This window comes from Musa acuminata, chromosome BXJ1-7, assembly GCF_036884655.1.
Source record: "Musa acuminata AAA Group cultivar baxijiao chromosome BXJ1-7, Cavendish_Baxijiao_AAA, whole genome shotgun sequence".
Lineage (NCBI taxonomy): Eukaryota > Viridiplantae > Streptophyta > Magnoliopsida > Zingiberales > Musaceae > Musa > Musa acuminata.
Window position 1 is genome coordinate 41,135,792 of NC_088333.1, and position 69,678 is coordinate 41,205,469.

Genomic DNA, 69,678 nt, shown 5'->3' on the forward strand with positions numbered 1-69,678 from the left:
TGTTATACGTCGTCCACACGGAGTTGCGCTTTGAGTAAATACTTCGCTGAATCATTGGACCATGTCCCTGACTTGGGTAAGGCCTATTAGGAAACATGGGACGACATCACATGACCAATGAAAGAACAAAAAATAAAATTATCAAATTTTCACATAAAACGGTTTCTTGTCATCGTGCCAAGATTAGTGTGCAAAAACCCGTAAAACCAAAAAATCACGCATATTAAAGGATATATATTACCTAAGGAGATCGTATACATCTAAAATCATGTAAATCCATAAGAGAGGATAAAGAAGGTTAACTATCATTCTCTCTAGTAGTAATCCACGTGACAGAAGCTATGAAAACGTTTCTCAAATCATTACACAAATATTCTCTTCATATGCACCACGAGATCAAGAATAAGATAACCCTTACTGCTATCCACATATCCCAAACAGAGGGTTGCTGGCTGAGGAGGAAAGGGGGAGAGGAGAATAATAAGTGATACTAAAAAAGTATCTAGCATATAGCTCTTTTGTTATTTCCTATTTATACAAGTCCTTTATCAACTTAATCTTAATGAGTCCGGCCCTATTGGGTATTTGATTTCCATCCAACTATCCAAATCTCTTAGATTAGTGGATCTCTACCCAATAATCTTTTATTGGCTCTTATTGGATCTTATTTATAAGATTCAATAATTCATGAGTTTATTAGATATCTAATAAGATATGAGCTCCAACGGATATCCTATATCCAAATATCTACTTGTCGTAATATTTACGATATATGTGTGACCCTCTAAGCCCAATATTAAGTTGACCGTGAGTTATATCTATTAGAATTCCTTTTCGCTCGATGAATTATTATCTCCATAATAATTTACTCGACTCATCAACTACGAATGTACTAGGCCACTACGCCGTAGTTCCTAAACAATATAGGAGAATCCAATCCATTAGACCTATTTATTCTCAGTTGTCATATATCTATAATCCTTCATTCATGTAATATCTTAGAGATTGTATACTAGGTATAGTGCTGTTAAGCCCATATGAGATCTACTTAAATCTCGCTCTAATAGGATTCTCCCGAAGAACTCTTTTATCTCTTAATTTGAATAATCATAGCTAAAGATTTACCTAAGTAAGAACATATTGGATATTTCTCTCATGACACAGAAAGCGACTGAGTCTTTATCGACACTTAATAGCTCTCATCGTTGGTTGATACTCTCGATGACCGATTATACTAAATTTGAAATTTATAGGCCTATAAGTCTGAAATCAAATTTTACAGTACTCATACAAGACATCCTTAGTGTCTCAAGTTTAAGGATTATATATACTACTGGGATGATGAAATCATTATCTGAAAATAAGGTATTATAAACAATCCCGCATTTTGTGAGCGGACGATTAGTGAATTCATTCTCTAACTAGCACATGTACTATATCTCTAGTATCTCTACACAAACAACTATGAGACCAACCGCCTCCATCGTATAGATGTGTATACAATATACCAATCTATTCGGTTATCTTGATATTCCTCTCGAGTAACTTGTGACCGAGATTATTTATAGTCTATATTTAAAGGCAAATCAATCTTATTATCATATCTCATCACGATCTGATTCTCATTGCACATATCAATGAACATTATAATATATGTAACATGTAATATGAAGTAAAAAAAATATTTAATAAATAATATGCACTATGCCCGGTGTATAATCTATAAGATATTAGATTGATGAGAGACTATAGATACATGATAATTGAGGACAGACATATTCAATAGATTGGATTCCCCTGTATTATCTCGAGATTACAACATAGTAACATAATACATCCGTAGGCGATGAGTCAATTGAAAGATAATAATTCACTGAGCTAGAAGGAGTTTTGATAGGTATGACTCATGACTAACTCGATATTAGGCCTATAGGGTCACACGTGTTATAATGAGTAGATGTTTGAATATGAGATATCCGTTGGATCCACTATCTTATTAAATATATAAGAAGCATTTAAATTATTGGATCTTATGTATAAGATCTAATAAGAGCCAATGAGAGTTTATTGGGTAGAGATCCACTAATCTAAGAGGCGTGGGTAATTAGATGAATATTCAGTATCCAATGGTGTAGGATCCATCAGGGTTAAGTTGATATGGGGCATCTATAAATAGGAGGGAACCAAAGGGTCATATGCTAGACTCTTTTTGGCTGTCACATTCTATTCTCATCTTCCCCTCTCCTCCTCAACTAACAGCCCCTGTTTGGGGTGTGTGAACAGTAAGAAGGGTTAAGGGTTGCCCCCTTCTTGATGGCATAGTGCACACAACGAGAAGATTTGAGCAGCAATTTGAGAAGCATCTTCGTAGCCCATGCTGTGTGGATCACCACTAGAGAGGAGGATAGTTGACCTCTTTCATTTTCTCTCATAGATTTGTAAGTTTTCAGGAATATACGATCTCCCTAGGTAATATATCTTTCTTATATACATAGTTTTCAGTTTCGCGAGTTTTTGCAAACTAATCTTCTCACGATGATAAGAGACTTTTTCTATGAAAATATAAGATTTTTTGTTTCTATTTTTCTGCTATGCATGTGATGTTGCCCCAAGTTTCCCAATAGATGCATCATCTATTAGGGTAGGAGTATGCATGAAAATGGATAAGGGATGTAGATTAACGTCAGGTGCTTGAAGAGTCAGGCCACGCTATCCAAAATTAATGCTTTTTGTAATTAAGTGTGCGACCCCTTCCGAGATCATTATCGAGGGCGACGGATCATTGGTGATCGACGGTATGATCGAGGGGAAGTTGAGAGAACAAGTCTAGTTACCATGTACCGATAGCGTGACTTCTCCAGGGATCATGTTACGATTGGCGACTGCATGAGAGGATAATGCAAGCTCTTATGTGCATGACGATTCTAAGTGATAGCTTATGATTAGGCGATTCAACAAAGCAATGCTTGTGCCATTTCTTTCTCTATCAAGCCTCATTGGCATTTTTCCAGGGTCAAGACAAGCAAAGGCTAGTAGATCATTTCTACGAGTTGCTTATATCCTTGCTTACGTGGCTTCTTCGTCGTAGGTGATAAGGTGATGTCGTTATTTTTTCTATCATCGATAAAATTAAGATAGTAAAAAACTAAAAGAGTGACCTACCAAAAAGGCTGTGGTAAAAGATGCTTCATTTCTATAATATTTTTTTAACAAATGCTTGAATATTATATTTTTGAAAACGTTCTTAATTTTTTATATATCACGAAAGATATTTGTTTTATTATATTAGTTATATTCATCTAATCAAAGATGCGATTTCATATGCTTCAAATTGTTTAGGGTTGGAATATTCTCTAGCCCTGAAACATTAACCATCCTAAGCATCGTTAATCGTAGGCTTCAAAAATAAACTTAATAAAATTATCAAAATAGGTTTTTCAAAAAAAAAAATTGAAGTATAAAACTATGTACCTCATGGTTGACCACTACCGTGGTCTCAAACATTTTAACAACCTTATTCGAGCACTTTTACTACTATAATGTCAAGTGTCAAGTTTGACATTTGCGATCTTTTTAGTTTCAATGATAGCTTCTCTCTTTGCTATATTCAGGACATTCTCCTCCACTTAGTCCTCATCTCTTATCAAGCCGATTGAGTTCCATAATGCTAGACATTCTCCTCCGCTTAGTTAACATGAGCTAATGCTAGACAACCATAACACACAGCTCGATAATATTTGATGATTTTACATAAGTATCTCACATATCAACACTCCATCTAGCTCTTATGATTATCTAAATTATGTAAAAAGGTTGTGAGTCCCCCAAAGCCCACACAAGCTACATAAGTATATTATAATACTTTGAATGACCTATTTGCACTAATCTAAATATCAAATGGGTCTTTATCTGACACACTCGATACATTTATCGAATCTATCGATTGTAAACTTATGACAAACTCGGATATTAAATTTGGATTGGTTCGTATCAGTTCTTTATTCTTCCGTACTATCGTTATAGAGTACAAAGAAACTAAAACGAAATCAAGATAAAAGAAATATTATCACTACTTAAGTGTTACAAAGGCATAAAACGAAATCTGGAAGCCCAAAAACTACCGTTACATAATCCGATCCGTTGTTTCTCTCTCTCTCTCTCTCTCTGATTCTAGAAGTGTACAAAAGGAAAACGAAATCAAGAAATAAAATATTACCGTTACTTTCCAAGCCGTTGCCTCTCTCTCTCTCGCTCTCTCTCGTCTTCGGCATGGCGATCGTCGACTCCGGGTCGCCTCCGATCGGTCCGGATCCGACGGCCTGCACGGTAATGTTTGGCAAGTCCACATACCTCGGCCGATCCCTCGTCTTCGCCCTCATCAAATCCGCCGGCTGGGCCGTCCGGGTCGCTGACACCCTCCCTCCTCCCTCTCTCGGCCCGATCCAGTCAGACCTGGCCGCCTACTTCCACGTCGATGTCGCCGACCGCTCCAGCCTCCGCTCCGCCGTCGCTGGATCCGCTGTTGTTTTCCTCGTCGACCCCCTCCCGCCGTTCCCCTCGCCGCTGGTGGGCGGGGACTTCCCTCGCCTCCACGCTCTCGCCGTCGTCGGCGCCAAGAACGTCGTCGCCGCATGCCGGGAGGCCGGCGTCCTGCGGCTTGTGTACACCGGGTCGGCTGACGTGGTCTTCGACGGGAAGAACGACATCCGCGACGCCGACGAGTCTTTGCCCTACCCTCATAGGGTTTGTCCCTTTGATCCTTTGGAATTTTCTTGATTTCTTTACTATGTAGGGTTTTGGTGGATCTTTTCTGCGATATTCTACCGTTTAGTGGGGTTTGCTGTTCTTGTGCAGTATGAGGATCCCCTGAATGAACTGAGGATGCAAGTGGAGGTATTGGTGTTGAGTGCTAACGGAAAGGATGGCCTGTTGACTTGTGCTTTGCGGTCGGGCAATATTTTTGGGCCAGGGGATCCACATCTAGTGCCTTTTCTGGTGCAGGAAGCTAGATCCAAAAGAGCTAAGGTTTGGATAGTCCGGATTGTTAATTACTTCTCTCAGATTGTAGATTTTTATTTGGTATGAAGATTTTTTGAAATATTTTTTTTAGAATTGAACTGCTAGATTAATATTGTAGGAAAGAAATATGAATTATGTATATCATCACTGGACTGTAGTTGTGCCTCCTTTTATATAACTAATTAAATTGGACATATGTTTCTTTCTTCCTCGATCATGTTTGATCTAACTGAAACAGGCAAATCTTATACCCTCTTGGTAAAAAATTGGCTTTTATAATCTCTCATGTACAGCTGTTCTTATTTTGCATGAAAACTTGGTTTGAGGTAGAATTACACAAAAGTAGTGGGATATAATATACATTGATTGAGTGAACACTGATGGAATAGGGCAGCCAGCTGAAACTATCTAGCTACTGAACTCAATTGAAAGGGACTGACCCAAATTTGAATCATGAGTCTATGTTAAAATAAAATATTATACAGAGTATTAATGGTGATTGAAATGCAAACGTTGAACTTTTTTGCAAAACCCACCAACCAGGATCAGGAATAAAATTTTGCATCCTTCCGCATCCTTCAATAAAGGTTTGTTCTTTGAAATGTACTCGTCTTTAGATCCACATTCTTTTTTGCCTTTGTTTGTGATTAACTTGATGCTGATAATGGAATTCACAATTTATTTTGATGTCCTATTTGGTAACTCAAGAATGATATGTTCTCTGCTGTCTTATTAATGCTTGGAATTTCCTCTCAGGATGGTTGCTGTGCCATGCAGCACCAACTGGTTACAACTGGAATGCTTTATTTATAACCCAAGACAACACTTGAGATGTTAATGGAAATATATTTTTCAACATATTTCTTATTCCAGCTCAAAATATCTTACAAGATTTGAATATACTTTCCTGTCAATCAGGTTGTTAGGTCATCCATATTGGTGTTAGTCTAAGAATGTCAAAGGATCAGCATATTGAAGCTTTTCCTGATCCTAGTGCAAGTTTAAATTTAAGTAACCAAACAAGAATGAGCCTGGTTTATAGTGTTCTTTTATATGTGTTAGTTTTTGGTCTAACTTACTGCCATTAACTGAGCTTGAATTGTGACCAAATTCGAGTCTACTGGTTGGCTTCAATTCAGATTTGAGTCAGTTATAGACTTCTTGCTATAAGTTTTTTCAGTTGGTTGACAGCTTATCAAACTAAGAAGTGGATCTGCAATTGCTTTAACTCCATCTTTCAACATTCCTTATAAGTTGACCTCAAGTTTCATTCTAGCAATTTGCTCCATCAAGCGTAGGATGCTCCTTTATATTTTGCTAAGATCTTTAATCTTGTGATTCCTGTCCTACAAAGCAAAACATATCCTAGTAGCTTACAGCTCAATCATTAAACACTTGAGAGTTCATGCCTTCATTGGCAACCAGAAGCCATAACAATTTAGGTACCAAAGGTAAAGAAATTATAGGTTTCTATTTGATGCCTAAAATATATGAAAATGGTTGGTAAAGTCTATAGACTGGCCACTAAAGCCTAAATTTAAAAGCTAAATCATAGGCAAAATTAACTTATTGATGCTAAATCAAGGTTCGCATTACCAGTTCGTACTAGTGTATCGACCAATCGTCGGTATGGTACGTACCAATATGTATCGATATACCATATGTCGATACACTTGGGTGTATCAATGGTATAGTAAACTTACCAAAAAATAGCTCCAAAAATATCTAAAAAAAAATGGATTATGATTTTTAAATTAGAAATAAATATATATTTAGTATAATTTTAGCAAAATAATCTAAATTAGGAAAGAATATTGATATATCTTTTCTGGGCTTTGTGGAATAAATTTATGATACGTTCCAGACCTTCATTTCGTTAATACTGAATTATATATAAACAAATGATTTGAATTGTTAAATTATTTTTTAAACAACTTAAAGTTTAAGATTCAAATGAATCAAGTAATTAACCGATAGATATACTTGATTCTACCACAAAAAAGAATGATAGGACTTCACGAGCGGTGGATCGGGATCCTTGATCCTATATATCTGTATATCAATTTGATATGTTTGTTTGACTCAATCTTGAAAATGATCCCACGACATAGTATACTGATACATCGTATGCCATTGGTGCATCGATGTGGTGATAGTCGTAGTCTGATCGTCGTGAACTACATGTGTCCAAGGCAGCTCCTAAGGTAAGGACGATTGTGGCATGTATTGATGTGAAGTATGAAGAATATCATAATTCTACTTTCATCATTGATCTGTTGTTTCGTATCATAAGATCAACTATCGTACTATTGCTCGGAGAAGTATGACTAACTATTACTGTGCTGTTGTTGATCGTAAGATTCTCCATAATACGACGATTATGAATACGATGAGCTTCGCTCTATGTTTATGTCATGTAGGCTTTGTCACATCTGTTCAAAATCATCTACTACTTTCTCTTTCCCTTTCTATGTATAAACTTGACCAATACCTCATCTAGCTCCATGATCTGAATCTTAGGTGGCACGTGTAAAATATTGCTCTTTGGTCCATGCACCACCCTCAAATTATGTAGATGGGACCATTGACTCCCCGATATCATCGCCATCATCGGTCGAGGCACTGCTGTTCACATCGTTGTCATGTCTCTGGATCGAGCAGGTTGTTGAATGTGATCGATAAGGTGTCTCATCGCCTGACTTGGTTCTTTCCAACGGTGCTGCTGATGTTACTGTTTTCCTCTTTGTCTTTGCCTTTGCACATTAGGCGGATGATTGTAGCGGAGGAAAGGGTTTAAAAACCCTTACCTATAGTTTAAATGATCAAATTGATTGTTTGAAATAGGGTTGTCAGAGCCCTTGATATGTAATGGTTGAAATCCGACCGTTATCGACCGATATAGGTCAGTAACAGTTAGATTTCGACCATTACCGACCAGTGCAGACCCCATATCGCTCAATACAAGGTGGTCATGTAACAGGTTCAGTTTTATGGTCTCAGTGCATCGCTTGATCACCAGTACCATTGCAGCCTTTGATCACATCTCTAATAGTAAATTTGAATATCATTTTGACATCTAATCATGATGGTTGCTAGCTGTTTGGCAGACAGATGCAGTTGAATTTGATGCGTGAGATGGGCTGAAACAAATTGATCAGGATTTTGCCTTTTAAAACCTGGCATATTTTCTTTTAAAAGTTGCAATAATATGGTGATTATGACAAGCAATATTTTATATTTAACATATATTTCTTGATCATACATGTGCTATATATAATTCATTCAACCTTTCCATATGGCAGAGATGTGGTTTGCTGAACTAGGGTGCATTCACTGATCTTGGGTGGATGTGCTTGTTAGTGGCACTTTGCGTCAACCTCCCGTCTAATCTTAGGATACTTGTTGCCGTAAGTTTGGTAACACGATCTATTCTTTGAATGGTAAGCAAGTGGCAGAAAACACTATTATAGATAATAAACTATGAGGTTGACTTGTGATAGGGCTGTGAATGGCAGTCATAAATAGGTGAATATTTGAGGAGAACAGGAACTTCCATTGTTTGACAAAAAAAGTCCATATTTCCTGAGTTCAAATATCTGATAAATCTATTGAAAATGATTAATTGACATAGTCAAGCGAACAAAGTGTCCAAAGAGGTCTATTTAGAGGCGGATCACAAAGATATACATATGATAAAGATGGTCAGGAGACATATAAATGCTTTGTTGTCTTTAAGAAAAGGTTTTGGAAAATGTTGTAAGTTAAGGTTAGAGCTTTTCAGTTTGGTCCTATTTTTAATTTCAATTGACAGTATTCTTCAAGATTCCTATTTCTGTTACATTTGAAACTTTGACCAGGCCAATAAATCTATTTTTTTTAGTTTCATATAGCAGCAAATATTATGAATACAGTTGCAACTCAGTAATCAACTATTTTCTGTTGCAGTTTGTCATTGGAAGTGGTAAAAACATGTGTGATTTAGTTTATGTGGAAAATGTGGTGCATGCCAACGTTTCTGCAGAACATGCTCTTAGTGTGGCTCCAGCTTCTGTTGCTGGAAAGGTATTATTCTCATACTGTAGCATGGTATTTGTCACATGCTGTTTTCTTACATAATTGCTCCTAAAGCTGACATACTATTTTTTGTCACTACTTTATTGCAGCCATTTTTTATTACAAATGACAAACCAGTGAAGCTTTGGGAGTTCATTTCAAACATATTAGAGAATTTGGGATATCGAAGGTAACTTTAGAGGATAGTTGTAAATTTTACTTGTGTTTATTGCATTTCTTTAGACAGTGAAGTGCATAATTTTTAAATGGTTTTGGTTAAGCATGATTGTGCATAGATTCACTCAAAATCTCAAATATATGCATGTTTGGCCCCTTGTTCCCTAATCATATTACTAACAAATCACAATAGTTCTTTGTTGTCTTCTATATGATAGTTCATCGTTCAAACTATTGATAGAGATTCTGTGAATTTTTCTCATCATTCTCATTGTTTTTAATGTTTGAATATTAACTAGTTCTCTGCTGTAGTTGATTGTTTTTCTCATGGCTTTACAGTTTCTAGGATTGTGAATCCATGTTAAAGATGAAGCTTTTAAACTATATGTGATCATCATCCTTCTTGTTTATATATTGAAAATAATTGCTGATTTATTGCCTTATAATTTTCACTTTAATGAGTATAGACTTACCAATATAAAGTTTTAATGGGTCGTTGATGCTCTTCATTTAGAACTGCTTTTATTGGCTACTTAAGGTGTTCCAATATTTTGAAATGATTGAGGTCTTCTTTCCCAATTGCAAAAGAAAGGGTGAAAAGATAAACATCTAGGGCTGTGAATCCATGTTAAAGATGAAGCTTTTAAACTATATGTGATCATCATCCTTCTTGTTTATACATTGAAAATAATTGCTGATTTATTGCCTTATATTTTTCACTTTAATGAGTATAGACTTACCAATATAAAGTTTTAATGGGTCGTTGATGCTCTTCATTTAGAACTGCTTTTATTGGCTACTTAAAGTGTTCCAATATTTTGAAATGATTGAGGACTTCTTTCCCAATTGCAAAAGAAAGGGTGAAAAGATAAACATTTATGATTCTTTTTTATCTAGGTCTTTAGGTTGCATCTGGGAATACAATTGCATTTTTAATATGTAACTGGAAAAAAGGATTTAAGTGATTGTGCAGTTGTGGAATGCTTTGAATACTTGGTAAACAATAGATAAAAACTATATTTTAAATATGCATTGGGTAAAAGTTGTTTAGTAAAATTGTATTTGAAAAGTCCATTACATATTTTATAACAAATATACTCTTCTAATATTTTTAAAATTTATTCAAAAGTGAATAATATATTTCATTTAAATTAAAAAGTAAATAAATAAAATGAATCTATGTAATATTTTTTTTTTTAAATATATACCAAATAAATATAATCATATAAATAAATATAAAATAACCTTTGAAAATAAATAAATGAAATTTCACCTTATAGAAAATATAAATCATGTTGGTTCTCACCAAATCATTTTGACAATCTTGTAATTTTAGATAATTTTATAGGATACTTTGGAAACCTGAAAAATTACATTAACATTCTCCAAATGCTAAAATGCTAATGCTACTCTGAGGTAGCATCAATATTTGAACATTTCCAATGAAGCATCTAGGTTAGATACGATTTGAAAAAAATTACTTAACACCGATTCACATTTGTGATGTGCATTGAGGGCCCAATGCACATTTCAAATGTGTTCCTAAATGCACCCTTAGACCTTGTCAACTCTTGGTTTTGATGAATAATTTACTCAAGAAAATCTTGTTTGAAGTTTCAATAAATTGCAATTGGTGCATAATAATGATCTAAATGAGACTTATATGTAATGTAAGTTGTGGTAGAAAAAATTTAAATGCATATTAATACTGCCTCATCAAATGGTAAGTACATTAATATGATATATCACTTCTAGTAACAGGAAACAATAGGTGCATATACATTTGTCCATTGTTGTACTTTCGGATAAACTTGATGCTTTAACTAGCATCATAGGTTGCAGCAACACACAAGCAAAAAATCTCTTTCAGGTTAGAGGAAAGGGAGGTTACAGTACAAAGAAAGAGAAGAGATACGTCCTCTATTCGAACAAGGTCCTATATGGATCTCTACAATCAGTATTTCATTTCTTTATCTTTTTTGTATCAGTACAAGCCAGTATATCACCTGATATATCATCATTATTCTAATCAGACTAGTTACCGAAATTGGTATCAAATTGAAATTTAAAACCTTGCTTCCTCTTAATATTGTTTCATTATCTTTCTTTTGTCTATGTACATTCTTCTCTCTTCACTGTCATTCACTGACCTCAGCTCTCTCCATATGTTGATCATTAATGATCCACAGCCAAAACCAACACAATTTGTAGATACAAAGCGATCTACCTTAGAGGTGAATAAAAAAAATGAAAACAAGTCATTCATTTTTTCCCTTGTTGACTTCATTTCCAACTCCACATTTACCTCAAGCATAAATTGATGAGTGTCATCAGCAAAGATTCTGACAAACTTATACAACCTTTTAATCCTACTTCTAGTGAAAATTAATATGCAATTTTGATATAATATTTAGATTCTGAGAACCAAGTTCTTTGAGGATAAAGCTTGGGATGATGCTACGGTTGCTTCATTGCGACCTATGTCACCATGGTTGTGGTTAGGGAAACAACTACTTTGCTTACATTGACTTCTCTAGACCCTGATGGGAGCCATATGCACTAGGTTCAGCTTCTTTTCAAATGATATTCCTATGCTTTGGGACTTCTTCTCTGCCACGACTTTCATTATATGATTTGTGGCCTTTAGTAAGGTACATTGAACACACCTGTCACGAACGGTCGTCGCGCACCCGCAACAACTCCGTTCAACGAACCGTTCGTCGCTCTCATCTACATGTACAGTTACTTGGCAGCCTATTTTTCCTTGGTTTTGAGTCATTTTGCTTGTAAAAATGTAAGTTCGAACAAGCTGCAGCGTTGCAAAGCGACCGCTCACCGAACCGAGCAAAACAGCCCCAAAACTGCCCAAAACAACTCCGTTTTCGTGTGCCACGGGCTGATTTTTGGAATCTGCCTCCGCTCACCAAAACGTCAGTCATCTCAGCCCCTTTGAACCCCCCGGGTGGCAAAGGGCTGGATGGGGCTTCGGTATAGTACCGAGCGTTGAACACTCATTCGCAAGTTCGCACGTTGCCTTGACGGGAACTGGTTGTCGCGCCCGGGACACGGTGAGCAGCTGTTTGTGGGCTTGCAGTTGTTCGTTCAACCTTCTAAAGCCCTTGTTTTCCTCCTCTCCCTCTTTTCTCTTGTGCACGCAAGGTGCTCGCTGAATTGCTTGTAAAACTTCCCCTCTTTTCGCGAGACGCCGGGACTTGTCCGTCACTCGTTCTTTCGAACTAATCAACTTTCTCTTTTACAGGTCCTTCGGGACCTGCGAGAGGTTACAAGTGGGCTGATCTTTGCGGAGCAATATCGCAAGGGCGAAACGCGACTTAGGCAACGCAAGCTAAGTTCGCTTCTTGGCCGCAAGGGTGCCTCATGCCTTAGGCAATTCCAGCTAAGTCCATGACACACCGGTGGCACAAAATGGACTCATTCAACCAGGTTATCATGGCTTGGATGTTTGAGAAGATTATAATATCATTAGGGTTATTATATATGTTCAATCACATGTTGGTAGGACACTATGAGTTTGCAATTAAATTAATGGTTTAGATTTAGATTTTTCTCAATGTGCCATTATACATTAGTCAAGAAGTAATTTTCAAGAGACAATACTTGATCCCGCAGAGGATTTTTGTTTTTGTTTTTTGTTCTTTTCTTATATATTATTTTTTTATTATACAATTTTCCTTTGTATCTCAATCTCCTTGGTTATTTCATTGATACTTGATATTGATACTTTATATGCTGCCTAAATTTCAAACAACTCATATTGTTTAACTGGTATAGCAGACTTATCCAGATCTCATGTCCACTCTTTTGGGTCATGTCAGTTGTCTAATATATTTCTGAATTTGAAATATAACATTTTGTTGAACACATCAATTATTTGATAGAATATTGTGAATACCAAGTGAGACAAGCAAAGCTTTTGGTTTTGAAGGTTCCTATGAATCCATCTTGTAGAATTTTGCATTCTCTTCATATCCTGTCAAATATGGAATGTTTTCATTTTTGAATTATGAAATATTTTCAAAGGTAATTTGTAAAGCTTCCACTTGATCTAGATATTTCTGTTTTCTGCTCAAATAATTCTTTTAATTTTAATTTCTTAAGTTGAATTTCATACTCTTTCAAGGAGTTGATGATGTATGAAAAATTTCAGGCCTAGTATACATCTTCCTATCAACCTTGCTATGATAGTTATCTTGCTTGCGAAGCTGGCCGGTGACAAGTTGAGAGTTTGTAGATTGTCCAATTCAGTTTTTTCACCTTCCACTGTTTATTCCCTCTCATGCTCAAGGACTTTTGATTGTTCTAAAGCTAAGACACTACTTGGTTACTCACCAATTGTGTCATTTCAGGTAATTGCCTATATTGTTGCTATCTTAAACATTGATGTTGTGATTTATTTCCATTGGCATAGTTCACTGATGTACATAGAAATTAGCTATCAGTGAAACTAACCCTCCTGCTATAAGAATTGCTGTAAATAAAGAGAAAAACGAAGAAATTCTGGAAGAATTTATGTAAATATGTTTAATTTTTATTTCTGGAATCGGACTTTTTAAAATAAAATGCAAATTAGGTGCTCAGAGGAAGGAAGGAATTTCTTGGCTGGGTAACAGCACTGAAACTATACAGGTGCTGAAAGATGGGTCACATTTTCATTTTCCTTCTATCTTTCAAAATTTTAGAAGTAAAAGCTCTGTTCGAAATCTTTCATATTCTTTAAAAGAGTCAAACAAAGTAAACATTACTAAATATGTTTTTACCTCCATTTCCTAGTAGTAATTACATTTAGAGCTCAAAATGGAACTAATGTCCTAAGTTTTTGCTGTTAGCTGTAGAAGCTATCATGGTCGTTTAACAAGCTTGACAATCCTGACATAACATCCCATTTGCTGTTTCTACATCATTGTTGTTGATATCATTACTCATTATGCAAGAAAGGTTTTGGAGCTTAGGACAGTGTGCAGACATGTTTACTGGAATTTGCTCGAAGTGTAACCACAGGGAACTTATGATACTAGTAATAGTAATAATGAACTATCAAAACATCAAATGGAAACCTGGATTTCAAAAATATGCAAAGAGTAATTATGTCTTACCTTTGTCTATTATATATTGCATGAAACCTCGTTCCACTCATCTTGTGTGACTGCAGTTCTTATTCTGAATGGTGACAGGAAGGCATTGAGTTAACTGTGGAATCATTCTCACAATTGGCAAAAGGCTCAGGCAATGCACTAGAGCGAGATTGGACCATCACATCAAAGGCGGATAGAATGTTAGGCAGTGGAGTAGGTTGTTTCAGCAACTTCATCTAACTTTTTCATTTTAAATTTGCCTCATATAGTTTAGGCCAAGATAGGAGCATACAGTCATGTATGCTTACTTGGATCTAACAGTAATCCATTTCTCTTATGCTTTGTGTAATGATTTATCACCCTCTTTTAGTTGCATTGCTGCTTCTTTTGATTTATTTCTGCTTATATACTTTCAATATTGAAATTTGGAACTCATATTTTATGCAGTTGCTGACATACTTCTGTGGAGAGATGAAAAGAAAACTTTTGCTTTGGTACTTTCATCATTTGTGCTCTTCTATTGGTTCTTCCTTTCTGGAAGAACTTTTGTTACATCTGGTGCTAAAATCCTGATGGTGATTTGTCTCTCGCTTTTTATCCAAGGAATTCTACCTACAAAAATGTAAGTATCATATTGTATTGCATGACACTGAGCACTACAGTTATTTAATATTACATTTCATTTTTTAACTAAATATGAGGTATATAATTTTGTGATGGTAAACTTAGTGTACCAAGTATCAGAATGTTGTGTTTAACTTTGAACATGAGCAATATTACTTCTACTTTACTGCCAAGTACTAGTAAATAATGTATTCAAAAGCATGATTACTTGTGTTCAAAAGAGTAACACTTATTTCATAACTGTAAACTTTGTTGGAGTTGGATTGCAAACTCAAGTAAGATTGAGGTTAACCATTTTCTCTTTTTCGTTCGTTGACATTCACATCCTCATTCAAGATCATTTCTTACAGGTTTGGTTCAAATATCGAGAAGATACCTCCCTCTTGCTTTGAAATCTCAGAATCAACCATGAGAGATGCTTTTTTTGCTCTGGCATCTTTATGGAACGAAGGCATTTCAACAATGAAGTTACTAGCCCAAGGTGATGACTGGAGTATCTTCTTCAAGGTTAGACACATTACTGAGATCCTTTGACATGTTCCTGGAATGAGCTACTTTCACATGCAAGATTGTACGTAAATATATATTGGTTTTACGCAAGTATAGATATATTTTACAAAAACACAGCTCTTCAAGGGCACTATAAGATCAACTGTCCTAGGTGTAGCATGACTCCAAATATGCATGGTAGCCATGCAATTTGAAGTTCTCAAACATCCAAATTAAATCAAGCTCCTTGTTCTTCCAGCTTGTGACCTGTTTGAGTTCATGAAACAAACCTTTAAAATGTTTCAATTTTTATCAGTAGCTTTTTGGTTTCTCAGATCTACGTATGTGCATATGAGCTTCATTTCTACAGATGCAACCTACAACTTTGGTGCCTGTGTTGCCAAACATATTGAGCGTACTCTATTCTTGATGTTCTTTAAGTCTGACCTTTTTTCAAATGCTGGTTGAAGACTCATACCACTCCCTGGCCATGCTGGTACACATCCCCATATGCAGGACGTGAGAAAGATGGGGAGAGAAGAGGGGAGGAGAGGAGGAAGTGTCAACAATTGTCTTTAGATGGACCGACATTGCTGTGGTTGCGCCATGTCAAAAGCAGCTTCCCTGAGAACCTTTTTCTTAATTTTTTTTACCATCTAAAGACCTGTTTTTGACATCTGTAAACAGTTGTCAACAATTGTTCTCAGCTATCCAATAAAAAAAAAAAAATAAAGAACCCCATTTTGACTGGGGCGAAATCGCCTCCAGTCACCTACCACTCTGATCTATATCTTCTTTGTTTGCTCTGTTGCTGGCACCTGCTTCATCTGTCTATTTTCATCTGCTCTTCTGCAACAACATAATCCAAATATATAGGAGGCAAATGCTGATAAAAAAAAAATAATAATAACGAACCCCATTTTGACCTTGGCCAAATCGCCTCCAGTCACCTACCATTCTGATCTATTTTCTTAGTTTGCTCTGTTGCTGGCACCTGCTTCATCTGCCTATTTTCATCTGCTTTTCAACCACATAATCCAAATATATAGGAGGAAAATGCTGATCATGATGATTTGCAATCATACATATGACTCCAATGACCATATTTTTTGGAACAGTGATAAATAACACTTGAAATTTCTTGACTCACATGTGCAACCCATAAAAAATGTTGAACTTTTTTAACCCGCCTCCATGATGCTGTACAAAAACCTGTGGCTCTCTGGATGTCTGTAAACACCAATTTGTTAGCTACTTAACTCTGTGCACCATCACATCGACTTAACTGATCATCATTCTAGTTAACTCACACTTGTATTTTCTATTGTATCAGTTGGTAATTTCTTGTTAAACAAACAGTTGAGAATGAGTTTTTGGTGTAAATTTCACTTGATGCAGATCTTATGACTTAATAACTACTTAATTGATGCAGGCAGCAGGTTGTCTCTATTTTGTCAAGTTGTTGCTGCATATTCCTATCTCAGTATTGGTTGGCCTTGGTAAAGAACCAACTCAACACTTCCACTATAATCTTGGTAAAGTAAATTTTCTTTCATGCTAATGTTTGTCTTCCCATCCATTGCAGGATTGGCATCTCTGTTTACTGTCTTCATTGTATATGAACAATGTGAGGAGGAAGTTGACAATCTAAAAAAAGCAGCTGTTGTTGGACTTGAAAAATTAAAGGAACCATTGATTGCCAGACTTCCAAAGTTCTTGATAAATAATTCCTGATAAAGAAAACAGTGGTGAGGATGAGAATCAGGCCTTCAATAAATTATGTTATGTTAAGGCTTGATATTTTCCTCATCCTAAGCAATCAGCTCATGTTTCTTCGGAGTTGCAACAAATACCGTACTTTCCCAAAAGATGTGACTTGCTGTTTGTCCATCATGGCCTTTTTCAAGGTATTATGGATTTAGAAGTCATTTTCTCTTCACATCATGTATGTCGAGTTTACACGCTCAGTTAGCTTCCATATGTGTGTGATGGATTTAGAAGCCATCTGTCAGTCGAAATGAGAGAGAGGGTGTTCATCTTTATATGGGTGTGATGGAAGAGTAGTCGCTTGAGGTCTCATCTATGTAAAACTTGATTGATCTTAACACTGTCTACAGATTGTTTCAAGTGATCAGAGTTAAAATACGAGTACATGAAATGAAAGCATGATGTTTTTCTTGATTCTAATGTCCTCTGCCTTTAGGAAACATGTGTCATCATAGGCTTCAATACATGTCTTTATGTACCAAGTGCTTGTGTGCTTTTCTCATGATGCTCGAGTTTAATAAGCCAAGACGAAGTCTCTGCTTGCTTTGGTATCATTGTAATCGCAGCCACAAACAGAAAGTGGTTTTGTTGCGACTTGTTATCTTATCTACTATTACCAACGGGTCCTCGTCACCTTTCACCTGTTTGCGGCTGTGAACTTTTCGTAAAGAAGCCTAAACCCCCAAAAGGATGTCAGATTAACTTAAACGTCGAAAGGATTAGGCCAGAAAACTTTTTTCGATAGTCTCAGATGCCACCTTGGAGTCACTTAAGAACCACTCAAAACTACCTCAAAACCACTTAAAGAACCACTTTAGAATCATACAAGATTGCCATCGAGGTCACGTCAAATGCTCTTACGCCCTTGGACTCGGACCATGTCGAGTCAACTTCGACATCAACGATGAATTTCCCTAATATTTTGACGTTAGAGAGAGAGCTTTTATGTCATATAAATGTTCATCCATCAATCCTCTCAATAAACACTCCAACAAGGAGGCTATGCCTTTAACCCACAATCTTTGTCCTTCACTCACGTTGACTACTTCAATATAAACGTCGATGTAGTACTTATGTCTGTTCAATGATTTAGGCCTCTCGCCCTTGAGAATAAATTCAAACAACTTGCTCGTCCTCATTGAGGTGTTCCTAAACCTCACTTATCAAGTGTAGGCACTCGCAGGTATGTTTTAGAAACTCGGCACTAAGAGGAGGGGGTTATGTTGTGAATTAATACAACGGTAAAAACGTCGGTTCTAAAAATTTCATTTTGTACGATAAAATTGATTTCGAAATATGTTAACTTGAAAGTGTATTCGTAAATGTATTGAAAGCAATAAGCAAGTAAAGAGATTTGCAATAAGATAAATTGCACAAAAGAAAGGACAAACCGGATTTTTATAGTGGTTCGACCGTCAAACTTTGAGAGGAGTTCACACAATATTATAGCAGTGTTTCTTTCCTTTTTTTACTCTCAATACTTGTGTTGGTTAACCAGGGATGAAAGGGACATTTATAAGCTTCAAGTTGATTCAAACTCGGAACCAAAAAAAATCTTATCCCAGGTTTCCTGGGTACTAGCGGTACCACCGTTGCTCTTGGGCGGTACTACCGTCGCTGGATCTGCCACTGGGTGGTACCACCACTAGCAGCATTCACTGTCGACGATACCACCGCCCAAAATTCCTAGGGTGTTGTTCCCCAAGCGGTGCCACTATTGGCCAGGCTTTCAGCATCCTAGTTGAGCCTTGAATTCGACCCAAACCATCCCAACTTTGGGCCCAGTTGGCCCCTAACAAAGTTACGACGAAAGCACAATACTAAATACGCTCGATGTGTATGAGTCAAGAAACTCGACTCACGCCAAGATAAATCCATTATGATTAAGGTACAAGGACAAACGTACCCGAGGCATATATGTCGAGAAACTCGACTTGCGTCAAAATAAATCTACTATGACGAAGGCACAAGACCAAAATTTTCTTCTCATAACTTTAATAGCAAACACCTTAGCTAAAAATCTGAAAATAATGAATCCAATGCTTCAGCACAAATGCATGTTGGGCAAGTTACCAAGAAAACAGCTTCCTCACGAAAACTCTGGGAACTGCTCATTGCAACATCGCTATTTCTTGAATGGATAATAAAAGAATCCTGCCAAAAAAAATAATATATAATATTCTTGTTCTTTACTGCTGGAATCAATTTGGATCGACATCCGCATGCAGAAAGCTTTTCAGCCGAACATCTGGGGAAGGGGCCTCACGGCCATAAAAGCATCCACCACCTGACCAGGGAAGACAGATTTGTTAAGTGTAAACATAGTAGAGAGAGGCAAAAAACAGGCATGGCAGCACGCATGCGTGGCATGGGCTACATGGTCTGTACTAATAATACTTAACGATCTTCTATTTCGATCCATTGTCTTGTTCTTGGTTCTTGATCATTAGTGCATGTAATCAGGTAATCACTTTTTCATCCTATGGAAGACCATTAGTGCAACCAAATAATGAGTTTCTGTATGCCTAAATTATACTGTCCAGTGTCTTTGACCATGAAAACTTTAGAACAATTAATCAAAGAGTTTATTACTAGATGATATGGCAGCTCTCTGAAGGTGAACGGGTTACAGAAGATCTCAGTTGCTTACCTCATTGGTGATCAGTGCGCGAGCTTTCCGGTGTCTCTCCACCAGTTCAGACAGGACCTCCACAAGGCGCTTTTTGACTTCACCGGTCAACATTCGTCCAGCTCCATACTCCTGAAATTTTTTTATGGAATTGGCTGCTGCATTTACTAGACTAATTGAATAGCTTACCATGAGCAATGTACATGCTGTCATGGTTTTTTACTTATCCCATCCCCGGGTACCATCAAGTCGTAGGCAAACTGACATGGCAAGGGTGTAAGCCTTCCATGCCTGTGGAGGACATGCTTAAATTTGACATGTCAGCATGGGATTGACATGCCAGTAGTACCCGGTCCGCACGTCAAGCATCACTAGGCGTGCAGCCTGAGCAATCTATGCTTCTCAAAAGAAATCGGTGTTCAGGATGAAATCAAGAATTTATACAAGTACCTTCTTTATGTGATCAAGCTCAGCATCATCTTCAAGAAAGAAACCAAGGTACTTGACAGGAATATCAACCTGTTGAAGACCCAAAGCAGAAGTAGTAAATTTTGATAAAAGTGCAAACATCAAATGATTTGCTTAACAATCACAGTGCATTCATCTACAGCCTAGACTTGAAAGCAACTTCAACAAAACCCCATGATCAAGGATTCACTAGAAACCAACATAATTTCTGCAAAGTGCTATAACTATATATAATAACTGCAATGAGATTATAATACCACATATCACTATTAAAGACCTGCTTCGATTCATCGAGAGTTGAGATAATGAGTCTAATCTACCTATTTCACTCCACTTTTATGAGTCATCCTGACAACGTTTCTTGTAGAATTTAAATGCTCCAGTAAATTGTATCTTCATAAGTTCAATTTGGTGCTTTTCTCGGATTTGTCCCATCCAACATTTCCAGCTATATCTGATGTTTGCATATGTTGCTGCCTTTACCTTACCTAATCTGAGTATTTGTATACGTGAAGTTCTTAGAAAATCCATCGTTCCAAATAGTCTATGAAACTATGGAATATCCATTCAGGAATCTATTTTAGCATTAAAATCTGCTCCTTCAGTAGTAATACTGCAAATGTTGTTTGAAAAAAAAACAAAGTCTGCAGCTTTCTTAGTGAACCAATATAACAGAAGAAAGCATACCTCTAGATTTGCTCCATATTTTCTGTGGTTCTCTATTGAATCTTGGCCTCCAGAGAAAGCATACCTGTTTACCTGCAAATGTAGCAAATTTTATGACACAATGTTGCAGCCTCATCTTTCATTCTGAACATTTAAAACAACTAAAGTTTGGTAATTTTGTGCTCATTGTAGGAAATAAATTGTGTTCAGTCAGATCAATTTTCCATTATTATAGATATAATTAACCTAATACAACCTTACAATGCACCCATGTTATTTTACCATACCCACTAGCAGGTTAGGCCTCCAAGCAATTAGAATGATCTGTAGTAAGAGCACCCACTTCTGGTTTCACTTTCATGAGATGCACCTAACTTTTAGTCCACATTCAGAATCATTGAATATGGCAAGTGTTGATTGAGTAAACAAGAATGATCCATTCATATCAAAATATGAAAAAAAATCCATGCTAAGAGCTCAAAAATGGCAACTACTAATCGACTTTATAAGCAAGATTGGCCAATCATATAAATCATAAATAACAAAGAAACAACCAGATATCATGAAGTTCATAATTGTTGTTCGAGATCTTCAAAGCAACTTGATTAAAAATTCAATGAAAAACTCATCAGTGAAGTTCTTGCTTTGCTCTGTCTGCAGTTAGTGATGAGAAGAAATAACAGAAGCAACAAAACTCAAGGAACAAGAAGAATCCAACTTCTTTGACACAGTTATGGTGGAGCAACAAAGTCTAAATTATGAGCTAAATATTTTATTCCAGAAATCCATACTAGATATATTGTACTATAGTGGTGAAAAGAACCAGTACTATCTTAAAGTATGTAACTGCAAAACTCTAAATGAATAAACACCCAGCCACAACCAGGGTGGAAGTACAAAATAAAATACATTCAAGTGAAAAATAGAAGAGGAACAGAAGAAGCATCCAATGAAATAAAGCAAATGGATGGAATAGGAAAAAAAACCTTATTTTTAATGTCCTTGGATGAATCTGTCACATATATAGCAGAATTTGGATCACTGGCAGACATCTTTCCTGTCTCCCCCTTAAGCATGCAGAGCCAGTACACATTAATAAAAAAGCCATAAATAATCCAACATGGGTGTTTCAAAGCTAAATTCATCAAGATGAATGTCACTCCATAAAAATAAATAAAATATGTCAATGGAAACAATAGGAATAAACAAAAGGAAATGATGCTCTATCCTTTCATTGGTAACAATCAGATTATAGATTAGTTCCAATTGATGATTAATAAATTCTCATAGGTACCTGGAGAGCAGGGAAGAATGATGACTCAATTAATGCAGGTTTTTGGTAACCTATCCTAGGAGCAACATCTCGTGTCATTCTGAAGTAAGGATCCTGAAAGATGGACCAAAAAACCACTAGCGTTAGGGAAAGTTGGTAAGTTACCAATAAAAAGTAGATTACACTATAGAAAATATGCAGTTTTGCACAAGGGGAAAAAGTAAAAACATAACACCAGAACTATTGTGTCAAGATTTCAATTGTAAAAACTAGTAACAGAAAGCAAAACACCTGGTCAATGGCACATGGTATCAAACAACGAAGATCGTCTTTGCCTGAGAAGAGATGTGGAAATGAACTAGGGAATGATGGGACAGCCTGTAGACAATAAATTATGTTCAGGTATGATAAAAATCTCTAGTGTTTTTTTATTTCCAATGCAAAAATATGACAACTAGCCGTGTCTTTTTCATTTGTCGAGTAACAGTGAGTCCAGCAGTAATCATTTGCATAAAAATGATGTAATTATTAACTATGCCATGCCAAGAACAAACATTGAACCCCTTTCTAGGAAAGAATTGTCATGTTAACTTACTAAAAGGGTCAAACACACTCAGCTATGAAGCAAGTTTCATATTGACCTGAAGAAAAGTTAGGCCATGAGCAAAAGGCGTTGAAGTAGAACCTGAACAGGAGGGAAGCTGATTTTACCAATATGATCCTCATTTGTAAAGCCAAATATTCCTACAACCTGCATTTCAGAAGCACAATATTATAAGAGTAAGTATTTGAATCGCACTCCCTTAGAACATAAAATAAATTTTACAAGTCACGCATGTCTGAAAAAATATGCAACCCCCCCTTGAAACATAAAATAACTGTTATAAGTCATGCTTGTCTGAAAAAATATGCATTTGGAGTCACCTTATTGAATGTGACACATTTCGCAACTTTGACCATATTCTCATAGAAAGCACTGCAAAAAAATCTTGACATTAGAACTCTACAACATAGCAAATGATCAGCATTACCTGAAATCTAAAGCAACAACATCAAACTGTTAGTACCAACTATTTGAGGTTATAAGCAATATTATTTGATCGTTGGCATCAGATCCATCCTACTATTTCAAACTAAGGGTTCGTTGTTCCTCTACCTTTCCTAGACCATGAATTGAAACTTATTCACCTTGTCATGAAAGTTCACTTACATATTGTATATGCAACCCTAGTATGCAGTTATGCACTTCAAATTGTTCTGAGGTCAACTGCAATGCATAAACACCTGAGAGGCCCAACTTGAATCGGAAAAGAATGAATTAATTTTTGAAATAATGAATCTTAATGTTGAATGCTTTTATCAGTGAACACAAGGTATACAATTAAAACCTACATTTAACAGAAGGTAGGAGATATATGAATGATAATGGAATACAAGCAATCATTTACATAGTGGAAACTATATCATGCTAGTGCAAAGATGCAACTAACAAATAAAAAGCCTTACCCGCCAACATAACTGAAATCTGAGAAAATAAAAGTTCTAGTTATGTCAAATCCACATGCAATTATGTCTTTCGCATTCTCACGAGCAAGCCTTTTACTCTCTTCCACCGTAAGGTTCTTCCACATGCACTTCTCATCATCAGTTAGCTGTATAACAAGAGGAACCTTGAAAGCGTCCTGCAAGTATCTATCGATAGTAGTAGCTTCAGACAAATAACCAAACCACAAGCTTGACTCAACCAAATTTAACATAACAAAAAACATAAATACATAATCTCATGTGTAAAGATGCATATGAATTACAAAACTCATATTAATTGGATGGTTTCTTCAAAATTTCACTGATGAAAGGTCACATCAATGATTTCACCAAATACTGGACCAACTTGCTTCCTGGCTGGTAAACAAAGACAAATCATATTAATGGAACGTGTTTCTTCACAATTGCATTGATGAAAAATCACATCAATTATCTGACCAAATTCTGGACCAAGTAGGCTCCCTAGCCAGCATATAGAGAGAATGGATATGTAATCACAAGCATATGAAGGACAAATGTTCTGATATGACCAGCAAACCAATAGAATTAAGAAAATGTGGCCTTAGCCGTGAGGAAGGACACATGGATGGAGATTTCTTTATGACTAAAGATCAGCCTAAGAAAAAAATTAGCAAGACCTTAGAGAACAAAATATTTCTGTAAAAAAAGGCCACCTCAAAGATTTTTCTCACATTAATCCCATTCCAGCTAGAAGAAATCAGATTTTCTTTTTTTAATTACTGCAAATTCTGCTTAATCTAGTGATTTAACCAGACCGTTCAATATAATTAGAACCAGAAAATATCTAGCACGCAACAGAAATACTTACATTTCGATACGTAATACCCTAAGAGCACACAAAGTGAAATCAGAATCACTGGAACCTGAAGCTAGTGAAGCAAGTATTTTTATAATATGTAATTAACATAGAAATGCATCAAGGAATATAAAGCTTACCGACAGGGATACCTACTTGGTGAACATGAAGGGCACCAAATGCCCCATATGCAACGCCTCGGAGGACGGCCCTCTCCCCGTGTACAGGAAGAACTTCTCGCCCCTCTCATAGACATCTAGAATCTCATTGAAGTCCCTATAAACAATGACCCAAGAACCAAGCTCCCTTTCACCAAAAGCACCGGAAGACCGAAAGGGGATAGAAATTGAGAGGGCAAAAGTAGTCGGACCTGTGGGCGAAGAAGACACCACGGCGAAGGAAGACGTGGGCGGGGCGGCCGGTGAGCCGCTCGACGCGCCGCACGAGCGATTCATCGAGCCGCTGGCAGCCGAATTTCTCGATCAGCTTGTCGTAGTCGATCTTCCCCCCGTCCTTCGCCGTCACCTCCCAAGGGTTCACCACCTGCTCGTCGTCGCCCTCCCGATCGCCGCCTCCGGCGGAGCCGGCTTTCGTTGGCTCTTCCGCCATGGCAGAAGGCGACCGAGAGCTTGGTCGGGGGGCCGTGCTTAGGGTTCTAGAAGCAACGCCGCAAGATTGGGTTTTAGAGACCGGTTCGGACCATAAACAATGAGATCTGAAGACAGTTTTGTCATTTAGCGTTTGGGACCCGCACATAACGTCCAATCACAAGGCAGCCAAGAAACCGAGTGAATGCAGTATGGGTTAAAAAAATTATTGAGAAAAGAAGGGACCGAGGTTTCTCCGAACCGGTCCAACATTACGCATAAATCGCCGGTTTGATTAAGAGTGACACTAGATCGAACCCGGTTGAGATTTGAGCCTGACTCGCCCAATGAACGGGTCGGGTCAATGGGCCGGATCCAATGAACATGAATGAGGATGATGACCGCTCTGTGAATGCAATGTGCGACAGAATGAGAGACCAAAACAGATTCTTATTCTCTCCATATGAGGTAAAATTAATCCAAACTTAAATTCAACCTAAAATCAATATTTGTTGACCTCGATTAGAATAATATAACCAGCACTAAAATTTCTAACACAACATCCACTGATCAAGAGGTTTCTTTGCATACAGAAGAATAGATCAACACTCAACTTCAACTGCACAATAAAAGGGTAGCATATAGGGACATGGAGACAAAGAATGAACTGTTTCTTTCACATCATTTTTTCCTTTTGAATACAGATAAAAATGTGAAGTTCTCCGTGACACATTGTCGATCCGTGGAACAGACTCCAAGCTGACGTTTACTCGTCATCAAGACCTGGAACATACTCCAAACTAACATCAAATATTACAGGACTGTTTGGGGCTACCCTTGGCCTCCCTGGTGCTGAAGTAAGGCCCTTGGGGAATGATAACTGTTGAAAGAACACATAAAATTAGATGCATTCAGATGAAAATTTGATCATTATTGAAAGTACTACATAATGGAGTCCTGAAATTTTATGACAACAGACCAAGTAATGTGCTATAGATGGGCACAGTTGCATATGATTTTTAAATGGACAGAATCTAGCTGGAAGTCTGACAAATTATGATTACATGTTTATCCACTGGTATATGAAAAAAGAAAGTCTCGAAGATGTTACAATATTGATTTCAATGCATCAAGACCACTTACGGAGCCTGGTATATACAGTCGACGTTTTCCTCCAACTTTCATGCCCAAAATTCCTTCATCAAGTCCCTTGACCACCTATTTTTGGCAAAACAAAAGGGGAAAAAGAACATGAAGAAACATGGAAAACTTGCAAGGTGAATATTTCCACGAGAGATTCAAATATTCAGGTGGTATGCTTTCAAGCAAAGCAAATTTCTTCGTGATGACAAAACAGTCCAGTATAGTGAGAATTCCTCATACTGCATGACGCTATGCTTCAATATCTTAGCAAATTCTTGTTCTCTTTTATGACTGTCTTCACAGATTCACAAATAACTTCTAGTCCACCCAAAATAAGCACAGTAGGCTGAAAAGACTCGAGTGCAAAATGATACATAACAGATGGTACAGAACGGGAAAGATACATAACAGATCATGAAGGACCATCAGGAGTTGGATGTTCTCCTCCATATTTACACATTCCTTGATACAATTACTTCATTCTAACTGGTTGGTATAGTGTAAGGAGTAGGCATAATCCATGTTGCAACGGAATGGGCCCTCCTGGATTACATATTTATATTTGACTTTCATGAAAAGAAAAACAAAAATTACTTCAAGAAAGTAGTTGAAAATAATAATGTAAAAGAATCCATGATGGCCTATATGTGTGAATAAGCAACAACTAAAATTATGGAGTGTGTAAGCCAGCATGTGATGTACACCAAGACACATCAACAACAAACAAAGTTCTGACTGATTCAGATCTCTTATAGGAAAAACCATATATGATTAGATCTTACCAACATTAGGCGCAAAGACTGGAAGTATGATAAGATTGTTATACCTGACCAGCTCCCACACGAAAAATATAAGGTAGGCCTTTTTCCAATGAGCTGGAACAAAAAGGAAGAGCAGAATCAGAATCCTTCTAAAGAATTGTCTAGGATACAATTTCAGAATGAGCATTATGATTCATGTTACTTAAAGCTAGTCAGCAGAATATGCAACCCAGATAGAAATGTTAGATAAATGCTTCCAAGATTGTACTGATAGGCCATGCAAAATAAAAGAAATGAAGTTCAATGTATATCAATCAGATAATTGCTTTGCTGATACTCAATATCTAGGTCAAATTTGGAATAAATATAAGCCTATGGAGTTTCCTCAGTAGTGAATTTTCATTGTGACATGCAGTGACTTACTATCTAAAACAATAAGATATAAACAAGACATATTGCAAACTAGACTGCAGTGGCACAGAAAACATGGGAGGAAATGAGAAGGGAGGCGAAAAAGAGAACAATCCAGAAATGGATTACACCTTTTGTATTTTCATACAATACAACTGTTACTTGTTAAAACTTGTTTCTATGTTGGTTGTATTGGCAACATCTGTTGAAAATCCAGAAAAGAATCTAGCTCTGATTGGATAAAAATCCAGATCCAGTTGGATAATTGTCAATCCTACTCCCATAACTTCTTTTTCGTGCTATTATAATCATCTTGGCTGCCTCATGGTGGATTTCATTACAGAATGTGCGGCTGCAGGGGAAGAGGTGGTTCAGTTATCTAGAACGGGAGGCACCTTCCTGAGGATCTGATCTGAAATTAAGTTAAGATTAGGCCAACTTTATTGTCAATAGTAAGTTAAGAATCAACGGCCTTACTGTTAGTGATAGAATTCTTTTGAAGGCCTTTTTGTTTTCACTAATGTGATTATACTGCACATCAACATAATAAATCCTTATTGACCTGTCACAGTTGTTTACTGAATGTTTCTTCTACATTGACTTCCTCTTCAATATGTTGTGCAACTTGCCGTCCCCATCAAATTTGTATCTTTAAGCTTCTCACATCCTAAGTGTAACACCCCCAATTAGTTCCACATCAGAAGTCGGCAAAGACTAAGATTGACTTATAAGGGTCTGATGAGTATATTACAATAACTTCAGTTTAAGCATTTTGATCAGTGGTTTGGACCAAACGGAGTTATAGGCCAGTTAGCCCATCAGACTCAAGTCGTGACATTTGGTATCAGAGCCAACCTAATATTTAAGCATGGTGAGAGGTTGGGCCTTGACGAGGATGTCAAGCTAATTGAGTGGGCGAGATTGTAATACCCTCAATTAGTCCCATATCAAAAGTGGACAAAGACTTAGATTGACTTATAAGGGTCTGATGAATATGCTATGATAACTTCAGTTTAAGCATTTTGGTTAGTAGTTTGAACCAAACGGAATTATAGGTCAGTTAGCCCATCAGACTCGGGTCGTGACACTAAGCATTTGTCTTTGGTGTCAAGGAGATAACATCATAACTATAGTCTGGATTAAGCGAGCATTTGAAATAAATTATTGAATTTTACAAATTTTTCTTTGGAATAGTTAAGTCAAAGCAAATGGAAACATATTGTTATAAATGCTGCAGACAGCAATCAAGGATCTAGAAAGACAGAAAAGGACTAGATGCATGCCTTGAGCCAACAAGAGAAAGAGGAATCAACTTTCTCCCAGATAGTCATGAATTATAAATATAAAATGAAGGCTCCCAGAATAACAGTAAACAAGGAACTTTAAAAAGGACAAAAACATAAACAAAATCTTTCCATTTCATTTTTAAGGCCTCATCAAGCATAAATATCATTGAATGATCTCGGTAGAGTGTTTACCTGTCAAATATTTGCCCCGATGGAACCATGGCAACATAATTTGCAGCCACCTATATGGTAAGACATGAAATACCAAAGTTATGGCATAGTTATTTAGTACCATAGCTAAAATTAGAGAGCAAATTAAGAAATAAGATACTACACAAGAACATGCACACAAAGTAACAGAACACTGCTATTGAGATGCAGTTTCCCAAATTCCCATGCAACAACTCATCAAGGAGAATCAGTTCAGCAATATTGGATATGAAAAGCAGTTCCTTAAATGTAGATTAGACAACAGATGCAAGAAAACTCAGAAAAACTTGCATTAAAGCAGAGCAAAGATACTTTAGAATTTAAATTCTTCGAAATTTCTAAGAATGAGCTTATTTTCACTTACATGCATTACCAACAGATATCTTGCAGTGCTAATGATTGATGGGAGCCACATGCATTAGGCCACCAGTTTCATTTATCGTGATAATAATTTAATGCATTTTTAAAAAAATTGTTCCTCTCACTGAATTATTAAAGTGGCAGTCCACTGATCCACTTTTTCTAGTAATAAGCCAAGTATTCAATGGCATCCAAAGTTTAAAAAAATTAAAAAATAGATTAAACCTCAAACGGGAACTCACCTGAAAACCAATGGGTGGGCTCGGACCTTCTCCAATTTTAATATCCTTATATTGCAGACCAGATTCTGTAGTTACCATAGGTATCTGCATGAAAATATAATATGTTTATCACCTATTCATAAATAAGAAAGTTTTATCTAGTATCTCTAGATTTTAACACTGATATTACAGCAGTAGTGTCTTACCATAGTCCAACAATTGAATATAGCTTAGAGTTCAAGCAGGTTGCAACAGCAAAATTGTAGACATGATAGAAACTAGACAGATGAAATGTAGAGGGAGCACAAGTATCTTCAACAGCTATAACAAGTTACAAAGAGTAACAACTGGTAGAAGGATGAAAAACCACTGTGATGGGAATATACTAATCCACACCCATGAATAGTAAGGAAATTCATTGTAACTATTTCCTTCAATTATGGGTTGTGCTTCTTCAAAAATTTAGATCTTCCACTTGCTTGTTATGGATAATGACATTTCTATGAATCATGAAATGTGGCTAAATTGTAAGAAATTGTTTATGAGATGGTTCTTCTTGCTTTTACATCAGAAATGAATCTGCAAAATCATGTCTATCCTTGTCAGCTAAGAAAGAAAACCATGTAGACTAGGTTCACGATAACATGATTAGTTTTCATGAAAGACTTGTTGGTCGAAAAAGGGCATCCGTGCAGTAATTGGCCACCATCTCAATCCAAAAATTTTAGTAGATAAATTATGGGCCAATGCCAGTATATTAACCGTACTCTCAGATAGTATGGGTTAATAACAGGTAACATTATCCACTCTTACATGTCCTATCAATCTCCCCCTACATGTGAGAGTCCTACCTGCATACCATATAACCACACCCTTCAAGAATGAAGTGATGTCCATAACAATAAGTTCTTTAAAGCACATAGAACAAAGATAAATAAGAAGCCCACATCAGAATGTTTCAGACCACCCAAATACCAGATGAATGATTTCATAAACCAGAAAATTTTAGTGCATCTACTCAAAATCAAAAAAGAAATTATTGAGTTTACACATCTTTTTGTTAGTCTTCTTGATCTGCATAAAAATTTGTCATCTTCAGAAATGACATCATTTCTGACATTGATATCACCAGTCAAAATCTTGACTATTTAAAGAAGAGCACTAAAGAAAATTTACATCAAAATCTGGATAGGCAAGAAATTGTGTTCAGGGTTATGCAACCTCACCATACATTTTCAAGCTCCTTTTCACATTCCTCGTTACATAATCTTGGCTTTTCCTCTGGGGGCAATCCAGCTCCATGGGAACCAACAATGGGTAACCCAAAAACAGACGTAACCAACACCATTCCAATCGCAGTCCGTCGACCAGATAGTGTGAAATCGTCGTATATTCTCTTACTTAATGTTTTGGGTCCACTCACTGAGGCCGAGCAATGAACACACAAAATTGGGATCCTCTCAGTGGACAAGATACGAGGATTACACCATGCTTTCTTGACAAAGCTTGGACCTACACAAGTATCACATACTACTCAGGAAACTTTTGCGGAAGCTATGATATGAAAACACTTTCTGACTATTGAGCAAGATAGCACCATATGCCAACAAGCCAAAGCATGCAAGTAATCTTAATATGAATGGCATAAGAGCTATTTAATTGATCAGTTTCTACATCGCAGTAAGTCGTATGCTCGTCTACTGAAATTCCTTTCCAATTGCTTGAAAGCTAAAAAAACGATACCACAACAAAAACATGAACATGGCTTCTTTTACTACTACAATTCATTCTCATGGCTGATATCCCATATACAAACATTTGATGTCTCTATAACACAGGAAATAGATCGAAAAATCCCACAAACTCATCCAACATAGGTCATAATGAATCTCGCTAAAGGATGAGAGAATAACAAAACCGAAGGCTAAGCAGCAAGCCACTTCCGAAAAGATCACCAAAATCTGAAACTACCAGTGAAGAACTCTATGAATAATTCTCAAGCGGCTCTCGTCAACCAAAAACAGAACAAAGTACCGATTTTGTGGTGACCATTTACGAAATCAGGCTTCAATCTCTGCTGTTTTTGGCAAGAACTCATTCCTTTGTAGTCGCTAAACCACTGCATTTTGTTGCCCCAAACAAAAATGTGTGCAAGAATTTCTATGGCACGCCAAAATTAAACAGATAGTATCTCTGCATGTGTGCGAGAGAGAGAGAGAGAGAGAGAGAGAGAGAAGGGGAGAAGGGATTGGATGGTGACCTGAGGGAAGAAGAAGCGCGGAGGAAGAAGCCATGGCTGTGAAGTGAAGGACGTGCATTGGGTTTGGAACGGATAAAGGATTGCGTGGAGAATCGATTGGAGACGAGGGTTCGATCTGTCCCGCAAGTCACCCTCGAGCCCGATAACCCACTTACTCGATCCGATAACGTGTATTTCGGATCTTCAACCATTTTATTGTTTCAGTGTCCCGCAAGCCACCCTCGAGCCCAATAACCACTTACTCGATCCAAATCCGATCCGATAACGTGTATTTTGGATCTTCAACCATTTTATTGTTTCAGTTAATAATATAAAAAATATTATATATACCTCATAATTATACAGCTAATATCTCGGTATCATATGATTGATACCTTATGTTGGATGAGCCATGTTTTATCACCTTTTAGGTGATGATGATGATGATGGACTCTACGAAAAGTTAGTACATAAGATGTGACTCAACCAACTATACTAAATGTTTCATAGATTGAATATAATAGTTTAAAGCATTAATCATAATCTTAACCAAATAATTAAATCTCATATTATTAAAAGCCCTCATATCTAGTTTTAGTATTTCGTTTCTTATATTTTAAAAAGTTATATTAATATCCCTATAATTACGAAGGTGAAACATTTAAATCTATTTATCCTAATATCGTTAGTTTTATCAACAAAAATATGAAATAAAAAAATAATTTTTAATATTTTAGTTAATGACGACGGACGATGCCATAATTAGAGATCGCAAGTGTCTATTGTAGATAGGAAAACGATAACGAAAGGTAAATGTTACTCTGCATTTGCATAAATGGTGACATGATTATCGAGTGTCACTTCAATTGTTTTATATCCACGTCGACATTAATGTAGTTGTCGAGCTACATTGCTCGACATCTGTATCGATGACCCTTTCGTCGCTTAACAATCGTGTCAATATTGATGCAGATATAGAGTAACCCTTACATCTCGTCGTCGCTCTTCTTATCTATAACAACCCCTTAATTATTCCATCATTTGCCACCAACGACATTGTCCATCACTATCAACTGAAACATTAAAAATATTTTTTTATCTTTTATTTTTTATATTTTTATTGATAAAATTAGGATAAATAGACCAAGATATTTTACTTTTGTAATCATACAAATATCAAAGTAACTTTAAAAAATATAACAATCAGGATGCTAAAGATAGCTAATTACATCTAACAATCTATAATTAGCTTTATAAACTTTTAGGAAATGGTCTCCCTCTATAGTGAATTATACTCTTTATATTTGAAACTTATCCAATTCCTTCAAATTCTTTATTAATTTAAACATTAGAAGAATTTTCTTATTTTATCATATACATCTGTAATTCTTTTTACAGTATCCTTAGTAGAAATCACTCACATCAAATTTATGATGTTCTTTTAAACTTAGAACTAACGTTAACTCCCAACCCCCTCAAGTATCACACAATCAAATTCTATTTAACCATCGTTAACAGTTAATAAGAAGAAAAGAAATTCGAAAAAAAAATGTGTCCCCAATACTGATGATAATTAATATATCATACGGTGTACCATAGTCGTGATGTTTGACTTCGAGATCGGTGCCTCAAATATCGTGCTTAGGACTTTTTGGTGTGAAGACCAGAATTATATACCATTGACTGTATTATATTTGTCCATATATATATATAGTTTTTGACCGAAGGTACAAGTAAATGCGCGTCTCGGACCTCAATTAAATGCAGCAAACGTGTTCATCATCGCCATGTTTTCCTGCACGAACTGTGTGGAGAAAATTCCCATGTCAGACCGAAGTTTGAAATCATTTTCTTGGCAAGTTATAAGTGTTATATGATTTTTATTCGATGCTGATTGAACCTATTTAAAAAATAATAACTATTATAAGTGATATATAATTTTTTTATATTTAATAAATATTTATTTCATCGTCGTATGAACATGAAGAATCATTCGAATCATTATTATTTTATTAAAATTCTTAAATGGTAGAAAATAAATATGAGTAAAATATTTTTTTATTAGAGTATTTTTATCATCGTTATAAGAATAAATCTTATGAAAAAAAAGACTTCTCTTATTTATATAGAGAGACTAATAAAATTTAAATTTTAACTTTTTTTGATAATAAAAGAAATCTTATCGTTGTACCAAAAAACATTCGTTTACTCCATCTTCGTCGTTACTATTGTTTAAAATAATGTACTTAGAAAAATCTTGAAGATGCATCAGCATCAGCATCAGCCTCCGAGGTAGGTGCCGGGAAGGCACCCCCAAAACCAAATTCCGACAAGTTTGCACTCCTTCCATGACCAAGACTGTGTGTACGTGCCATGCAGCAGCTTTGGTTCGAGTTTGCCTTCAAAGTTCCACATCTCGGAGTCAAAGATCTCCTTCACCTGCCACCATCTGCTTCTTCGCCACCGATCAAACATGTGACACATGTTTGACCGCTGCTAATCTTTTTTGTCAACAAGAAAACCTCACAATTGTCAAGGGTTTGATTCAGACGAGACTTTCTTTGCAGTAGGTAGCTTCTCTATATAAACTCCTCGCATGCAGCCGAATCCTTGCTCGCACCACCACAAGCATTACAAGCTAGCCTTTTGTTGAAGGAGTTGAAGGATCGAGGGATGGGTTGTCGGAGGAGTTGCGTGCTGGTGATGGCGCTGCTCGTCTCGGCCGTCGTCGCGAGCAACGTCGGCGGAGTCGACGCGGCGAGGCCGGTGCCGGACTACTTCGACGGCGGCGAGAGCTACTTGGCGTACCCGAGCACGCAGGAGAAGGCGAGAGCGACGGTGGCGACGTGGATGGCGAGGCTGCCGTCAGGGCCGAGCCCGAAGGGACCCGGCCATTAGTGACGGCGGAGCAGCTCGATCACGTTACGCCCTGTAAAATGACGCAGGCTTAAGGAAGGAAATTACATGAAATGTAAAGAAGCCTTCTTTTTTGTTTTCTTTTTTTTTCTTCTCTTGATAAAAGGATGGGATAATTTTTCCCATCCAAAGAAGAAACACTCCGTTTACTCCCAAGTATTCGGATATTTAATATTTTGTATTTTTTCTGATACGGAGTTCAATGGGAAGGTTGTTAATACTTTCTTAAAATAAAGAGGTAAAGCTCGTCCTCGCAATGGGAACCTCATGCATTTAATACTATATATATATATGTATATATGTATATATATACATCCACCAGCTAAGTCATGAAATCAGACTAAACCACTTGAAACAGTATGAACGAGGCACAATTTCAAAGAGAGGATTTGATCACGAATTATGCCAGGATGTAAAAGGGAGAGGAGGGAGGGTGGGTGGGAGAACAACGACAAAAAGGATCGATACACACGGCAAAACCGATGATGCTGAGCATCCCATGAATTCAGTCTTCTAAATTCGATTAATCTTGTTTATAGCAAACTTATCAGTGATAGGATATATTCTGATATGGTCCTCGCGACAAAAATCAACGGTTATGTCAAAACCTACATGATATGAAGCCTCAGAATCGACGGAGATGGCGGATCGTGGCCATGTCGCTCGGGATTGTATGAGACAACGTTGTGCGATGTGAATATGAAGCCTCAGAATCGACAGAGATGGCGGATCGTGGCCATGTCGCTCGGGATTGTATGAGACAACGTTGTGGATTGTATGAGACAACGTTGTGCGATGTGAAACCATGTAAGTTGATCCACACCGTATGGGGTATATGAGTCGATCACTCAAAGTATTGATGGTCATTAACGAATCATGTATGGTCGACCGTTGACAACAGGTATAGAAACCAACCTCTAACCAGTGCCAGGGGATGATACCTCCAACACTCGAGACACTCTCAACTCCATTTTATACCGATGTAAGCTTCGAAAGGGATCAAGGGAGCACAACAAGAAGAGCAACAAGAGGAATCAACTCTCTGCTCCTCCTTGGGTCGACCCAACCGATGACGCTCTGACCCTACTTAGCATCGACCCTCTCGCCTCAAGAATCTGTGTGAATGATCTTGTGTTCTCAGGATCGAATCGAGCCGACTCTTTGACCACGATATGAAGTTGTGTAACAACCAACACCAGCAATACTTACCTCTCATGGAACAAACATTTAAGATTGACAAATTGCCTTAATATTCAGTCAAACAATTATGTTATCAAATTTGAATTGATTTTTTGTTTCTACGCTATCTGAACACCGAAAACCCACTACAAGTTTGGAGGACTCAGCTTTTTAGATTAAGCTTGTTTCCTTCTGAGGCTCTGCAGACTTCTTCTCATCCTTCTGTCCTTTTCTCATCAATAAGTTACAAATGGAATAAATCAACGTTTGGATTTTTTCGTTTCTTGGAGCTGTAAAATTGCATCAAAGCCAAAATCATTTCCCGGTTGGAATGTTGATTCAAGCTCTTCATAGCTCTGCTTAACTCTAAGATCTTTGGTTACCTTGAAGCTCTCCTGTAACACGTATTCAGTAAAAGCATGATGTATGACTACAATTGGGAACAACCGAAGAGAAGAAAGAGCTCACTGTTCTTTCTAAATTACTGGTACTAACATGGACACCATTAAAAATACTTACAATGATGTAACACATGATAGCAGCATCTTAAGATAAAGGTACCTTTTCAATATATTCAGCGACTGTAGCATTGATGATTTTCTTGATAGAGTGCTTGTTAACTTTTGATGGCCCAATGACGTGCAGGAGAATATCTTTTGGTATCTACAATTAAAGAGTACAATATTGAAAATCACCACCATTCATATGATAAATGTAAATAACTGCACTAAATTCAGATATCAGGAAAAAAAAAAAAATCGGATGTCAGGTACTAGCATTGCTTTAATGAAGCCAATAGAAGAAATATACCAAAACAGCACATTCACCCGTTTCTAAAACAATTTTCAGCTTCTAGCTACGTAAATGTACATTGGGCAATCTAAAACTCGGTAAAAAGTTCAGAAACAAATTTGCCAGAGAACCACAGGAAATTCACAAAATATGTGGTTGCCAGTAAAAATAACAGCTCAACTAAAATCAATTGGACAGGAAGACAGGAAGACCATCGAAATTATTGAGTCACTTTGACAAAGTCTGCAGGGTGTTGTATCTACATAGCTAAATCTTATTTCAAAATAAGAGGAAAGGCGAATTACCAAAAGGAAACTACTTCATGCTTTAGTCTGCGCTTTGTTTTTGCTTTCTCTATTATTCATGGAACTAGTAAAATTTCAGGTGCTAAAAATAACAAGAATTCAGATGGTCTAGTAAAAGCACATTTCCTATGTGAAGTCCCAGGGTCTCTTTGGGTCTTTAGTTTTACCAAACAAGGTCTGTTATACCTGGCCATATGATTGAAATTATATCCAATCAGATCCGTAGTCAGCAAATTACCAGACCTGCAAGGTTTTATTCATTCCTATCTGTTGATGTAGCCTCCTTCAATTGTAATTCCTAAAACCTACAATTTTTCCCATAATCAAATTTTGTAGTCTTAATAAGTCCATATAATTATAATTCCAGACTTGGTTGCCTGTGTGACTCAAACACGTTAATGCAAGTTTGAACTTCAAGAGTAGGCAATGTGGGGGAACGGTAAAATATCCATCAACATCGCTATCTAACACCTTGTTGATTCTTACCCAGATTATCAACCAGTATAGGGAAGTTTTACACTTCACCAGAGAATTGGATGTAAAAACTACAAGTCAGAAGCAACAATCTGTCAGTATACATATTATAAACAGAAGCATCCTGATGCTTTCACAAAGTGCTGCATTATGGGCACAAAAGCTTTCCATTTGACTTGCAAAAGCCAGTCAAAACCACACACTAGATGTCTGGACACTTTTTGAGTAAGACTACTTTGATAAAATCTAGATCTTTCTAATCAAAATTAGTATCACAGCATTGAATTTATGAAGAGGATCTGTTTTCCAATTGAGAATTGACGAGGTCTACTAACAAAAGATTGAGAAAATCAGATGGCTTATAGATTTCTGAAGCCATTTTAAATCAATCACCAACATTCCAAGTGACATTCTAATGACCAGAAGAGAACATTTTACAGGGTAACTACTTTACTAATGCAACTTGCATAACAATAAAAAGATGACATAAGCAGTAAAACTTACATCAGGAGTCTTCCCTGATACATCCAAGAATATTTCCACCAGTCATGAACAATGGGAACCAACAAGAATACAAGTCAGTTTATTCTGTGAAGGACATCTTGATCAACATTTAATAGTGCAGAGAAAGCAACAAAAAAGATAGCAATCTGTAAGATGATTCCAAATGCCATGTTCTTCAAGTAATGAAAGTTACTGAAGTTCTAAAAGTTATAGACGATAATAACTGAGTGTAAAAATGGAAAAGATATAAAAGTTGATATCATCCTGTCCCACAAACCAAGGATCACACATGAATGCAATGTAAATGAGATCAGCCAATCCGTATTGAAGTATCCAGTAGTGGCAGAAATGAATGACTGAAAAAGGAGTTAGTTTGGCATAATAAGGTGGTATGATGGTTATTTAAAAACTGGTGACAGTTCTCTGAATCAAGCACAATGAAGGGAAAAAGAGGTAAGCAGCTGATCTACCGAACCACAATAATTGCAAAAAAAAAAAGCCTTTTGTGACATGCCATTCAACAAACCATGTAGCTTGAAACTGTGGAGATATGCTTGTCATGAATAAATATGCTAGTGTGAATGTATTGTAAATATTCAACAAATTCAAAATGTGATATCAGATTCACCTCCTTTCACTCTCCGAAAACCAGGAATTGGTTGTGCAGCAGCAACTAATTTGGAAAACACATCATCAAAGATGGCCTGAGTTCTAGTGCCAGATACATCAACCCTAATCTGCATCCAAGGTTATGTCACAATTTTAAGTTTGTATGCTCTCAAGAATTATGCCAAAGCTTCAAGGAAATACATAGTCAATAGTAAATGTCAAATAACTTGCAATTGACAATCTTCAAGATCAATCCATAATTATTGGAAAATTTATTATCAAACATTCAAACATGAAATAAACAAAACATATTAGTGATTTTTACCTTTATCTCTCTATCATCTGAGTTGTTAACAGTAACAGTGAACTCCTCAAAAGGAGACATGGAATTACCAAGACTCTCAGGATCTGCATTTCAAATATGGAGAATAGGTTATTACAAATATGCTGACTGGTAAAAGAAGTAGCATAGACTTCTACCTGAAGATATTGCTTCAAGTGCATCAATACTTTTGTAGCCATCCCTGTATAGATCTGGAATTTTTTAATAAGGGTGTAACTCTGGCTATGCCATCGGTTGCAGTTAGAAACAAAAAGGATGCACGGAGAGGCAACTGTGATATTTGCATGTGTGTTTTCTTTAAGATAAAAGAAGTTGATGGAACTAGAGCACAAGTAATTAGGAGGGGAAAGCAGGACAGGTGGAGAAGCAGGATACAACAGAACTATTCTATTGCCTCTATGACTCTGACGTAGTTATTAACTCTGAAGAACAAAGGTATTTTTTTAGTATGAGAAAGAAAGTGGATGTGAAGCAGAACTTAGTACATGTAGATTCCAACATTGTTGTTAACGGAAATATACAGGAATTTTATGAAGTTAAAAAATACATGGAAAGATATTCTATAAAACCTAATAGTGATTTCTCATCAAAATATATTCTATGGTCCTACGGAAACCTTCATTTTCAGAGCTAGATCCCAATTGGATAGAACTTTGTCTTAGGGGAGTATTAGGAAAAATATAAAAAAACAAAACAAAACAAAACAAAGGCAATAGAAAGAGAAAAGGCAGAAGAATTATACAAAACAACATGCTTCTTCTGGAACAGCATGAACTAACTCATAAAGTATTGGTACCTTCTAAAATTTTCTCGAGTGACATTTTGCATATGAATTGATGACTGCATTCTCCGAGAGAATGGTAATCCAGCACACAGGTTTATTCTTTGCTTTCGAATCATTATCTGTAGAGAGATACAATCACAGAACAATGTTAAGGAATCTAGCATCTCATTTATTTGTCGAGGATAAAGGATGTACATATAGTGACCCTTCCATATACCGTGTCCAAGAATTAAAATGCAGATAATTATAGGTTAACCAATGATGCAAAGAGTCCAAATAATCACGCCTATGAAATTGCTTGCATAAGTAGCATCCTTTAGTGAATTATTTCATAAGCACACCAATGAAACTGCTCAAAGGGGAACAATTGCTTAATCTCTCTCGTCCACAGGACTTAAAAGGAGGAATTGCAATACACGAGCCGAACCGAAACTGATTTCATCCCTCATGCCAGACTTTGCGAGGAACAAAAGGAACAAACTAATGTGCCAGAAAAGAAACAGATCAAAGTACTTGTTGATGATCTAAGAATTAGTTATCACAAAATAGATTTGAGTTCTGGCAGCTTTTGTTACCTCCGGATTCAGTCCATTGCATAAAGGTCTAATGGCCAACTCCATTTCGTTCCCCCCTTTCCTCTGGAGATGAAACCCAAAACCCTATCGGAAACCCTAACTCTGGCCTTTGTAGATTTTCCTCTCCGTGTTCCGCCGGAACCGTTTAAAGAGTGCCACGTGGCACTCTGTGTTGACAAAAGGCTTTCTCGTAATTAATTACAATAAAGAGGACATTTCCATCAACTGCCTCAGCCGATGGACGCCAACGAACGCTCCCGCCGTTCAAAGAAAATTAGGGTTCTTTTTACGGTTGAGTCGTTATCGAAATCGTCCGAGGGGAATTCCGGCGTTGGTGACATCGAATACGGTCAGCACGAGGCTTGCGCTTTAACGAAATCAATCTCTATTTCAGCAAGTAATTCTTTTTATTTCTTGAATTCTAGAAATATCTTGTTTTGATAAGAGGATTTATATTAGTTTGATTTCTTTTTTGTCCGAAAACACTAGCCTTTAGTAGCACTAAGTTTCCTGTTTCCTTAGCTTGTATGTAAAAGAGAAATCTTGGTCTCGTGATAATGGGGATATAAATGGTTTGTTCTGTCATCGATCTTCCAAATTAATGTCACCAGATTTTTGTTAGAATATCTCACTTGTTTCCATTCTCTCTTCCATTTTGTTATTGTAAAGAATCCAATTGGTTGGTTTCACTTCTTGATGGAGTCTGATCTGGTTCAGCATGGAGAACTGTCGATTCAATTTGTATTGGAATAAGCTGTGCATGGATGTTGGCAAAGTGATGGAGATGAAATCATATAATTGATGTATGCAGCGAGTGCACGAATATTTACTCTCCTTCCTGATTTGCTCCTAGTAATTTCTCTGTACTGACCATCAGAGCTAAGGTCAGTTTGGTGGTTGCTCCATGAACTTGGTACACTAATAATTGCACTGTGGTCGACCTCAAAATGAGACATTCGGCTTCTTTATGGACCAACAGAAGAACAACCTACCAAAAAATGTGGGGCTTTCACATTTCAGTGATCTAACTTTTAGGTGTGCACTGCTGCCATAGTGGCCCTTGTTTCAAGCCCTTCTAGTTTTCATTAGCAAAGGTGTAGAGAAGAAACTATTAAATTAAAAAGATTGTGATCATATTTCGTAATAGTGATTACTATACAGTTTCTTATCGTGATATGTATATATAGTGTATTTTTTACGATCTTGTTACTTGGAAAAGGGCTCAAGCATTTGCTATTGTTATACCATCAATACCAACATGAAGCTTTATACCTTTTCAAGGTCACCTCCTTGGATCCTTTTACTCCATTATAGAATTCTTTTCCTTCATCTGGTTTAGAAATTTGACCTTAAATCTATACCAATTACCATTACCTTTATAAATGTTCATAAAGTTTGATCTGTTACATTTTACATTGAACTTTTCATATTTTTCATTGCTGAAATTGTCATAACGTGTGAATAAAACTAGGAAAACATGAGGTGAAAAGTCAGTTTATGACGACTTAGACCACTAAGAGCTTGAAGCAGCTTTTACTCCTGGAAATGAATTTGGATCCAGTGCTGTGTAGATGTTAAAAATTTAGATCATGAAACCACCAGCTCAAACTCTCCTTAGTCATGCACAAGGATTCATGTGCATACCATTTTCCAAAATGCTTTGTTTGTATTTTTCTTCTAAGTAGCTAGTACCCTGCTCTTACCGATCTCAATGATGTATCAAAGCAAAATTTATCTTGAGTTTGGAAACCACTTTTTATGATGTCGCTTTCTGAAAGAATGATGGATAATAGCTAGTTCTTGATGTTTGTACAGGTTTTCTTGTTCATGAAATATGTTCTTGTCCTGCATGTCTTTGCAGAGGCCTCACATGCTCTCACACCCACCAATGGAAGACATTGATTCCATAGCCAATGAGAGAAGTAAAATCTGTGGAAGTCAGTTCACAGATATATTACATGCAGGGCATAAGCAAGAAGGGCTAATGTTTTCCTAAAATCTTACAGTTTCAATGTATTCCCTATGCTTTGATATGTTCTACCATCAAGTGGCGGATCTTGGATTAGAATAATTGTTTTCGCAAAGCTTTCAAACACTAGATTCTATCTTTAGGGAATGCTACATCTCGGCTATCTTTATAGTTTCTTTCTTCTAAGTTCAACTCTTTTTTGTCTTCTTCAGGTGTAACCATGCATGTACGAATAGTCGAACATGACAACCCCAGAGGACAGATGTTACATCTCTCTTACAAATTTAAGATGTAAGTGTTTGTGTTACTTTGATTAGAACAATACAAAATACCAGCTAACTAGAAAAAGATGATTTATTGCATGACATTATAATTTGGATGTAACCTTACCATGATATCAAGGTATCCATTCACTAAAAAAATAAAACAAAGACAATTGAAGATATCCAAATATTTTAGTTCCAACTTTAGTTATCTCTAGATTGCAGGATATTTAACAAATATAATTATTAGAGTTGATACTTGAGTGTTTCATATTCTTTATTTTAGTAGGTTAGGAATGGGTAAGGAATTGATTGTTTTGGTGTATGGTCTTTTTTAGTTCTTAAATTGCTTTGATGGTGGCGGGGCTCAAATGGTGTATCCTTATCACGAATAATTGCAATGTGGTGGGGTCTCACATGAGACCTTCGGCTTCTTGATGGACCACCAAAAGTCCAGCCGACCAATTAAATGTGGGGTTTTCAAAGCTCCAGTGGTTGAACTTTTGGGGATGCAATGTTGCCATAGTGGCCATTCGTTCCCCCTCGAGCTCTTTGGATTTTCTTGAACAATGGAATGGACGGAGGAGTTGACATCAAACTAAATGGGTTTCATTTGACGTAACTAGAGACATTATGTCATACAAATATCAAAGAATCATATAACTGATCCCAAATAATTGAGACACAAAATTCATCGAACATTTTCCTTTTCTTCATTTTCTTGAAATAGGTGCAATTTATGTTTTTATTGTCTGTAGACTAAATGTCATAAACAGTTCTAATGTTCTTTTTTTGTCACCACCTTCCGTCTTAGAATTTATTTCTTTTCATTCTGTTTGTCAACAAGGTTTCAACTTCTTTCTCTAACATGGATTAGGTGGTGACAGTGGTGTACTCTCTATTTCTAAAAGTTTCAGAAGTTGAAAGTTTCTACTTCTATTTCTCGTACAGTACTTTTCAAACAAAGACAAGGTTGCCAAACATGACTAATTGCTAGTGTTTATAAGTTTTCACTTTAAAATTCAAAGTAATTACCAACCACAGTAATGTCAAATACCACCTCTTTTTGCTTCTCCATGCCCATAGCAAATGTGTTGTTGTGGAATTGTGTCATGTAAATTATCTATGATCAATTATGCTTTTTTTTTTTTTGACTCAATGTGGTTGTGGGCTCCATTTCTAGGACCAGTGGGTGATTCCACCCTGCACAATAAATAGCCACTGTGAAGGTAACACATCCCTTTCATGACCCTTGGAAAGCTTGTGAACACTGATTTTTCTCTGCCTAATAAGCTCACAAACAGTATATTTATTTTATGAGACTCCTATGATATCTCATTAGCCCCACCACCTTCTATCTTATCCACCTTGTCCCCCCTTCTGTTGCTATACTGCCCATAGTATACTAATTTGGTCCTCCACTCACCCAAGTTTCTCTCTTCCCCACATCTACCTTTATTCATCACACCAACAACTATCTCATCAGAAAATTAAAAAGTTAGTACACAATAAGTCACTTCCTTTATTAAGGGAGAGTTCTGAACAGCAACTGTGAAATGGAGCTCTAAATTTAAGACTTTCCTCCAACAAATTCTGACAGATCCCAGTTTTTCTGACTCACATAATTTTCTTCCTTACCAACTGTGCCATATTCCATCCTCATAGTTTATTACCCACCAGGCAATTAGCACCAAATGGTATTATTTTATTTGGATTAATAAAAAAAGCCAGCTTAATCTTAAGTGTCCTCTCAATGATTCCTAATCATGTGAATGCTGATACATTTTCTTTTGGATAATGCAGTTTGAAGGCCTATTGTTGCTTTCTTCAGAGTTGGAGAAAGAAAGAGAACATGACTGACAGTTGACTTGAATATGAGTTGTCTCCAAATGACGCGACTCAGATAAGATTTCAAACCTGCCATATATTGTCTTCAGATTGCTCTCTGGATGACCTTGGAGACTGAGCATGGGTGTGACAATCAAGTCAGGTAAGTTTTTATGTGGAGGTAGGATTGGATCATTTGGATGCATGTTAATTAATGATGGCTTACTATTAGCTGACATATTTTGCCAATCATGTTCTCCATCCATCACATAAACTATGCTAATCCTTGGAATTGACTGAGCCACACCCAGTGTACCACCCACCCACTCCACCAATGAGAGAGGAGAGAGGATAAGAGCTTTTGGTGATTCCGAATTCCGTCTCACAGATTGATGTCATTATGGGAGCATCTCCCACTTCCCATCCCAGTGAAGGCTAAGTCTCTGCTGTTTCCACACAATAACTTTCTTCTCCTTATAAATTTACATAGCTACAGTTAGACATGCATTAAAGGCCACACACCAAACCATATTCTTTCCTAACAATTTATAATTTAAATAACAGGAAAAAGAAATTAAGAGGATAATGTTTCCTAACAATCCTATGTTATGTTATTCCTGTAAAGAAAAATATTAAAATTTAATAAAAAGAAAATATTAGTCTTAATTGGTTTTTGTTGGAGTGCTTTTCCCATTAGATTTTACATATATGATGTTTCTGTTAAAAAATAAGAAATTGGGATTAGTAAATTATTAAATATAAAAGATTTGATTTTTTTTTATATGTGATATTAGCACCTCTCTTTATCTTTCAAAACATGGGTTGTTTGAAGTAGATTCCTAACAAATACTAAAATAAACAATATCTTATTTTTTTACTGCTAGATTTAAATCTTAATTTGGAGACAAAAAGATACAATTGTAGAGCTATTTCTCACCAACATAATAATGTTCAAATTTTTAATATCTTAATTTAAAATATTTCAATGAATCATTATGTCTTGGAAAATCTTGCTAGCAAAAAAGTTCTTTTAGGTAAGGGTAATACGGTCACATCAGATCAGTGAGCGGAGGGGTAATTTAGGTATTTTGGTTTTTTTTTTGTGTGTTTCCTATTGTGCCTTTAATTAAAAAGATCATCTTTTTATCTCGTATTTTGTTTGCTTTCTCCTCTGTTCTTGAAACAGAGCAAGCATTGTAGAAGAACCAGAAGGAGAGATGGTAGGGCATTTCATGGTCTGCGTCGACGGGATCATCGCCTCGGCGGCGTGCTTCGAGCCCGTGAATCCCGGAGGTTCTCCTCAGGCGGACGGCGGGGCGGTGGAGGAGGGGTGCTCGGTAAGCAGGACGGCCATCGCCGGTCACAAGAAGAAGGGAGGTGAGATGATCGAGTGCAGAATATGCCAGGAGGAAGGGGACGAGTGCGACATGGAAACCCCTTGCGCTTGTAATGGAACCCTCAAGGTCTTCCCCTTCTCCCCCTCTCTCTTCCCTCCTACCATTCCTAAGGGACATTTGCTTCTCTCGTTCTCGCAAATCTTATTTCCCCCTAAACATTGTTTTCTGAAACCATTTAATTAAAAATTCTTTAAGTTTTCTTCTGAGCTAACGATGCAGTAATATTTCTGTTCAAAAGAGTTTCCTTTCTTTCCTCTCCTCTTTTTGAGTTTTTATTTTTTGTTTTTGTTTGTAGTAATCTTTTTCCTCTACACATGCAAAGGATGCTTGGCTTTTTTGTTGTAACTGTAAAATCCTCAAAACTTGTTTGGAATGTTACATCTCCTTATGCTTCATGTCCTACCCGCATATGATATTTTTATGGAAGTTTTTGACATCCGTTTTAGTGCTGATATTGATTGCAATGTATGAGATCTTAATCTTTTTCCAAATTTTGTAGTTATCATTTAAAACGAAATCTGTATGTCTGACGCTTTTAATTGAGGTAAAGGGCGACATAAGGTTTCCATTTAATTTTTTTTTCCAAATTGTTTACGGAGGTAATAACTTTGGTTCTTGTGAAACTTATTTGTATTTGTATTTTTTTATACATGTAGAGGGTGTGTACCATTTTTTGTATGGAGGGGGTAAATCTGAAAGACATGGTTTTTATTTTCTTCTTCCCTTTTAATGCTTTTAGAGGTTGTATCTACACATGCATCATACTGTGCTTGCACTAAATAGCTTTATGTATATTGGCGTTCGACATCTCTTCGGACAAGCAGAGGTTTTGGGCGATTGCAACCCATGGCACTGCTATCAATGTTATCGTTTTTCATATGTATTGAATATGCTTGTCTTTGGAATTCAGTTTTATGTTGGTGTTCATATATTTTAGACAACAGAAAGCTGTAAGGTCCCCAAGGCTGCACATATCTTTTCCCACCAGAACTCTGTTGAGGGAAACACCACTAGCCCAGTCGAACAGGGTTCTGGAGGATGATTGACTAAATGTTGCAGAACCCTTCAGCATTACCTGAGGAAAAAAAATTACAAAATGGTTGTTGAAAGTAAATTTACTAGGACTGGAACATGATGCACCAAGTATCCAAGAAAAAGTTACGAAAGGCTGACACACAAAAGAAGTTCATACATCATGCAAGGAGAGTTGTCTGTTGTGCGGTAGCCATGTTACAGAAATTTTAGGGCAAAGTGGCTTAAAAGAAACAATTGAAGGAAATGCCAAAGAACGTTAATAATTTATGACCTTGATTTTACTTAGATGGACCAAGGTCAGTTATTTGTGTTACTAGAAAAATGAGCTACTTTTAGATTGATAGTTATCTGTATACTAACTTGTAAATCAGCTCTCTCTAATAAAAGGTTATGTTAGTCATTATTGTTCACTGTGTGCATCGATTTCATATGAACTGTTTAGCATTCTAATGTATTCGTCAGATTAAGTGGGTTGTCAGGTTCCTTTGCAGTCCGCCAACTCTCAGTAATTTCTTTTGATGAAACAAACTCTCAGTATAGTGATATCATGCCTTCTTTTAACCGAGACAATTGGAGTTCTATCTCTCCTGTATCTTATTCTTCTTTATCTACCTGTGAATGGAGCTTTTGTTTCAGTAGGCAGTCAATTTTTTTATTGTTGTTCAATCTTGTGAGCTTCTGGAAAGTAGGATTTGTGAATATTCTTTTGTTTCACATCATGGTCAAGTATGATTACAATGACAATTGTTGGTTGACTTGTTATTTGGTTTTTTCTTGCAGTTTGCCCACAGGAAATGTATTCAGAAATGGTGCAATAAGAAAGGGAATATCACTTGTGAAATCTGCAACCAGGTTGGGCTTCAAGATGCTGATCTCCATCCTCCTCCTCTTCTCTCTCTCTCTCTCTCCCCCCCCTTTCACAGAGAAAAAAAAAGAGAACTTAGATGTAGCTAAGTTTCCTACAGTTGGCTATTTCCAACAGACTTGTGCAAGTTCAGGCTATGCTGATTATCTTCACAGCAAGGCCAACCTGGACCTGCTTCCCTCTTTCAGTTTCAATCTAACAAATCACACTTTTGGGTTGCTGCAAACACCTCTCTGCAACTCTATCCTGTGTCAAACATTTTCTTTTCACTGCAAACCACAGAATGGAGGAACCATCGTTTGCCATTCCTACTTTGAGATTTCATTGAATACCCAAAATGGTATTCTTTCAAGAAAGGTATATGCTTTAGCTAGGCTGATGACAGAGTCAGACCACATATAACTATTTCTGTATACGAGCCACCCAAATAACAATAAGGCAAATGACTGTAACTGTAAGCATGCATACTTTAGGATAGTGATTCATATGTGACTAGTACCTGATGATCATGATGACGTCCTCTTTTGGTTAAACACATATTTATGTGTGGTCATAAAGGTTCATCTTGTTTAGAAGGCACAAAGTAGTGGTATTTGTCTTGTTAAGTGGTTGCCTTGATAAGTGGTACTTGTCTTGCTTACTTTATATTATCATATTATTTGTCTCTTTTTTGGCTGTTAAAGCATTTACTGGAATGCTTTGCTGTTACAGGTTTTTGCCCCAAATTATTCTGTTCCCCCAAGCAGACCCAGTCCCGATGTAATTGCTATTGACATCAGGTACTTCTTGACAATGATCTCATTTTTTTTAATTTTTTTGTCAGAGTATTACGCCATACAAAATCAGATGAATTTTTTGAAGTCACAGAATCAGTGTGAAGAAATGTGTGGTTAGGTGGCTTCAGCATCTACTATGAATTATTTTGTCTATAGCAAATAACTGATATTATGTTGGAACAGATAACTTGTAGTTTTTGCCCACAAAAAGGATTTACAAAGTTTTCTTGCCAAGACTTCTATATGCAGTTAACCAGGCAGAAGCGTATACAAGAGGTTTCATGACAAGATTTGTCACAAACTAAAAGCAAGAGCATTTTCCTGAATAAGAAGATCTGGCTATTAAACCTTCTATATGGTGTTGATTGTCACTGATCTTTTACTTTCTCGTGGAGCAACATGATCCCAATGATTAGTGACAATTTACATCAAAGTTTCTACCTAGTTTTGGTAGCTCCACTCTGTAGTTTTATATAAATTTTAGTTGAATTATATTCTGTTGTAGGTAAATGAATTTTTACTTGCAACATGCTGTGTTGGGCTACCGTGGTCTTTGCCTGTTAGACTATTTCAATTCTGACAGAAGTGTGTTGTCCATCGGTGACAGAAGTGTGTTGTCTATCGGTGACATTATAATCGGATTTGGGTGGCTGCAGTTTTGTCAATAAAATACATTATACCTCCATCTTACATAAATCCAAGCACCATATTATGTGATCAGAAAGCCCACTGCTTGAGTTAAAGAATTACAGCCTTATTATTTGAATGCACTTGTTTGGCAATCAACTTTACATGATAATGAGATATTATTTCCTTTCCATGATTCTTCAATCATGAGCCTAATCCTTTACTTGTTTTTTGTCAGGCAAAGTTGGGGTTCACGGTTTGATCTTCGTGATTCCCATTTTCTCGCCATAACTGCTGCAGAGCAGGAGTTACTAAATGCAGAATATGAGGATTATGCAGCTGCAAGTGCCAGTGGAATTGCCTGTTGCCGCACTGTTGCTTTAATTGTATGCTTTATTGTTGCATTACAAAAAGTATATTTTACTTGTAGCTACGAAGCATGGAAGTTAAGATGGTTTGTGGTCTTTTACAGTTGATGCTTTTGTTGCTTGTTCGACAAATTTTTAATTCGTCGAGGGAAGTTGGACTGATGCAGGACATATCGGCATTGTTCAATGTAAGAACTTTTTTCTATCTTTTGAAATATCAATGTTATGTTATAGAACTTACTGCCAACGTGTCTCTTAACATGAAGAATCACATTGCTCACTTCCTTTTTTCCCCCCAACTAGAATAATTTCTAGTAGGATGAAATCCTACATAGATAACAGTCTAAGTCCATCCTGTACATATTCCTTATGGAAACTGAAAAAATAATTTATATATTTTATTTCCTCGAAGTAGAGTTGCAGTGAAGTTGCCTTGCAGTGTTATTTTAGGTGTTTGGAATGGTAGTTCTTCTGTTCATGTGCACTAGGAAATAGGTTATGGTTCTATTTTTGTTTCCTACGAGTGCCGGCTACTGAACAAGAGCAAGATGCTATAAATAATAAGTCAGAAGATGATCATTTGAGATTGAATTCTCTGACCTTGCAAAATCTGGTGCCATTGAGGTAATGATCTGTGTTGGTGCAAGTTATGTCATGAATGCAATTCAAATGTTTATTATGGTTTCGTATCCCATTGCTGTTATATTTTTTGCTTGAGAAATCTAAAATCTTTGGTCATTTACTTGCAGGTATCTCTCCAGTTCGTTGGCTTTTTCCTACCGTGCTATGTGATCGCACGTTCCTGCTACTTTATACAAAGCCGTAGGAGGCGGCAGGTATGCTGTAAATATGTTGAAGTTCTTGGAAAATTTGGTGTGTCGAGACATATGGGTCGAAGTATGTCCACTCTTATGCCATATCAAGGGTGTGGGTCAACATGTATTTAGCAATGTGATAGGTTTGCAATGTATGACATAGGATCTCACCCATAGCGTACTGGCTGGCATATACCCTTTTGCACTGGAACTAGCATCGTACTAGCACATCAAAGATGATTGATGCTTTTATGTTATTATTATTTGCTAAAACACTGGATTTTCTGGATAAATGCATACCTCTCAGTATATTGATAAGCCTTATGGTGTAAATTTTAAAGCAATGGAATTTTTTCTGTAAGTATATACACCTGAGAATACCTACGTATTCCTCAATTTAGATTTTGAATTAGTACCATCCTGGCTCCAGCTTATCACATATTCACAAGTAAAGCCCCATTCATTTGACTTGTCTGATACTTAAATGACATGGATTAAGTTCTTGCTTCATTTAATGCAAGCCAGGTTATTGACCAAATTGCTGTTGTTTTGCATGGAGGAAAATTGAAACTTGGCAATGTTAATACATGAGTAGAAGAGCATTCCTGCAAATTCAAATATCGCAGATGGTACTAGTGGTGTGCAATCACTAAACTAATGACATGTTAGTTGTGGAAAATTACTTTGAGGAAATGACATCTAAACAAGGTTAATCATTGAGATTTATAAAGTGGAGGTGGTGTAAAATGGTTTAGACTGCAACTCTTATGGAATCTGGATTTATTGATAGTGTTGCTCTTATCTACTGGTTTTTCGAGAGAGTTAATGTGCCACCTTATTATTTCTTTGCAGGTCTAGGAGTTTGTGGTGAATCAACTTGTTTCATGCAACATGCATCAAAAGGAGATCTCTCATTGTTTTCGGAGCTATGAAGCTCATCTCCTTTTTTTTCTCCACCTTGATTGTCAGGTTATGAAATCATCAAAAAAATTGATGGTCTGGGAGCGGGAAAGAATGTGATTTGTGTTCCAATGTGAATGCATTGGTTGTGTTAAGATATCAAACAACAAATCCCTTAGGAAAATGTAAATATGAAACTCTCATGTCTTTTGGTTGTGCATTTTTGTCCTGCCACATCCCAGAAGTGGGTTTGCTCTACAATTTTCTTGAAATGCAGTATCCTCCAATATCTGTTATGCTCAATGTGAAACCTTTATGTGGCAACCTGATCCAATCTCACAATATTAGCACATTTTGTAATATTGCTGGGGGGGTTAACATTTTCTACTCACATGCACTATCTTTTTTACTATTTGGATTAAATGACACTCTCTTGATCTCTAGGTGTGTGTTTTGATCTTGGCTTAAAAGATGCTCATAAATCAGATTCGATATTCAAGTTTTCCAAAGTGATTGCCTCTTTCTTGCTTAAGATTTGAAGGAACAACTTGCTCTATGGATTAGTGTGAGATGAAATTGAAGATTATACTCTAGATTGGTGGCTCAAAGTCACATTCAATAATTTTCTTTCATCTAACTCAATAAAAGATGAGGATTTAAATTTCATCCAATAAATTTGTGAAAATATCAGTTTGTTGATATTTTCACAAATTTATTGGATGAAATTTAAATCCTCTTTGCCACTAACCTATAGAAAGAAAAACTTGCTCTCTAAGTCTAACTCACTTATAAAGAGATGAGGATTTAAATTTAATCCAATAAATTTGTTAAGTTAAAGAACTTGACTAAAGATGAGGGTTCAAATAAATTTAGATCTTGACTACATAGAGGAAGGTTTTGCGATTGAAGTCCATCTTTGTCACTACCTATAGAAAGAAAAACTTGCTCTCTAAATCCATATTATCTAAATCAAGAGTCGTTTTCTCCATAACCTAATACATAATTTATTTGCTAAATACACAAATGCTCAGGTTTAAATGAAAGTGACGGCTTTAGTTATAGGTCATGAAAGCCATGACTTTGGCCCTACTGATTGATAGTAATTCCCATGTAATTCTTTCCCTGCTTCTCCAGTTGGGCTTCCACCGCTGAAAGATTTTGGATCAACGAGTGTAGAATGCACATCAAGTACGGGCAAGAGTACACAAATAAATCTTGTAATATTATTTCCTCTCTGTGTGACCTACCATAGCCATCTTAACACATGCATCCATTATTCTAAAATTTAGAACTAAATTTATTAACAAACTATGGCTTAAGCCAGCAAGATTATCCAACAAAAATAAATAAAAATAAAAATATCAAAATTTGGTTTAGCAGTCCAATCAAAATAGATTAAATTAAAAAGAGCATCCTGCTACGGTGCTGCTTGAGTCATTCTAGAATTAGAATTGCAACCAAGAAGCATAAGTTGCTGAACCTCAGTATACAAATGATAACTCATAGGATGCGTACGATACTCATGAATACTGAATAAAAAGCATTGCAGATTTTGAAGATGTTGATTACTACAAAAACAAAAAAAAAATATTACTGATGTAGTTACCAGTGTCATTCTTACTTTTATAGTGGAAATATGCAATAAATCTTATATAATTATTGAAACTCAAAGAGCTGGTGAGTGAAGCATGTAAACCCGTCGTATGTCTTTTGTCAATGCCAAAACTCTATGATGTATGGAACCTTCAGCTTACAGATACGCCAGGCTTCACTTTTTCTTTTAAAAATTGCTGAATGTGTTCACGTTTCCAGTTGTCGATTCTGTTAATGCACAGGAGAAATAAACATAAGTAATACATGCATCGCATAAAAAGCAAAGCAGACTTTGTTTCTGCATAAAATTGACAGATTAATATTTATCACCGCTACGTACAGATGATAATTTAGAGATCCTCAAATGGCTATATATACACCTACAAGAAAATACTCAGTGTAGGGCATATGCCAACATCATAGAGTCAGTTTAAAGTCTGCCAAAGATTAGCTGAATTTCTTAGGAAACTCCAAGCATCATACCTTTCATCTAGCCAAAAAAATCAGCAATAACCTGGAGTTCTGGATGTACTCATGAAACCACTAAAGTGGATTTGGATATAAGGATTTAGGTTCCAATAGTTTTGGGCATAATGGAAAACTGTAAGGCTCCCAATAAGGCAAGTAAAAATATGAAATAAGAACCAAATTGCACTTTCGGATTGATTGCCAGTTAGTCAATGATGATACATTTCCTGTCAGATAAATGGGAACTGTCTATATTAAAAGGAATAAGAAGCAGAAAAACAATTTACACCAATTATAATAGCTTACTTGACAGTAGGGGAGAACACACAACTGCAAAAATATTAGTAGAAAACATATTCAGTAACTCTTGTCTGCCCTTCTAGTCTAGCCTTTCCTGGTGCCATTAATGATTATGATCACAGGCACACTAAGAAACCACAAATTAAATTCTCTTCCTCTTTTGTAGTACAACAACAAGAATGACTGCGTTAATACCATCATAATAGACACAAGGTCCCTCCAACTTAAATCAAGACTAGTCATCTTTGAGATGATCCCTCTTCAGAAGGCTAAATTACACACACTTAAGTACATATAGTCTTCAGATTGGTGAAGTTCGACAAGGTAAAATTAAGTGGAATGTGGAATATAGAGTGCAAAATCTAGGGCAGGAAAGTAAAAAAAACCATGGGTCAGATCTGCGCTATAGGTACCAGCCAGAGTTTACTGTGTCAAGGCTGACGAGGGATGGGACACACATGTCATGCCAACATATAGCTCAGCACAGAGTCAGTGATGGTGCATGGTAGGGCTCATGCACAACATCAGTGCCGGTACATAGTACATTCCAATGGTTGGGCATCATGGAGAGAGCAACTGACACTTTAATTATTGCAAGAAAGCATATGAAAGAAATGATGGAAATTGTACAAATGCAAGAGCAAACTACGGCTTTGAATCCTCTCATGTTCATTAGTAAAAAAATCTCAGAATAACTTAAAATGGTGAAATTACCATATGCCAATATTATATAATGTAGTAAAATCTCAATATTATTATGCAACAGATGATCTCTCAAAAAGAGTTCAAGGGGCACAAAAAAAATTAAAGAAGCATTCTTAGAACTGACCTTATGGTTTCCTTTTCATTACCCTCACTGTCCAGCATGATAAGTTTCGGTGGGGATGCATAAGCATATTTGAATTTGACATATGAGAATTCATCTTTCTCTTCTTCTATAAATGCTGCAACTTCAGGATAGAACATCAACTTCCTCATGCATACCTCTAAAATTGCACCCAAGAACGTAACCTGCAGTTGTTTCGAAGTTAGCCACACTTCAATTAATTGAAGGAGAATTTGCAATTTTTCCAGCGATCCATCATGTTTTGCTGATTTTAGGAGGAAAAAAGATGCATGACTACTATTAGATTTGCAAATTCTAATTTTATTCACAAATTAGACTTAATTTTGTACAATAATCTCGTGCCTATATCACAATTTTTTATTCACAATCCCAATCAAGACTGTTCAGTCTTGATAAAATGCTACATAGCACAGAGAAGAATGATTCTGAACTTTCTAGATTTGCTTTAAAGCTCTTATTTAAACATCAAATGGGGTGAAATTCATTGTGTAATAGTGGCATATTAAACTTATTAGATAAGTATAAGTATTAAAGCCTTGTGAAAAAGTTCTAAAAGAAACAATTCACTACCTTAGACAATAGTGAATGGCATTAAGAGGAAAACAATAGTTGTTCAAAGTTCCCTCCATATAGCAGACAACAATTTGCCCAATCTCAGGGTACATCTACAGTTCTACTCACTGGGTTTAACCCCTCTTCCTCCTCTAGAAGAGGTTCCATGTTCAAATCTTGCTATGATGTCAACTTTTCTATTCTTCTTAAAAAGGCTTCTCAGGTTACACCAAGATGATTCTATATGTACCACCAAACAAACAAAAAACTTCTATTTTCTCAAAAAAGGTAATGCAAGATTCGCAATAATTCAACTCATTCAAGGAATTTATTACAGAGAGCATAGTCAGTATCAGATTACCAGACTTGTTACAGCATAAGTAATATCATCAAACAAGTCCTTGCCTGTGAGACAGTATGAATTACATGGAGGCATATCTAGTAAGGAGAACATCAGGTAACATCCTGCCAAGTGACCTATGATGCCATTGCATCTAAATTGTCATGATATATATGGAATATATCTTAATCATTCAATATTAAGCATCTAGAGACCACTCCGTTGGAGCTACAAGCTTCCTCATCAATTTGATACCACTTTATACTATGCAACCTAACATGAAGCTTAGCTCACTAGGTTAGAGCGAAAAGATTGGTTCCATTGAATGTGAATCATCTGAGGAACATTAAACGATCAAAAGGGAAAATAGGCAAGAAATGCAAACAAAAAATAAAGTGCATATTCAATTAGTGGCAAAAAATTAATAAAACTCATAGAAGACATGCACAAGCCTCACATTTGTCAGGTTTGAGGAGCAAGATGATTAATCTGTACCATGTACCTTACTTAAGGAATCATCGGAATCCTCTGAGCAACATTTACGACAATCTGATACCAATTCTGCAGTCAAAATTTAATGAAACACTTAGCAAATCATCTTTCTAAAGCATCTGACTTCATAGGATTTGTTTTACTGATATTTTAATGCATATAAGTCATCGTGTATTACATATCACTAGCTACAATTTTGTAAATTGAGATAGCACCAACCAAGGATTGAAATATCATACCGTACCGAAGTTTCAACGTTCGCTTAGTATGATACGATACTATATACCAAACGCTATACCGCTCGATATATATATATATATATATATATATATATATATATATATATATATATATATAATTTATTATTTTTTCATTCCGTCCGTTCTGGACAGTATTATTCGAAATTATATACATTGTGCATGTTTGGTATATGTTTTAATTTACTAAAAGAGGAGGGTTGAGTTAGACAACTCATAATCAACAAAACACTTTCTTAGATTTTATGACCATGGATCTCTAAATCCAACCGTCCCACGTCCTCAGCCAAAAAATAAACAATGTAATAATCACCAAAAGGCAAACCAATTCTAACTGTCAAAACAATCTAATCTACAGGTGATACATGTAAAAAAGAAAGATATCAGAATGATAGAAAACAAGCACTTCAAGATCGCAGCAGAACCTAGGGTTTGTTCTGATCTATGTTTTCGACATCAAGAACCGACTAAAAGGAAGAAGGGGATCGAAAGATGCACGCGAATCCGCAGCGCGGGTACGAATCGGGGGCGAGAGAGAGAGAGAGAGAGAGAAGAGGTAAGGGCCTAATCGAGACGAGGAGGATGTACCTTTATCCTTGACGTACTCGCCGAGGGTGTTACAATCGGAGCAGAGGGCGAGGCCCGTGAACCCCAAGTCCTCGCACTCCTTGGCCCCGAGGCGCTCTCCAAGTCCAAAGATGGCGCCGGCGAGCAAAAGGACGAGGAGACAACGCAGGGCTGCGGAGTGTGGAATCATCTGTCGCCCGCTCGACTCGCTCCTGAGCATCTTTGCCCAGCGTCTCAGATGACGGTTATGACGGGTATAAAAGACAACCTGAAACCTTCATAATCCGATATATTATATATAACGTATCGTCATTTGCTTTCATAACATATTATCAACGTTTATAACGTACGTTGTATTAAAAAGTCGAACTTAAGTCATATAACGTACCGTCATTTGCTTTCATAACAGCCTACAGTGATGGGAAGAGGAAGCAAGGAACAGAGACGAGCGAAGGAGTAAAGACGAAGCAGGATGGGAGACGTTCGACGCCCTCGGTTGGTGGAATAAAAGAAGCTACAAGTTCTGGTTGGTGTTCTGAAGCTGATGATTAAGATCAGTGCAAAGGTAACCCTATTTTTGTAGGAATGATTGATGAACTTTGCAGTGAAACTGATGAACAAAAATCACCGGTAATCTTGTTGATTTCCTAGTGAAAAGGAATAGTTTACCGAAGAGATGTCAGTGCATGCAGTTTCAATATGATCTCTTCAAACTTGAACAAATTGAAACTGAGTCAAAAGAACTACACAGAACTAATTATCTAGTTTGCAGATCAAAGCATTTGTCTAGAGTAGTTGAGCTGTGTGGCTGAATTCTTGAGAATAATTTAGACATCAAATGCTATGCTTCAGAATTCTGTGAGTTTGCTGTGGTTGACTACCACCTGCATCAGCACAAGTACCACCTGGCACTAAATTTGACCACAAGAAGACTTTTTTATATGTACCACATACTGTTCAAGTTCCACAAAAACTTGTCATCATATGGAAAGCAAGATTTACTTCATATCAAAAATGAAGTACATGGGCAAAAATTAGATCAACAATATTAAGTCCTATAGTAAATTGCTCATCCCTCAACACAAAATTAATGAAGGAAAGAAATAGTACATTGCTATTAGATCAAACTTGGAAGACTCAGAAAGGACTTATATTCAATGTTGTATATTGTCAGTGACAAAAGATGCCATAGCCTACAGTGTCATCCTATCAACACTTGTTGAAATATATTGGACTGTTTTGTGATGTTGATGGAAAAAAGACCTTTGTTTTCTGCAATAACAAAACATAGAGAGATCCTTTGGGATATGGTGTAGTACCATCCTGAACAGTCTAACAGAACAACAGCTCAATATAAGAACAAAGGTTCATTCAGCAAGATATGAGAATAGAGTCGAAATATCAGACCCATTTTTCTGTTCTCTCATGTCATCTTCCTTGTTTCTAATATCTCTAATCTTGAATTTGACATGCTACAAATATAAAACTCCATCTATCGAAGAAAACTGAGAAAAATAGCTTCACCTTTCCCCTTCTGCCAAGATGCTGACCAAATTTCATCAAAGCGACCGAGTCTTGTACACGGCATACATCAACAGCACTGGAATCATGAAGCAATAAATAGGGGAATTAAGAAACGGGTTCATGTCATACGCCCTGACCAAAGCTCTGCAATTCTGCAATTAAATTAAAAGGAATAGTGAGTAGAAGTCGTTCACATAGTCAACTGATTACTATATTTTAGCTATAGGACCGTTGTAAGTACAAGAAATTCAAGTTCCACAAAAAATAAAAGGTCCTACAACTTGTCTCTGTGTTGGAGGCAGAGGTCAAAACACAATTATATTATTAGTTTCATATAAACACTTTTTTTCTTTACGAAATCCTAGTTCAACAATTTGCAGCCAGATGGGCCTGGACCAACAAACCGCACTTAGAGAACAAGTTAGTCTTCAAGAATTGGAACAAATAAAGAATAAGACAACTTTACCTTCCAGTGCTTCCACAAAATGACTGCAGTAACAAGAAAAAGAAACTTTCTAATCCAGCGTCGACGCCATATGCAATTTGAATCACAAGAACTGGCATTCTTTGTCTGCCCATAGTTATGTTCCAAAGAATCATCCTCCTTTTTCCCTGAGAGCAAGAGATGGTACTTTCGATATGTTGTTCGTTCTGCAGCCATTGCTCCAATAACTAAAATAGTTGGTAAAACAACAAAGCAAAGATGAGGTAATACCACGACCATGACATCAGGTACCCCTAGATACTGGAGCATAGTGTTTTTGTTAAAATTTGGGACAAACCAACCTTGATAAGTCATATAAGCCACAATGCCTCTTTCAGTGAAAACATGTCCAAAGAACCAAGGGAAGAATAACAAGTAAAGCAAATACATAAGGATCCCAAACCATACTACAGTCATCCTAGGGAGTTCCATCAAAGCCAAAAATGCGCCATCAACTAAATGTTCCCTCAGACTCCTTCCAGCAAAATTAGGTCTGACATACTCATATGAGTAATTCTTCTTCCAGCACAGAAGTAAAACTTGTGGAACAAGAAGTAATGAGGTCAGAAACAAGAGGGCAGTCCAAAAAGCAGGCCAGTAAATGGAAGCCCACTGGCAACCCATTACGAAAAACTCTCTCCATGTCCAACTAACTTGTGCAGTGAGGCCATTAATAGAGAATGGCCTTAAGTCACTGTAACTAGTTTTGCCAAAAATGTCTATTGCTTCTATTTGCAGCCGATAGCGGCTAGGAGATGGGTCTTCAAATGCTCTCCAGTTCCATGGAGCAACATACAGGTCTCCTCTAGATCCATTCCCTTCAATCTTTCTCATGGAAGAATCTAGTACCACAGTAGGAGTTTCAGGCCGTGTATCATATACCTTTACTGAAACTAACACAATCTCAGTTCTTGAAAATATCAGGGTTCTTATCAGCTCGTAAGATGAGCCTCTCTTCGGCTGACATTTGAAATCATGGACAGATGAAATTCTTTGCATGAACCTTGAGTCCAAAGGAAAAGTAGGTAATATAATAGTCTCCTTGGACCCTAATCTGAAATCTAAATCAACATATGATACATGACCAGAATCAATAGCCAATATTCTCATAGCTCTACTCCATCTCCAGTCGCCCATCTCCCATTCCCAAAATTCTTTGCTGGAATTAGTACTTGAACAACTCTGTTCATCCATGTTAGTTGGAAATCCTTGATGAATGTTGAACTGATAATACTTTGTTGGATGATTTGATTGATGATGTCGTTTTAAGTTCTTGCCAAACTTCGTATGAAGATGCCCACAGAGATAAGCCGACAAGGAGTGCTTAAGGAACACATCTTTAAGACCTTGTCCATCATCTGTTAATGCTGAAAAAGACAAAGGGAAGTGCCCAAAGGCAATTTTTGTTATTGTTGATTCAGCATCCCATTGTGAAAGCTCCAAGTCTATGTTTGCAAGTAATTGGTTTGTTGGATGCCCAAACAAGTTTGTTGGGCCACGAAGACCAGTTTCCATTGTACCATCAAAGCCAACAAAAAGATGCTTCCATCCACCATTCTGCATATGAATTGAAATTTATTTATTTAGAGTTTAGGGGGAAACATCCATATAAATATGAAGGTAAGATGTTATCAAATTTTATGCTGTCTGAATGGATAAAGGTACAAAACCAACATGTTTAAATATCTAGATGATTGATATCTTGCAAATATATGGATATTCACTATGTTCCATGTTTTCAATAGACTAATTAGTTACATTTGTGAGAATAATATCTCCTATGTTGTGCAGATGGGAGACAACAGAGCTAAGCCATCAACGGTACATGAGGAATCTCAAGAAACCAGTGGATTCATCAATCTGCATATGCTCATGACAAAAGTAAACAGGAAAAGAGTGACTCAAAGGTGATGATGAATGCTGATAATGATGATTAATCAACAAACCTGCAATGTGATGCTTTGGACGTTGCCATCACGTCTTAATCTTGCATTTATACTGTACTTTTGATAGTAGTCATAAGCACCACCAGCCTTTGGTACCCCAAAGCAATCATGATTCCCTCTGACGTCATAAAAGATTTCCTTGTTAAGTCCACTTCTTTGAATGACATTGTCAAGAACATTCTGGTACTCTATCCATTCTACCTCATCTTGTTTCATGGTTAATAAATCTTTGCTTTTTCCATCTGGGATATACATAGATACAAATATGCTCTAGTTAGATATAGCAAATATATTTTAAATGTTAAAATCCTAATTTGTTTACTTAAAAAAAATGCAGGAGTTCCTACTCACTCTTTCTTATATTTTCAATTTGTTTTAGGTTTCTAACATGACACTGAAATCAAGTCACAATAATACAACAAGAAAATAGAACAGAATATGGGTGTACCAAAACATCAACTCTCATATCATTTACTTAAAATTTCAAATCACCATGCTAAAGAAAATGTTTTTGCATGCAGATGAATTGATATTCTCAAACCTTCAAGAGATGTCAGGTTAACATCAACTAAACCCCAAAATCGAACTGAACCAAACTATTCAATACAGTTCGACACATGTTTTTCAGAAATTGGGTTTCTTTCCATTTTGAATATAAAGGAACTGAGTTATTAATTCTCTACTGCTGGATCTATAAAATCCAGCTCGTCCTTATTAAATCCTTGCCTCCTATCCTACATCTCCCCAAGCACCATGAGCTTTCTCTCATTGTGTTCCCTCTCCCCACTCTTTCCCCTTTCTTTCCCATCGACAATCCTGCCAATCTCCAGAAATCCTTTGTCCTGTGTTGAGGTTTCAACCAACCATCTTCTCTTCATCTTCTACAGAAGAAGATGGGCACATGTAAATTAATCAGTGAAGAACTTATTGGTAATTTTGATACATGAGGGATATATTATGGCTTTGTAACAGATATATTATGTCTTCTTCTTGTTAATTTTCTTTTCTTTCTTCAATTTTCCCACTCACTCATTTCTGCACTTCATGATATCCGATACCAAGGATGACAGGTTTTGACAATGCCATCTTGGGCTAACTGGTGCATACATGTGCAATATGTGCCCTTGTGGAGCATCAGCAATGCCCCACTGGACCAGGTGAAAGAACTTCTGTTTTCTTTATTATTCCTAGAAGTTTCTTCCAATAAATTAATCTCAAAAGAAAGTTCCACCCATTAAGCAATTTAACTGACTGACTGAAAATGGTCCAACAAAGTAATGCAAATGAGCCTCTCAACATATACCGATCAACAGACTGAGCTCAGTTTTACTGGAGTCCTGACCACTAGAAAAATCAGAGACAAAGGAACTAGTCCTGTGTCATGTCCTTGCTTCTTACCTCTTGATGCATTTAATGTTTTTTCCAATATCCCATTCGTTGTCAACCGCAACAATTTGACATTTTTGAGGGGTTAAATATGCAATACTTTTCAGGAACCATGATGTTGAGAAAGGAGCATTCACCAATTTCACTAATATGTTGAAGAAAGAAAACACTTAGTCTGATCTATATATCGTGCCATAAAGATTACCCCAAAGGGAGATAGCACGTTCATATAAGCAAATATAGGCAAAAAGGACCCGATAAGCATGAATTCATGATGAACCACAAATCAGAGAAAAGGTAACTCCGATGGCTATTCACAATCATCAGGGTCAAGAAAGAGAGAGCAAATTTCACCCAGAACGAAACGGAACAACCATCAAAATGACATTTATTCCCCAAACTGGAAGCAGAGAACAAATTCAGGAAAGATCCAAAGAGCATACGAAACAGATCATTTGAAAGAAAGAAGTCACCGGTGAGGTCGCCGGTGATGAGGACGAGGGACGGATTAATCATAGCAAGGGCGGGGCCGACGTAGCGCCGGAGGTCGTAGGCCCTCTCTGGATGGTGGACGCTGAGGTGGAGGTCGGAGAGCTGCACCACCCACACCACCGATTTGGGCTCCCCTTCCACCTCGATCACGTTCCCCCCCGGCTTCCTCGTCCGGCCCTCGGCCTCGGACTCGGGGGAGGATCGAGAGACCGGAAGAACCAATATTGCTACGAAAACCATGACGAGGAGGTGGAGGAACCACCATTTAGCCACGTCCATGGCGTGGAAGGATGTGCGAAGAAGACGAAGATGGCCAGCAACAGAAGTGGGTTAGACCAAAGAGAAGATTTTGGACAGAATGAGATCCACAATTGAAGCAATGGAAGCCTTCCTACGTTGACATGGTGGGAAGTGGAGAAGGGGGCAAGCAGGAGGCTTCGCTACAGTGGCGGCATGATCAACTTAATGGATTGTGATGATGCAATCTCTGCCATTACATCTGTATTTGATAAGGCAGTGTATACGTTTACAAGTACGTACCGACCGGTACTTTCCGGTCCGGGTATGAACCGGTACGCGGGCCCTACCTTTTTGAGACGGTCCGGTCCGGTCATCCAAGAAATTAAGCGCGTCTCCGCTGCTCGCGGTCCAGCCCCAATCGCGAGCGGAGCGTCGTCCGCAGCTGCCGTCGACGACGACGACTACCGGGTAATATCCTATTCTCTTCTTCTTCTTCATCCTTCCTCCTCCTCCTTCTTCCTCTTCCTCCTCCTTCTTCACCGCGGCCTCTTCTTCCTTCCACTTCCTCCTCCACCTCTTCCTATGTATGACCTTCTTCTCTTCTTGAAGAACTTCATAAGTCAATTTCAGATGTGACTAAGTTTTGCATCAATGATTATTTTCTTGTTGCTTATAATGGTCAAATCTAGAAGCCTGCAACGTCATTACTAATATATGCATTTTCTTTAGCCTATTGTATGACATCCTTTTGGAGACTTTTTATCTTAGAAAACCTTGTCATATTCAAATTGAAGAAACAATAGTTTGGAGATTGCACAAGGGAAAAAAGTTAGTGTGGGAAGAACGTCTTAAAAGACACACTTGGAGAAGTTCTGGTATCTCTAAATGCTAATCAATTAAGGGATGCCTAAATGCCAAGTCAAGATAAATGCTGTGCTTCAATGTCTAAGAGGAGCAGTTACATTTAGATAAATGGCCAATGATGTGATGTCATTGGCAAGTTTGGTTGACTCCTTCCAAACCTTAATATGCTTTAGCTTAAGAAGGTCATCATCTCACAAAGACGACCTATTCCTTTATATTCTGTTCTCTTTTAGAATTGTGGCTCTTCTTCACGCTCCCTGTTTACCTTTACCCTATCAACAAAATAATTAGAATCATACAAATAATTGAGATGTATGTACTAACTAATATGTTCCTTTTCTTGGTCAGGGAAAGCTGCAGTCATGGTCAAATCAAATGTTGCTGCTGAAGTTGTATATGATCCTTCAAATTCTCATTCTTATATATCTCGTTCCAGATTGTATGCTAGTGAAAAGTGGAACTTCATGGTATAACATGATTCTCTTGTTCTGAATACTGAAAAAGAATGTTAAATGCTAATTTAGATGCCCTTTTAAGAAATTTATGATTGTAAGAGATATCTGTTCTTGAATATTCTTATGCTTCATGAGTTAATCCTGTGAGAGTACAGATCTGGTAAACCTAGAGGAAGAAGAATGTAGTTGGTTGTAGTTGGTACTTACAGACAAATTCTACCAATATTTGCAGTTTCTCTTCATATTTCTGTTTGTGTTCTCGTGTACCCGGTAATCCATGGGCATGATTGGTTGAAAAATTGATGTTCCATGAATTTGAACATTTAACTGGCAAAATCAGATGTTGCTAAATATTGTAACTGGCAAGCTTTCAGATGGCATAACTTGTAGTACAGATTTTTTGGTTCAGTTATCTTGGACTTGTTAGATGGATCCTTTGAAACTTTACTATTCATACCTTATGATCCAAGATCAGAAATAAGTCTGAAGGCACTGCTATAATTTCGTAATATTTTTTATGTAGTCTGATTTTGGTTTACTTAAATTAAGTGTATTTCTTATATTAGATATGCTAAATGAGATTTGAATAATATTTGAGTTTTGGTGCTTCAAATTGATCGGAAGTTCTATTTTGAGTAGAACAGTACTACCATAGGTTCTTATAGCCATCAAAGGCAAAAGGACCTTACTAAAAGGAGGATGTTGTTTCGGATAAAATAGAGGAATTGAAGAATTATGCATGATTATTGCATAAGTATAATTGTTGTGGTTGGTCTCCACTTATTATATTATCTTTTTTTATGATATTTTTATGAAGAACATCTTAATCTCTCTTCGTAAGTGATGGAAAAGTTTAAAGAAGCAATAGTGACACTACAGACTTCTTCATTGTATAAGTTGACTTTTATTCATCTCTTGGATCAAATTTTAATTGTGTTCTAGGTCAACCATCTAGGACTTCTATGTGGTTCTATATAATTTAGTAATTACAGTGCTTGCTAAGGTTGATAGGCATTGTTTTATTATAGATAAGTTGGGGTTCATATTACATGTAGGAAGTATTGTTATTGAAGCTAGAATTAGTGAAACTAGGGGAATCATAAATTGATGTGAAAATTGTGATTTCCTTCAAGAAAATTACACAATTTTTGGTGGATTTTATGTATGATCTTATTATCTTCTTGAAGAACTTTATAATTCAATTTTAGATGAGACTAAAATTTGCATCGATGGTTCTTTTCTTGTTGCTTATAATGGTCAAATGTAGAAGCTGGCAACATCATTACTAGTATATGCAGTTTCTTGTATTAATCATGTTCACTTATACTATCCCAGTAATTAACTTGCTCTTTTACTTACTTAACTTGCTTTCTTCTGCAGTCACGAAACCTTGCAGATATTTATAGGAAGCCAATATCTAAAGAATATATTGATCATTCTGACAGTGAGAATGAGGAGATGGGCATTAGGAAAATATTGAAAGACCGTTGAATACTTGGGTATGGAGCTTTATAATTCCAAAAATTGTATCATATAGTTTATATCTCAGATTTTTTATGAAATCATGTGTTAGTAAGACACCAACCTTTCTTGAGTATTTTGCATGTATAGATATAGTATGTATGAAAATCGAGGAACTCATTTATTTGGGGCACCTCAGGAGGTTCATCCAAAGGAACCGGGAACCTTCGCCCCAACCTCAACGGTCTATGAAGAGGTAAATCAATGTCATCATCAACGGATCTATCTCGAGAAGAGATAGCTCCTCGGGTCGCAAAGCATATACCTAAGCTACCATCAAAAAGTGTCCAAAGTTTGAAGATGACTCAGAAATAACTTTCAAGGAAGAGGAGACAGAGTACCTCGATGATGCCCTAGTGGTTTCCATAAAAATGATTTAACGCTCGAGTGAAGAGGGTTATGATTGACACAAGTAGTTTTGTTGACATTCTCTTCTTTAACGATTTTTTAAAAACTTAGGCTTTCAGCTAATAATCTCACCCTTATGACTTTTTAATGACAAGGTTCATTAGCGACTCCATCTCCTCGCTCTAGACCATGAGCCTACATGTCATGTTTGGAGATGAGCCTTACATCAAAATGATGATGACCAAATTTATGGTGGTTGATATCCCCTTGGCATACAATATAATCATAAGTTGTCTCGTACTTAATAGGCTGAGGGTAGTGGTGTTGATCTACCACATGGTGATGAAATTCTCAACAAGGACCGGCATCGAAAAATTGAGAAGCAACTTAAGGGAGTCATGCCAGTGCTATCTGATGACGGTTTCTCTATCGAAGAGGATCCAACCTGAGGCATCACTAATAATGGACCCTCAAAATTCTGCTAAGTCCTTGGACAAAGCATGGAGAAAGTCCTGAACAAAGTTCATCCCAATGAAGTTGCTTATTGAGGCACCCTTGGACAAAGCCCATCCCAATTAGGTCATCAAGATCGAGGCGACTTTCTAAGGAAAAGCGAGTGCAACTCATAGATTTTCTTGGGGAGAACACTGAGGTGTTTATATGGTCACTAAGAGACATATCGGGAATCACCTCAAACGTGTCTCAACACCACCTGAACATATCCTCCTAGGCTTGACCATTGAAGCAAAAGTCTTGCAAGTTTGCTCTTATCGCTAATAGGTGATTAGTGATGAAGTAGATAAGCTGTTATGAGCGAGGTTTATTGTCGAGGTGCAGTATCCCTCCTCCCCCCCTCCCCCCCTCCCCCCAAATGGCTAGTTAATATTGTACTAGTTAAAAAGTCTTAATGGAAATTGAAGGATATATGTTGATTATATCAATCTTAACAAGATATGTCTGAAGGATAACTACCCTCTCCTCAGATCGATCAACTTGTTGATGCTATTTAAGGTTATGAGCTCCACACATTTATAGATGTATTCTCGGGACATAATCATATAAGGATGACACCATATGATTGAGAATACACCTCTTTTATCGTTGACCAAGACATATATTATTATCGTGTCATGTTATTTGGGTTAAAAAATATAGACGTAACATATATTTAAATATCAGAGAAACACTAGGATCTATGTAGATGATATGATTATCAAAAGCAAATGAGCTGATTCATATTTGATAGATTTTGTGGAGACAATTCAAATTTTAATGAGGTCCAAAATACGTCTTAACCCATCGAAATGAGGTTCTAATGTTCAATTGGTCTGTCATTTTCTTTTTGTTTCTGGAATATAACGATGGTCATTCCTCTCCTGCTTCTTGATCACACATGTGCTACTGCTAGTAATCGTGCCACTCTTTGCCCTCCTTCCCCTTCTCCTTGCTCTCGTCTCCTCCTTCGTCACTCAACCCATCCTAAATGAGGTGTGGTGTGCTGTGACAGGATTTTTAAGTTCCTTTATCCGCTTTTACCTTGAAACTGAGCTGCGGCTGACTTTTAAATCCCATCGAAGGAAGGATGAGGTTTTCGTCTTTTCTTTTCCCCGTTCTTGATGTTGCATAATATTTTGATGCTATTGACCTTTTCCTGCTTTGTCTCGGTCAATGACTTACCCGTCTGTGATTCTTCGCGCTTGCCTGCGTCTTTGAATTCCGTTTCAAACTGTTCTTATTATCCCTCGTCATGCATGTGGCACTAGCGAAGCCTTCCGTCGCATGCTTTTGTCCACGGTAATTATAGATTAATTCTGTAATTAATTATATTTAATATTTTAATATTTATATTTTAAAAAATTATATCGGTATTCTTATATTTATGAAAACGAGACATTTAATTAATTCTGTAATTAATTATATTTAATATATTAATATGTATATTTTAAAAAATTATATCGGTATTCTTATATTTATGAAACTAAATATTTAATTAATTCTGTAATTAATTATATTTAATATTTTAATATTTATATTTTAAAAAATTATATCGGTATTCTTATATTTATGAAAACGAGACATTTAATTAATTCTGTAATTAATTATATTTAATATATTAATATGTATATTTAAAAAAATTATATCGGTATTCTTATATTTATGAAACTAAATATTTAATTAATTCTGTAATTAATTATATTTAATATTTTAATATTTATATTTTAAAAAATTATATCGGTATTCTTATATTTATGAAAACGAGACATTTAATTAATTCTGTAATTAATTATATTTAATATATTAATATGTATATTTTAAAAAATTATATCGGTATTCTTATATTTATGAAACTAAATATTTAATTAATTCTGTAATTAATTATATTTAATATTTTAATATTTATATTTTAAAAAATTATATCGGTATTCTTATATTTATGAAAACGAGACATTTAATTAATTCTGTAATTAATTATATTTAATATATTAATATGTATATTTTAAAAAATTATATCGGTATTCTTATATTTATGAAACTAAATATTTAATTAATTCTGTAATTAATTATATTTAATATTTTAATATTTATATTTTAAAAAATTATATCGGTATTCTTATATTTATGAAAACGAGACATTTAATTAATTCTGTAATTAATTATATTTAATATATTAATATGTATATTTTAAAAAATTATATCGGTATTCTTATATTTATGAAACTAAATATTTAATTAATTCTGTAATTAATTATATTTAATATTTTAATATTTATATTTTAAAAAATTATATCGGTATTCTTATATTTATGAAAACGAGACATTTAATTAATTCTGTAATTAATTATATTTAATATATTAATATGTATATTTAAAAAAATTATATCGGTATTCTTATATTTATGAAACTAAATATTTAATTAATTCTGTAATTAATTATATTTAATATATTAATATGTATATTTTAAAAAATTATATCGGTATTCTTATATTTATGAAACTAAATATTTAATTAATTCTGTAATTAATTATATTTAATATTTTAATATTTATATTTTAAAAAATTATATCGGTATTCTTATATTTATGAAAACGAGACATTTAATTAATTCTGTAATTAATTATATTTAATATATTAATATGTATATTTTAAAAAATTATATCGGTATTCTTATATTTATGAAACTAAATATTTAATTAATTCTGTAATTAATTATATTTAATATTTTAATATTTATATTTTAAAAAATTATATCGGTATTCTTATATTTATGAAACTAAATATTTAATTAATTCTGTAATTAATTATATTTAATATTTTAATATTTATATTTTAAAAAATTATATCGGTATTCTTATATTTATGAAAACGAGACATTTAATTAATTCTGTAATTAATTATATTTAATATATTAATATGTATATTTTAAAAAATTATATCGGTATTCTTATATTTATGAAACTAAATATTTAATTAATTCTGTAATTAATTATATTTAATATTTTAATATTTATATTTTAAAAAATTATATCGGTATTCTTATATTTATGAAAACGAGACATTTAATTAATTCTGTAATTAATTATATTTAATATATTAATATGTATATTTTAAAAAATTATATCGGTATTCTTATATTTATGAAACTAAATATTTAATTAATTCTGTAATTAATTATATTAATATTTTAATATTTATATTTTAAAAAATTATATCGGTATTCTTATATTTATGAAAACGAGACATTTAATTAATTCTGTAATTAATTATATTTAATATATTAATATGTATATTTTAAAAAATTATATCGGTATTCTTATATTTATGAAACTAAATATTTAATTA

At 36.1% G+C, this 69,678-nt stretch overlaps 7 protein-coding genes and 1 long non-coding RNA gene across 14 annotated transcripts; 3 read left to right on the forward strand and 5 right to left on the reverse strand.

Moving 5' to 3' along the window:
- Nucleotides 1–4,201: 4,201 nt before the first annotated feature.
- Nucleotides 4,202–17,636, forward strand: LOC135679456 (3beta-hydroxysteroid-dehydrogenase/decarboxylase-like). 2 transcript variants are annotated; one of them, XM_065193232.1, is made up of 10 exons: nt 4,203–4,743; nt 4,855–5,025; nt 8,965–9,081; nt 9,183–9,262; nt 13,418–13,616; nt 14,442–14,559; nt 14,790–14,964; nt 15,317–15,473; nt 16,888–16,954; nt 17,041–17,636. In XM_065193232.1, exons 1-10 carry the CDS (start codon nt 4,270–4,272, stop codon nt 17,187–17,189), a joined length of 1,707 nt encoding a protein of 568 aa, XP_065049304.1. In that variant the 5' UTR covers nt 4,203–4,269; the 3' UTR covers nt 17,190–17,636. The 2 variants fall into 2 exon arrangements, with proteins under 2 accessions (XP_065049305.1, XP_065049304.1); XM_065193233.1 differs by lacking the exons at nt 16,888–16,954; nt 17,041–17,636 and adding an exon at nt 15,926–16,324 and having other exon boundaries at nt 4,202–4,743.
- Nucleotides 17,637–19,191: 1,555 nt separating this feature from the next.
- On the reverse strand, nt 19,192–25,296 carry LOC103992670 (tryptophan--tRNA ligase, cytoplasmic). The gene is made up of 12 exons (XM_009412468.3): nt 24,991–25,296; nt 24,777–24,896; nt 23,765–23,950; nt 23,183–23,234; nt 22,944–23,009; nt 22,550–22,636; nt 22,280–22,372; nt 21,972–22,052; nt 21,007–21,078; nt 20,302–20,370; nt 19,873–19,983; nt 19,192–19,509 (listed from the first exon to the last, which is right to left on the reverse strand). The coding sequence occupies exons 1-12, from the start codon at nt 25,227–25,229 to the stop codon at nt 19,459–19,461; spliced, it is 1,227 nt and encodes a 408-aa protein (XP_009410743.2). The 5' UTR covers nt 25,230–25,296; the 3' UTR covers nt 19,192–19,458.
- Nucleotides 25,297–25,805: 509 nt separating this feature from the next.
- Nucleotides 25,806–31,960, reverse strand: LOC135679457 (peptidyl-prolyl cis-trans isomerase FKBP16-3, chloroplastic-like). Of its 2 annotated transcripts, none has more exons than XM_065193235.1 (7): nt 31,860–31,960; nt 30,831–31,111; nt 29,621–29,704; nt 29,001–29,050; nt 27,177–27,225; nt 26,351–26,425; nt 25,806–26,087 (listed from the first exon to the last, which is right to left on the reverse strand). In XM_065193235.1, exons 1-7 carry the CDS (start codon nt 31,915–31,917, stop codon nt 25,974–25,976), a joined length of 711 nt encoding a protein of 236 aa, XP_065049307.1. In that variant the 5' UTR covers nt 31,918–31,960; the 3' UTR covers nt 25,806–25,973. The 2 variants fall into 2 exon arrangements, with proteins under 2 accessions (XP_065049307.1, XP_065049306.1); XM_065193234.1 differs by lacking the exon at nt 31,860–31,960 and adding an exon at nt 31,634–31,842.
- Nucleotides 31,961–35,959: 3,999 nt separating this feature from the next.
- Nucleotides 35,960–40,424, reverse strand: LOC103992673 (uncharacterized). 2 transcript variants are annotated; one of them, XM_009412472.3, is made up of 8 exons: nt 40,320–40,424; nt 39,757–39,863; nt 39,098–39,141; nt 38,943–39,025; nt 38,637–38,745; nt 38,009–38,022; nt 36,495–36,596; nt 35,960–36,328 (listed from the first exon to the last, which is right to left on the reverse strand). In XM_009412472.3, the coding sequence occupies exons 1-8, from the start codon at nt 40,362–40,364 to the stop codon at nt 36,194–36,196; spliced, it is 639 nt and encodes a 212-aa protein (XP_009410747.2). In that variant the 5' UTR covers nt 40,365–40,424; the 3' UTR covers nt 35,960–36,193. The 2 variants fall into 2 exon arrangements, with proteins under 2 accessions (XP_009410747.2, XP_018684282.2); XM_018828737.2 differs by having other exon boundaries at nt 39,098–39,151.
- A 3,936-nt stretch (nt 40,425–44,360) lies between these two features.
- Nucleotides 44,361–51,464, forward strand: LOC135585273 (uncharacterized). Of its 2 annotated transcripts, XM_065193237.1 has the most exons (8): nt 44,361–44,541; nt 45,565–45,841; nt 47,591–47,662; nt 48,387–48,454; nt 49,317–49,464; nt 49,551–49,634; nt 50,196–50,282; nt 51,114–51,464. In XM_065193237.1, exons 1-8 carry the CDS (start codon nt 44,501–44,503, stop codon nt 51,117–51,119), a joined length of 783 nt encoding a protein of 260 aa, XP_065049309.1. In that variant the 5' UTR covers nt 44,361–44,500; the 3' UTR covers nt 51,120–51,464. The 2 variants fall into 2 exon arrangements, with proteins under 2 accessions (XP_065049309.1, XP_065049308.1); XM_065193236.1 differs by lacking the exons at nt 50,196–50,282; nt 51,114–51,464 and having other exon boundaries at nt 49,551–50,189.
- A 1,128-nt stretch (nt 51,465–52,592) lies between these two features.
- Nucleotides 52,593–57,243, reverse strand: LOC103993004 (uncharacterized). Its single transcript, XM_009412935.3, has 5 exons — nt 56,966–57,243; nt 56,599–56,845; nt 55,764–55,822; nt 54,352–54,533; nt 52,593–52,982 (listed from the first exon to the last, which is right to left on the reverse strand). The coding sequence occupies exons 1-5, from the start codon at nt 56,969–56,971 to the stop codon at nt 52,907–52,909; spliced, it is 570 nt and encodes a 189-aa protein (XP_009411210.3). The 5' UTR covers nt 56,972–57,243; the 3' UTR covers nt 52,593–52,906.
- Nucleotides 57,244–57,694: 451 nt separating this feature from the next.
- On the reverse strand, nt 57,695–62,879 carry LOC103992675 (putative metallophosphoesterase At3g03305). Of its 3 annotated transcripts, none has more exons than XM_018829417.2 (5): nt 62,391–62,879; nt 60,532–60,773; nt 58,817–60,142; nt 58,568–58,713; nt 57,695–58,253 (listed from the first exon to the last, which is right to left on the reverse strand). In XM_018829417.2, exons 1-5 carry the CDS (start codon nt 62,686–62,688, stop codon nt 58,220–58,222), a joined length of 2,046 nt encoding a protein of 681 aa, XP_018684962.2. In that variant the 5' UTR covers nt 62,689–62,879; the 3' UTR covers nt 57,695–58,219. The 3 variants fall into 3 exon arrangements, with proteins under 3 accessions (XP_018684962.2, XP_009410750.2, XP_009410749.2); XM_009412475.3 differs by having other exon boundaries at nt 58,568–58,773; nt 58,888–60,142; nt 62,391–62,878; XM_009412474.3 differs by having other exon boundaries at nt 58,568–60,142; nt 62,391–62,878.
- Nucleotides 62,880–63,044: 165 nt separating this feature from the next.
- Nucleotides 63,045–65,552, forward strand: LOC135679458 (uncharacterized). Its single transcript, XR_010515262.1, has 3 exons — nt 63,045–63,117; nt 63,862–63,980; nt 65,349–65,552. It is a non-coding gene; the product is annotated as an uncharacterized LOC135679458 (long non-coding RNA).
- The last annotated feature ends 4,126 nt before the right edge of the window (nt 65,553–69,678 follow it).

What these genes read in the sequence shown, in the direction of transcription:
- LOC135679456 (XM_065193232.1), top strand. Translation starts at nt 4,270, where the DNA reads ATGGCGATCGTCGACTCCGGGTCGCCTCCGATCGGTCCGGATCCGACG. An exon ending in CAGCTTCTGTTGCTGGAAAG is followed by an intron (nt 9,082 to 9,182) that starts GTATTATTCTCA and finishes ACTTTATTGCAG; the next exon opens with CCATTTTTTATTACAAATGA. An exon ending in ACTGGAGTATCTTCTTCAAG is followed by an intron (nt 15,474 to 16,887) that starts GTTAGACACATT and finishes TAATTGATGCAG; the next exon opens with GCAGCAGGTTGTCTCTATTT.
- LOC135585273 (XM_065193236.1), top strand. Translation starts at nt 44,501, where the DNA reads ATGACCTTGGAGACTGAGCATGGGTGTGACAATCAAGTCAG. An exon ending in CTTGTGAAATCTGCAACCAG is followed by an intron (nt 47,663 to 48,386) that starts GTTGGGCTTCAA and finishes TTGCTGTTACAG; the next exon opens with GTTTTTGCCCCAAATTATTC. An exon ending in GCCGCACTGTTGCTTTAATT is followed by an intron (nt 49,465 to 49,550) that starts GTATGCTTTATT and finishes GGTCTTTTACAG; the next exon opens with TTGATGCTTTTGTTGCTTGT.
- LOC103992673 (XM_009412472.3), bottom strand. Translation starts at nt 40,364, where the DNA reads ATGGAGTTGGCCATTAGACCTTTATGCAATGGACTGAATCCGGAG. An exon ending in ACTCGAGAAAATTTTAGAAG is followed by an intron (nt 39,142 to 39,756) that starts GTACCAATACTT and finishes AGATCTATACAG; the next exon opens with GGATGGCTACAAAAGTATTG. An exon ending in TCGCTGAATATATTGAAAAG is followed by an intron (nt 36,329 to 36,494) that starts GTACCTTTATCT and finishes TACGTGTTACAG; the next exon opens with GAGAGCTTCAAGGTAACCAA.
- LOC103992675 (XM_009412474.3), bottom strand. Translation starts at nt 62,688, where the DNA reads ATGGACGTGGCTAAATGGTGGTTCCTCCACCTCCTCGTCATGGTTTTC. An exon ending in CATCACCGGCGACCTCACCG is followed by an intron (nt 60,774 to 62,390) that starts GTGACTTCTTTC and finishes TGTATATCCCAG; the next exon opens with ATGGAAAAAGCAAAGATTTA. An exon ending in TCCAAAGCATCACATTGCAG is followed by an intron (nt 60,143 to 60,531) that starts GTTTGTTGATTA and finishes ATTCATATGCAG; the next exon opens with AATGGTGGATGGAAGCATCT.
- LOC103992670 (XM_009412468.3), bottom strand. Translation starts at nt 25,229, where the DNA reads ATGGCGGAAGAGCCAACGAAAGCCGGCTCCGCCGGAGGCGGCGATCGG. An exon ending in TCAGCTTCCCTCCTGTTCAG is followed by an intron (nt 22,637 to 22,943) that starts GTTCTACTTCAA and finishes TATTGTCTACAG; the next exon opens with GCTGTCCCATCATTCCCTAG. An exon ending in TACCATGTGCCATTGACCAG is followed by an intron (nt 22,373 to 22,549) that starts GTGTTTTGCTTT and finishes TCCATCTTTCAG; the next exon opens with GATCCTTACTTCAGAATGAC.
- LOC103993004 (XM_009412935.3), bottom strand. An exon ending in CGAGTACGTCAAGGATAAAG is followed by an intron (nt 55,823 to 56,598) that starts GTACATCCTCCT and finishes TTTTGACTGCAG; the next exon opens with AATTGGTATCAGATTGTCGT. An exon ending in AATGAAAAGGAAACCATAAG is followed by an intron (nt 52,983 to 54,351) that starts GTCAGTTCTAAG and finishes GTGCATTAACAG; the next exon opens with AATCGACAACTGGAAACGTG.
- LOC135679457 (XM_065193234.1), bottom strand. Translation starts at nt 31,724, where the DNA reads ATGCAGTGGTTTAGCGACTACAAAGGAATGAGTTCTTGCCAAAAACAG. An exon ending in GTGAAAAGGAGCTTGAAAAT is followed by an intron (nt 29,705 to 30,830) that starts GTATGGTGAGGT and finishes ATTTTCATGCAG; the next exon opens with ATACCTATGGTAACTACAGA. An exon ending in GACTGTATATACCAGGCTCC is followed by an intron (nt 26,088 to 26,350) that starts GTAAGTGGTCTT and finishes TTCTTTCAACAG; the next exon opens with TTATCATTCCCCAAGGGCCT.